Source organism: Solanum lycopersicum, chromosome 12 (assembly GCF_036512215.1).
Source record: "Solanum lycopersicum chromosome 12, SLM_r2.1".
Taxonomy (NCBI): Eukaryota; Viridiplantae; Streptophyta; class Magnoliopsida; order Solanales; family Solanaceae; genus Solanum; species Solanum lycopersicum.
The window spans coordinates 57,430,145-57,502,233 of NC_090811.1; the positions used below are offsets into that span (position 1 = coordinate 57,430,145).

General features: G+C 33.4%; 4 protein-coding genes across 6 annotated transcripts; 2 read left to right on the plus strand and 2 right to left on the minus strand.

Annotated features, from left to right (window-relative positions):
- Positions 1-18,209: 18,209 nt before the first annotated feature.
- On the minus strand, positions 18,210-23,657 carry LOC101248274 (glutamine synthetase cytosolic isozyme-like). Of its 3 annotated transcripts, none has more exons than XM_004252229.5 (13): positions 23,450-23,657; positions 22,221-22,332; positions 21,518-21,557; positions 20,546-20,649; positions 20,400-20,448; positions 20,175-20,281; positions 19,839-19,926; positions 19,598-19,726; positions 19,227-19,301; positions 19,085-19,138; positions 18,971-19,008; positions 18,740-18,899; positions 18,210-18,641 (listed from the first exon to the last, which is right to left on the minus strand). In XM_004252229.5, the coding sequence occupies exons 2-13, from the start codon at positions 22,301-22,303 to the stop codon at positions 18,489-18,491; spliced, it is 1,080 nt and encodes a 359-aa protein (XP_004252277.2). In that variant the 5' UTR covers positions 22,304-22,332; positions 23,450-23,657; the 3' UTR covers positions 18,210-18,488. The 3 variants fall into 3 exon arrangements, with proteins under 3 accessions (XP_004252277.2, XP_010314230.2, XP_010314231.2); XM_010315928.4 differs by having other exon boundaries at positions 22,221-22,343; XM_010315929.4 differs by lacking the exon at positions 19,227-19,301.
- A 7,150-nt stretch (positions 23,658-30,807) lies between these two features.
- Positions 30,808-34,563, plus strand: NXD1 (Protein NEOXANTHIN-DEFICIENT 1). The gene is made up of 10 exons (NM_001329094.1): positions 30,808-31,037; positions 31,117-31,200; positions 31,267-31,330; positions 31,518-31,564; positions 32,634-32,688; positions 32,921-32,959; positions 33,299-33,464; positions 33,768-33,831; positions 33,916-33,972; positions 34,137-34,563. The coding sequence occupies exons 1-10, from the start codon at positions 30,970-30,972 to the stop codon at positions 34,378-34,380; spliced, it is 888 nt and encodes a 295-aa protein (NP_001316023.1). The 5' UTR covers positions 30,808-30,969; the 3' UTR covers positions 34,381-34,563.
- A 38-nt stretch (positions 34,564-34,601) lies between these two features.
- LOC101263499 (non-structural maintenance of chromosomes element 4 homolog A-like) lies at positions 34,602-37,236 on the minus strand. Its single transcript, XM_004252417.5, has 7 exons — positions 37,084-37,236; positions 36,913-36,993; positions 36,082-36,337; positions 35,873-35,963; positions 35,386-35,596; positions 35,185-35,276; positions 34,602-35,051 (listed from the first exon to the last, which is right to left on the minus strand). The coding sequence occupies exons 1-7, from the start codon at positions 37,187-37,189 to the stop codon at positions 34,749-34,751; spliced, it is 1,140 nt and encodes a 379-aa protein (XP_004252465.1). The 5' UTR covers positions 37,190-37,236; the 3' UTR covers positions 34,602-34,748.
- Positions 37,237-61,471: 24,235 nt separating this feature from the next.
- LOC138340460 (uncharacterized) lies at positions 61,472-62,506 on the plus strand. Its single transcript, XM_069292185.1, has one exon. It carries the CDS (start codon positions 61,472-61,474, stop codon positions 62,504-62,506), a length of 1,035 nt encoding a protein of 344 aa, XP_069148286.1.
- Positions 62,507-72,089: the final 9,583 nt, after the last annotated feature.

Sequence of the window (72,089 nt, forward strand, 5' to 3'; positions counted from 1 at the left end):
GACACCCGATCCATATTCTATCCTGGTACCGGAACGTGGCACCCGATCCATATTCTATCCTGGTGTCGGAACGTGACACCCGATCCATATTCTATCCTTGTGTCGGAACGTGACACCCGATCCATATTCTATCCTGGTACCGGAACGTGGCACCCGATCCATATTCTATCCTGGTGTCGGAACGTGACACTCCGATCCTCAAATACTATCCTGGTACCGGAACGTGGCACCCGATCCCCAAATCTCACTACTTTCATTCATCAAACCTTCTTTTATACCAAGGCATCATCATTAACAAAGTAGATTAGGGTTTCTTTTCAAGATTTGGGATTCAATAGCTTCATCATGCTTATTTATTCATAATTACATAATCACATCATTCATGCAAGCATACAATTAAGCATATAGAAGGTTCACAATACTACTAACACATATCATTCGCTATTAAGAGTTTACTACGAATAGCATGAAAACCATAACCTACCTCCACCGAAGATTCGTGATCAAGCAAGCAAATTTTCCCAAAGCTTTGTGTTTTTCCCCTTCTCGATCATCTCTCTCTCTATCGATTCCCTTCTCTCTCTTTCTCTTGTTCTTTCTATTTTCTTTATTCAAACCCTCTTTCTTTTACCCTAATTAGTATATAATTAAGAATAAAAGATGACAATAATAGCCCACTAATTAACTTAAGGTTACCTCTTTTATCCCCCAAGAAATTGAGTTATTAATATAGACCCACGAAATATATAATTATAGCAGGAATAGTCCAAAACGCCCCTTTAAAACTTAACCAGAATTCTGACTTCGACTGGGATTACGCAACCTGTGACGGCCCGTCGCGCCTGCAACGGTCCGTCATGCAGGTTCGTCAGAGACTCGATTTCCTTAAGGAGTCTGTGACGGCCCGTCGTACCTACGATGGTCCGTCCTGCACTTCCGTTATGACGTTCAGAGAATCGTTCCCTATACCAAATTCTCAAGAGTTGAAGTGTTTTGAAACGGTGGATCACGATGGTTCGTCGTGCCTGTGACGGTCCGTCCTGCAGGTCCGTCACAGATTTCAGAGAGTCGATTTCAGCACCCAAATTTCAGAATTTCTAAGTGTTTTGGGACGAGACACCCTCGAAGGTCCGTCGTGCCCATGACGTTCCGTCGTGGATTCCATCGTCTCAGCCTGTTTTTCCAGAAATAAAATATGCTGCTCGAAACGACTAAACAGGTCGTTACAAAATCATTCAAACTTTTATACTACTATGACTCTATCTTCCGGAATCACCAAGATAATTATGCTTCCTTCTTCATTTTGTTGAACTTATACCAAATAATGTGATGAATCTTTGAAGAGTATATCTATGATCTTCATCAAAGTGAAGGTCATATTGTGACATCATCTTTTTTATGTCTTCTTTTTATTATGCACATGATTGATGAATAAAAGACAAAGAAAAAAAAATTAAAACCTATACTACTAAAAAGAAAAAATGAAAAAATGAAAATGAACATTCAACATCTCTATATATGATAGATATTTATAGATTGGATAAGCCATAAAAATAGTTAGAAGAAAATTGAAAAAACATGCTATTTAAGTGAGAATATCAATAGATGGAGGTTTTTTTGTAACTCATTATATATAATTAAAATAATAAATATACTTGAATTTTTTTAATTAATAAAAAATTATTTCATGAAAAGAAAGAAGAAAAAATGTCAAAAAGAGAGAAAAAAGAAAAAAAAGGAATGGAGGCCATAGAGAGGTGCCACATCACCTTGTCTATGGTCCTCATTTATATTATTAAATATATTTTTAAAATATTGAGAGCTATTTTCTTACATAGTGTTAAATTTAATTTAATTTTAGTATTTGAATTTTACGATTTATTTTTAGATGTTTAGTAGATAGAGATTAAATGAATTAAAAAATTTTATCATTTGAAGTTTATTAAAATGAAAAGACTAATTTGTATTTAAAAATTCATATTATGATGTTAATACAATATATTTTTATTTTAATATAGTTTAAATATATGTATTTAGGAATTAAATTATTGATTCATCAAACGTAAAAATTTTGATTAAATAATCTTTTCCGTTAGATTTTTTAAAATATATTTTATCCTTTATTTGTCCTTGTTATATATATATATATATATATATATATATATATATATATATAAATATATATATTTTGTTATTATTTTTCTTTATTCTACTTACCAATAATTTTTTGAACAAATTTGAAGAAAACATAAATGATACTACTTATTGCCATAAGAAATACCATAAAAAGAGATATATTTCAACATTTAATATATATTATTAAAATTATCAAAATATTGTTTGAACATAGGTGAGTTTTTATCATATTCTAGACAAAATTACAATAACTAATTTGTATCTAACAAAGGTACATATTTGTGACAATAAAAAATTCATAAAACTTCAAACATAATAAAATTCATGAAAAAAAACATAATGCACACATCTTTTTATGACTTTAATCATAAGAACATAGTGAAAAGAATAATATAAATTAATGTAGAAATTTAAAACTCTTATCGACACTATTTTCGATAAACTAATCAACAATCAAGAGTCTTCTTCACCGAGTCAAGCATAAGAATTTGATAATAATAATAATAATAATAATAATAATAATAATAATAATAATAATAATAATAATAGCAAGACACTACTTCACATATGAAGTGAAAAGAATAGTCATGAGTAGAAATAATGAAAACTCAATCCAAAGAAATTAAATGAAAAGAACACACATCTTCCTTAACCTTAATCACAAGAAAATAAATGAAAAATAGAAATATAGATCGATGCACAGTTTTTTTGAACTTTTGTCCAACATCCTTTTTGACAGACTAATCAACATTTAAAAGTCTTCTTCTTCGAGTTATGCTAAAAGATGAATGTGATCCTATAATAATAATAATAATTATAAATATTAACAATGAAATAAGAAAAATAATCTTGAGTTACATGGAGAGAACACACAACACATCTATCTTTCTTAGTTCCTTAGGACCTTAATCATAAGAAAGTACATAAAAATAATAATGTATAATCAATGCACAATTTTTGTTACTCTTATCCGACATCTCTTTTGGCAAACTAACATCCAAGAGCCTTCTTCGTTGAGTTATGCCACAAAATAAATTCAATCCTACAATAATATAAAGATTAACAATGAAATAAAAAAAAATCTTGATTTACATGGAGAGAACAAACAACACACATTTTCCTTAGGACCTTAATCATAAGAAAACACATGAAAGTAATAATGCATAATCAATGCACAATTTTTGTTACTCTTATCCAACATCCCTTTTGACAAACTAATTAACATTCAAAAATCTTTTTTATCAAGTTATGCCACAAGATAAATTCGATCCGATAATAATATAAAGATTAACAATGAAAGTTAAGAAAATCTTAATTTACATGGAGAGAACACACATTAATCACAAGAGAATACATCAAAATAGAAATACAGAATTAGTGCATATTTTTGAAACTCTTATCAAAGAGTCTTCTTCATCAACTTATGTTGAATATGAATATATGATCCTATAATAATAAGATGGGATTCCCCATTCCCATAATAATATAAAGATTAACATTGAAATAAAATGAATAAAACGTTATGCCACAAGATAAATTCGATCCGATAATAATATAAAGATTAACAATGAAAGTTAAGAAAATCTTAATTTACATGGAGAGAACACACATTAATCACAAGAGAATACATCAAAATAGAAATACATAATTAGTGCATATTTTTGAAACTCTTATCAAAGAGTCTTCTTCATCAACTTATGTTGAATATGAATATATGATCCTATAATAATAAGATGGGATTCCCCATTCCCATAATAATATAAAGATTAACATTGAAATAAAATAAATAATTTTGAGTTGGGATCCATGGTACAAAATATTATGAATTTATAAAGGTAAAATTTGAGAATATATCATAAAGTGTTTTAAATATTGTAATTAAATATTTGGGGGTTATGAATATGAAAATTTAATTTTAAAAGAGTTAATGATAGTATTAAAAGTAGAAATTTAATAGGTATAAGTTATAAATATGAAATTGTAAAAATAAATAATAGAGGAAAAGAATAAATATAAAAACGAATAAAGGAGATGAAAGAAATAATTTTATATTATATTATATATAACTATAACTTTTATGGATTGAATAAGTAATAAATATTTTAACAAAATCATAATGTGTTTTTAAATTGAAATAACAATAAATGTTGCCATAAAGTCTAAAGATAGCAATTCAACAAATAATTCTTTATAACAATTTCAAATTTGAGGAGTGAGTAATTTTTTAAAAAAATTGATTTAAAATCTATTTAATTTGGGTAATTAATGTGATGTTAGTGGGCTGAGTTTTAAATGGGTTGGATTGCATTTTTTGGGCTATAACTGAGCAAGTAATTAGTTATAGTATTTAGTATGTTTTTACTCATTTATGTATTTGTTTTGAGATAAAAATAAAAAATAAATCAGAAAAAGATAAAAATAGATATTGGCAAATGCTGGCCATTGGAGGGCGCCACATCAGCGGATCAAGATTCAGATTTATATAAATATATATATAGATTTACGTTATTTTTTTGAAAAATTAACGTAACTTTGTAAACTATTTATAGTTAATAAAATTTCTCTTTATTGTTTTATTATGACAAAACGAGGATGGTGTCCGAAAGAAAATGATGTTCACTTGGAGACAAGACACAAAATAATAAGAGATGAACACAATGAGTATATAAGTTGTGCTCTTACTGGTGTTGTTTTTTTCATATTTATTAGTTTACTAAATTTTGCGGTCATGTATAAAATGGATAAAGATTCGGTCAAGTACAATTAGATCAAGTAATATTCAATGACCTTATAGATTTATGTCATGTTTACTATATAATAATTTATGATTGACATTGACTTAAATTATACACTCATCTTAATAATAAAAATAACAAAAATGTCAATTATTTCATTATAATTTCTACTATTTCATTAAGTAACAATATTTTTATTCAAACCGTGATATTAACTAACTTTATATTAATGTTCTAGAAAGTAAATATTTACTAATTTTTTTAACTTTACCTTTCGAAAGTTAAAAGATGTTCCGAAAATACAACAAAATTTAACTCAAAGAATTAGTAGAAACCCAATGAGACACCAAAATGTTAATAGTTAAATGAGTATATTAACAAATAAAATAAGGAAAAATTACGCAGTTAAGCAAACTTATACTATTTAATTTCTCATCATAGCTATAGTTTGATATGATTACCACTCGCGACTAACATTATACATTAATTACGTGGGCTCACTTCCAGTTTGTATAATTAGTCATGTTTGTATATGTATAATTCGCTAGGATATACAAATACATATTTACAATATACAATTTTTTAACCTATATACAAATACAATTCACCTCTCTTCCGCTCTCTGCTCTCTCTCGCTCGCCTCTCTCCTCCATCTCTCAATATCGCTTGCCTCTCTCCTCCATCTCCAGTCTCACTTGCCATTTATACAAATGTATATGTATAATATGCAGTTATGCAATTCTATACATATACAATTCACCTCTCTCCCACTCTCTGCCCTCTCTCCTCCCTCTCTCAATCTCGCTCGCCTCTCTCCTCTCTCTCCCAATTTCGCTCGCCTCTCTCCTCCCTCTCCTTATCTATTTTGCCATATATACAAATGAATATATATAATATACAATTATCTAACCAATATACATATACAATTCACCTTTCTCCTACTCTTTTCCCCCTCTCTCTCTCCCAGTATCACTCGTCTCTCTCCTCCATATAATATGCAACTACATATTGTTATTATCAAACTATACTTACGAAGAGTAATTAGTTAATTTTAAGTGGCTATATGTGAAAATTTCCTAGAAAATAATGCATATTGCGCCATAAATTATAATGAAATAGTTGACTTCTTTGTTGTTTTTATTATTAAGATGAGTAATTAAATGGATCTCTATCGTAAATTATTATATAGTACACATGACATGAATCTATAAAGCTATTCAACATTACTTAACCTAATTATACTTGACCGAATGAAACACAATATAAGAGTTAATATCTCAAAAGGTCACTCAACTTTAGAAACTTATCTCGTAAAATCATTAAACTTTGTTTTGTATCAATAAAATCACTCAACTTAGACCTTTATATCAATAAAATCACTCACCTAAATGTATTACTAAAGTAAATTGATATAATAAAATAAATTATTTTTATGTCATATTCATGATTAAAATTATAAATAAATAGCTCAAAAATACTATTTTATTAGAAAATAAAATAATAAAAACGAATGACAATTTTGAATTAATAAAATAAAAATTAACTTTCATATACTTGTTTTCAATTAAGCTTAAATACATTTTTTTGAAAAAAAAATATTCTCTCCCACTGCCTACTAATATTTTTCGGTAGATATAAGAAATACTCGAACAAAAATCATTGTATCACAGTTATTTAAAAATTTTCTCTCATTATCAAATGTCACAAACTTTTGTGTGTACTAATGGGAATGTGAATGTGCAACAAAATGATTAAAATGTTGTTTTCATCTTATAATAGGTGATTGCCAATTGGTTTAGGGTTCTTTCTTAATCTTGATTTCAGAATTGACAATGATAACGAAGAAAAGAAATTATGAAAGAAAATATTTTTATTTATCTTTATTATTTTATTCTGTTAGGAGATAGTAATTTTAAGATATTTATTTATTGTTTTAATAATGATTATGATATAATAATTTATTTTGTCATGTCAATTTACTTTTTCATAATAAATTTAGGGATAAATGATTTTATTGATATAAAAATCTAATTTGAGTGACTTTATTAATATAAAAATCTAAGTTGAGTGATTTTATTGATAGAAAATAAAATTTAATAACTTTGTTGGATAAACATTGGCTCAATGTTCGGGGAGATTTTATTTATTAAAGACCCTTTTATATTTTATCACTTTTTTTTTCTCTCAAAGATTACATAAAGTTAAATTTTTCTTACAGTTTATTTAAAATTTATTAACTTTTTGAATTGTTTTATAGTATTTAATATATTATCCTGCAAATAGAATACATCATTCTCAATTTAAAGAATAAATTGCAAGATTAACGTGATGGAATACTTTTAATGGACAAAATATTGTGATTTTAAGCTACGTTATAAGGTCACTAACTAAAATCTTAATTGATATTAAATAATAAAATATATTAATATAAATTCATACACAGCTAATATCGTTAATTAAACTAAAATTAAATATATCATATTAAAAACAAAAATATAAATAGTTCAGAATCATGATTTTAATTTAGAAAAAATATTATAACACTATATAAATAAATAAATAAATAGAGACTATTATAGTAAACAAATGTCGACAAGAGAATAATAGGGATTGTGTGAACACATTTATGATTTTAATTAATGAAAAATAAAAAAATGATTCTTAAAATTATTATTATCAAATTTAATTAATAAGCTAAGTTTATATTGATTTGTTTTTATAAAGTGTTTTATTATTAAATATACATATGGATGTGTTAAATATGTTAACAATCTTCCATGTAAACTTTATAATATCAAGTTAAATTTCGAAATTAATCAAAAAGCAAATAGTTATGTTTACAGTTATCAACAGAGAGCGCAACACACGGGTACATAAACTAATTATATATTAATTACGTGTGTTGATTTCGAGTTTATATAAGTAGTCACGTTTGTATTGTATAATTTGTCAGACTACCCCAATACATATATAATATACAATTATTTAACCAATATGCATATATAATGCACCTCCCCCCCCCCCCCAATTCTTTTCCCTCTCTCGCTCGCCTCTCTCCACTCTCTTCCAATCTCCCTCGCTTCTCTCGTCCCTCTCCCTATCTTTCTTGTCATATATACAAATTCATAAGTATAATATTCAATTATCTATCTCATTCTTTGCCCAATCTCGCTCGCCTCTCTCCTCCCTCTCGTAATCTTTCTCGCCATATATATATATATATATATATATATATGTCACGCCCCTTTTTTTCTCAGTATTTTTTATTTTTATTGTTTGAAAGAAAAAGAGTTTTTTCAATTAATGTAACGTTTTGAAAAGGCATTATTTAGAGTCGCCACTTGGAATTGAGTTTTGGTGTTCCAAGTCACCTTATTTAAATTCCTAATCAACAGGAAATTTGACTCTATTTTTATTGGTCTGCGAACTAGAATTCCGGGTAAGGAATTCTGTTGACCGTGGGGAAGGTGTTAGGCACCCCTCGAGTCCCGTGGTTCTAGCATGGTCGCTTCATTGACTTTGATATGACTAGACTTAATTTTGAATATTATATTATTTAACTTAATAGAATTTTTTACTTTATTCTCTCATTTATTTTAAACCTTTCAAAAATCGTCTTATTTATTTTAAATCTAATCAAAATTATTTTATTATTTTCGATTTGTGTCCATTCAAAATTTGAAACACACATATTTATTTATTTATTATTTAGTATTTATTTTATTATTATTATTATTTATTTATTACAATTTTTGTGTGTGTGTGTGTATATATATATATATATATATATATATATATATATATATATTTAATGTTATTATGTGTAGAATTTATATAGGTGTTTAATAGTTAGGAATTAGAATTTGTGTAGGGAAAAGATTTTTAGAGTTCAAGTTAATTTAGAATTGTATTTTTTTTAAAAAAAATAGATTAAAAATAAGAGATAAATTTTATGAAATTTATGATTAATTCTAGCAAAAAAAAATCTAACTAGATTTAAACAATTTCTTTTTTTAAAAAAAGTTTTTCTTTTATTTTATTTTATTTTATTTTTTCCTTTTGCACGTTTTTAGTTACCCTTTTTATTTTTATATTTTTTTGTTTTTTTTAACAACATTCTGTTTGTCTTTTCTTAGAGTTTTTTTTTAATATTTGTTTTACTTTGTCAAAGTTTATTTTAAATCTTCTTTTTTAATTTCTTTTTTTATTTATTTATTTTTACCCTATTCTTTAATAATTATATTTTTTAATAATTTTTTTTATAAATTCATACACAACTAATATCGTTAATTAAAACTAAAATTAAATATATCATATTAAAAACAAAAATATAAATAGTTCAGAATCATGATTTGAATTTAGAAAAAATAGTATAACACTGTATAAATAAATAAATAAATAAATAAATAGAGACTATTATAGTAAAGAAATGTCGACAAGAGAATAATACGGATTGTGTGAACACATTTATGATTTTAATTAATGAAAAATAAATAAATGATTCTTAAAATTATTATTACCAAATTTAATTAATGAGCTAAGTTTATATTGATTTGTTTTTATAAAGTGTTTTATTATTAAATACATATGAATGTGTTAAATATGTTAACAATCTTCCATGTAAACATTATAATATCAAGTTAAATCTCGAAATTAATCAAAAAGCAAATAGTTATGTTCACATTTATCAACAGAGAGCGCAACGCGCAGGTACATAAACTAATTATATATTAATTACGTGTGTTGATTTCGAGTTTATATAAGTAGTCACGTTTGTATATGTATAATTTGTCAGACTACCCCAATGCATATATAATATACAATTATTTAACCAATATACATATATAATGCACCCCCCATTCTTTTCCCTCTCTCGCTCGCCTCTCTCCACTCTCTTCCATTCTCCCTCGCTTCTCTCGTCCCTCTTCCTATCTTTCTTGTCATATATACAAATTCATAAGTATAATATTCAATTATCTATCTCATTCTTTGCCCAATCTCGCTCGCCTCTCTCCTCCCTCTCGCAATCTTTCTCGCCATATATTATATGTCACGCTCTTTTTTTCTCTCAATATTTTTGATTTTTATTGTTTGAAAGAAAAAGTATTTTTCCAATTAAAGTGACGTTTTGAAAAGGGATAATTATTATTTAGAATCGCCACTTGGAATTGAGTTTTAGTGTTCCAAGTCACCTTATTTAAATCCCTAATCAAAAGGAAATTTGACTCTATTTTTATTGGTTTGCGAACTAGAATTCCAGGTAAGGAATTTTGTTACCGAGGGGAAGGTGTTAGGCACCCCTCGAGTCCCGTGGTTCTAGCACGGTCACTTCATTGACTTTGATATGACAAAACTTAATTTTGAATATTATATTATTTAACTTAATAATAAAAAAGTTCTTTTACTTTATTCTCTCATTTATTTTAAACCTTTTAAAAATCGTCTTATTTATTTTAAATCTAATTAAAATTATTTTATTATTTTCGATTTGTATGCATTAAAAATTTGAAACAGTCATATTTATTTATTTTTATTTAGTATTTATTTTATTATTATTATTTATTTATTACATTTTTTTGTATATATATATATTTAATGTTATTATGTGTAGAATTTATATAGGTGTTTAATAGTTAGGAATTAGAATTTGTGTAGGGAAAAGATTTTTAGAGTTCAAGTTAATTTAAAATTGTATTTTTTAAGAAAAGAATTAGATTAAAAATAAGAGATAAATTTTATGAAATTTATAATTAATTCTAGCAAAAAAAAATCTAACGAGATTTAAACAATTTCTTTTTTAAAAAAAAGTTTTTCTTTTCTTTAATTTTTTTATTTTATTTTTTCCTTTTGCACGTTTTTTTTAACAACATTCTGTTTGTCTTTTCGTAGAGTTTTTTTTTTAATATTTGTTTTACTTTGTGAAAGTTTATTTTAAATTTCTTTTTTTACGTTCTTTTTTATTTTTTTTTATTTTTACCCTTTTCTTTAATAATTATATTTTTTTATAATTTTTTTTATTCCACTTTTCTCTTCTCATTTTTTCGATTCTTCATTTTTTCACGTTTTTCTTTTTTCACTTCTTTTTTTTTTTAATTTTCTGTTTCTGTTTTTTTAAAAAAAAATCTTAAAGAGTTTTTTTATAATATTTGTTTTACTTTGAGAAAGTTTATTTTAAATCTTCTTTTTTTTTACGTTCTTTTTTTATTAATATTTCTAATTTTTGTTTTATTTTTTTATTTTTTTTATTTTTTTTATTTTTATTTTCATTCTACTTTCCTCTTCTTCTTCTTCTTTTTGATTTTTCACGTTTTCTTTTTTTTATTTTTTTATTTTTTTGTTTCTGTTTTTTTTTTAAAAAAAATTATGTTATTTTTTTATGCTTTCTTCTTCTTCTTCTTTTTATTCTTATGCTTTTTTTTCGTTTTTTTAATTACTCTTTTCCATTATTTTTTATTTTTAGTTATGACTCTGAATAATATTTATATATTCTCTCAATGATAAACTTTAATAATTCAAATTAGATAACTATCTTATACTTATTATAAAGATAATTTTTAATCCAAATAATGTGTAAAAAAAATAAAAAATTGAAACGTATTACACATAAGTTTTTATATTACTAATCAATTAAAAATTTTAGTTTACATCCTAATCTAACAAGTTTATAAATTTTATTTTATTTTTTTAGTGAAAACTAGGCTAAAAAAACATTAGCTATTAAACATCACAAAATAAATTTTGATATAAATTGCATCTAAAAAATAACAGTCACTAATAATAATGCAAAAAAAAAATGTATGATACATCTTTTATTTTATATTATTGTTGTTAGCAAGAAACATTTTCTTTTTGTTCCGTTTTTAGATCGAGAGAAAAAAAAAATTAAAAAAAATCATAATATGCATCACGGATTGATATTACATAATAACATACGATTCAAAGAATTTCATATTATTAGATTTAAATTTTCATACAACATTATATTTAAATAATGCGAGAATTTAGAGTTACCTTGCTGCAAAAATGGATATCACGAAAAATAACTTCTACGATCTACTGATTTGAGCCACAAATTTAGAACCACGATAAAAAACTCTAACTCTAACCTAATTCTCAAAAGAATAACTCACTTTTCTTCTTTTTTTGTTTGCTCTATATCTCTCTGTATCTGTATTTCTCTATGTATCCTCTGTCCCCTCTCTCTCTTTTTACATCTCTCTCTGTATTTTTTCTTCTCAAGTGAACGTGTTTTTTATAATATTTTTGGTTGAGAGTAAGGTGCTAATTAAAAGGAACATAATAGAGTGGGATTATGATTTAGTTTAACATATTGTTGAGAAAATTATGATTGAAAAATAATTAAATATTATCCTACTAAATAACAATAATAGGAAATAGTTTTTTGGGAGTTTGATGTTAATTAAGATAAGGGGAAGGTAATTTGAATATTTAGGACTCTTTTTTTTTCTACCATTATTTTTAAAACTAATTAAAAGTTGAAGATTTAAAACAAATATCATAAATTCATAATTTTTTATTATTAAAGTAATTTACACAATTTATTTATTTTAAATATAACTTTTTTAAAATTGGTGTTAAATTTTTATATTTTGGTAAAAAATTAGGTGTTCACAATATATATATATATATATATATATATATATTATTTACCTCTCTCCCACTATTTTCCTTCTCTCGCTCACATCTCTCCCAGTTTCGTTCGTCTGTATCTTTCCTATAATATGTAGCTACGAATTTTAATTATTCAAATATAGTTGTGAAGAGTAATTAGGCTATATTTTGAAGTAGCTATATTTAAAAATTCCCCAATATAATTTGAGGGGAAAAGGCATAGCTCCCACAAACAGCTAACAGATTTTGCTCGTTATTGTTGGCACAGACTTTGACTGAGGTCACTATAATTTGTAGGATAATTAAATATAACTACTTTTCATATTAATTTGTATGTACCAAGGGTTGTTGGTGTGAGGTATTAAAATAAAGGTGAAGGAATATTGATTGTATTGAAGTGTTAACCTAATAAGGGAATACATGGGAGATATATATAGGAGATATAGGAAGGAGTACTAATCCTAATAGGACTAGGATTAGTACACAGTAAATACTAATATTATTTAATACTATTTATTTAATACTATCTGTTATTATCCCCCCTCAAGCTGAGCTGAGCGGAAGCGAACGGAAGCTTGGAACTGAGGTAATCGTGCTGTCGACTCGGGAGAGGCTTGGTGAGAATATCAGCCGGTTGTTCTTCAGTAGGCACATACTGCACAGTCATGGTGCCGGCCTGAACTTCATCGCGAACAAAGAGACAATCGGTATCAACATGCTTCATTCTGGTGTGTAGGACGGAATTCTTGGCCACACAGATGGCTGATTTGTTGTCACAATAGAGAGCAGGAACAGTGTGAGTGGCGCGGAGTTCGCGAAGAATATATGTGACCCATATGGTCTCAGCAGCGAGAAGAGCAAGGGCGCGGTATTCAGCTTCAGTCGAGGACCGAGAGACCTTGGGTTGTTTTTTTGTACACCAGGAAATCAGGTTCGGTCCCAAAAAAATGAGAAACCCCGATGTAGATTTTCTGTCATTTTTATCATTCGCCCAATCTGAATCTGAGAACCCCCGAAGCTCCAAGTCCCCGGGTCGAATGAGTAAACCACGACCAAGAGTGCCAAAAATGTACCTGAGAATGCGTTTTAGACAATGGTAATCATGTTCACTTGGTTGATGCATGCGTTGAGCAACTCGGTTGACAGCAAACTGGATGTCAGGACGGGTAATGGCTAGATACTGTAGAGTCCCAATGAGGCTGCGGAAGTGGGTGGTATCGGCAAAGGGGGTTTCGGCTCCATTCGTAGATGAAGATATTGCCATCGGTGTTGGTTGACTGGTGCATTTTTCCAGTCTAGCTTTCTGCAACAGATCTCGAGCATATTTTGACTGATGAAGAAACAAGCCGCTGCTTGTCCGAGAAACCTCCATTCCTAGAAAATAATGTAACGGGCCAAGGTCCTTCATTTTGAAGGTAGTATGCATAGCTCGAGTGACATCCTTAATGAGAGATGCAGTACAACCTGTAATAATGATATCATCTACATAGACAAGAAGAATGACTGTACCGTGTGCTGAATGTCGAGTAAACAGACTCGTGTCGTGTACGCAACACATGAAGCCGAGTCCTTGGAGGAACGTTTTCAGACGTGTGTACCAAGCACGAGGGGCTTGCTTGAGCCCATACAGAGACTTCTGGAGTTTGCAAACATGTTGAGGGAAGCGGGGATCAACATAACCCGGTGGTTGCGTCATGTAGATAGTTTCATCAAGCATGCCATGAAGAAAAGCATTGGAAACATCCAACTGATTGATGAGCCAATTGTTGCGCACGGCGAGTGACAGTACCAGGCGAATGGTTTCCTGCCGAATAACGGGACTGAATGTCTCGGAGTAATCAAGCCCATACTCCTGATTGTAGCCTTTAGCAACCAAACGAGCCTTGTACCGGGAAATACTGCCATCTGCATTGTGTTTAATTTTGTACACCCATTTACAGCCCACTGGGTGCCGCCCATGGGGCTTAGGAACAAGAACCCAAGTTTTCTGATCAATCAAAGCCTTAAACTCGTCATCCATAGCATGACGCCAATAAGCATTTTTTGAGTCAACATAGTAGGTTGTTGGTTCACTATCGGGAAGGGGTGTATTTGGTAGTATGGTAGCCTGAAAGGTTTTGGGTTTAAAGATACCAGCTTTGCCACGGGTTAACATGGGATGAGTATTGGGGGGTGGCACGGGCGGTGGTGATTGGGGGGTGGCCGGGAAGGACCCAAAACGGATCGGGCTGGAGATGTTGTGGGTATGGGGTGGTTCAGGTTGGTTGTGAGTGTGGGTGGTGGTTGCGGGTGTATTGTGGGTGACGGTCGAAGGGGTGATGAGGAGTGGTTGGGTAGTGGGTGGAGGTGTGGGGGAAGGTGATGAGAGACCCTGTGAGTATGTTGGAAATAGGGGAAGGACGCCAATGAATGATGTATTTGTGGAGGAGGAAATAGACTCGTAGGGAAACTCATTTTCGACAAATTTGACAAGACGAGATATGTAGACTTTATGAGTTTGTGGATCAAGACAGCGATAAACCTTGGAGGTACGATGATAGCCCAAAAAAATACAAGGACGGAATCGGGGTTGTAATTTGTGAGTAATATGAGGGCGTAGCCAAGGGTAGGCAAGACACCCAAAGACGCGGAGGTTGGTATAATTGGGAAGTTCTTGGTAAAAGAGTTGATAGGGTGATTTGTTGGAGAGGTTGTGGCTGGGCATTCTGTTAATGAGGTAATTTGCGGTGGCTAGAGCTTCTACCCAAAAGGAGACAGGGAGATGAGATTGATGTAGAAGAGTAACCACCGTTTTAATGAGATGGCGATGCTTACGCTCAGCCACCCCATTCTGTTCGGGAGTGTATGGACAAGAGGTTTGATGTATAATTCCCAGGGATTGCAGAAACTGGCCAAAGATGTTATTTACATATTCCTTTCCATTGTCACTTCGAAAAAGTTTAACATGAGAATTGAATTGTGTTTTGACCATTTTTTCAAAAGTGACAAAAGTGGTGTATGCCTGTGATTTGTGTTTTAGTGGGTACAACCAAGTGTATTTTGTAAAATCATCCACAAAACAAATATAATTGCAAAAACCAGCAAATGAAGGAACAGCAGTAGGACCTCATAGGTCAGAATGAATAAGTTGAAAAGGTGCAGTTGTACGCTTCTTAGATAAAGTAAAAAGGTAATTTATGAGATTTAGCAATTGAACAGGAGTCACAATTGTTTACATGAATGGAAGAAAGACCTAATTGAGACATTAAAGAATTTATTATTTGAGTAGACGGGTGACCCAGACGACTGTGCCACAACAGACTGTGGCCATCAGCCGAAAGAGCCACCGGAGCCACAGGAACGCTTTCTGAAACTGAGTGGGCAGATGAACTTGTGCCAGGAAGAACGTACAAACCATGCTCACAGGGGCCCTGAAAAATCACCCTCTTGGTAGTATTGTCTAGGATCTGAAAATCATTAGAGGTGAACAAGAGTGAGCAATTATTGTCTTTTGTGAATTGGTGAACTGAAAGGAGATTGGTTTTAATAGAAGGAACGTGGGTAAGGTTACCTAGGTGAAAGATAGCGGTGGGGTTTTTAATGGTACCCGTGCCAGTATGAGAAATATTAAGGGACTCACCGTTGCCAACAGTAATACCATTGGAGCCATGATATGGATTTGGAGCGTTAAGCTTGGATAGATCAGAAGTAACGTGCATATTGGCCCCAGTATCCAACAGCCATTCAGAGGAGGGGCCGGCTTGAGATGCATAATTGGCACGATTATCACTATTTCGGCTCTCCTCATACCGAAACAAGCAACGAACAGCGGTGTGTCCTATTTTCTGACAGATTTGACAAGTTGGACGATCCCGCTCGTAAGTGCCCTGCCCGCGCTGGAAGATGACTGCCCGCCGCTGCCGAAGGAGTGCAGGCTGTTGTTGCTACCGCGCTGCTGACCGTCGTACGGCGGACGACTGCCCTGCCGACCGCCGCGCCCGCGGCCTCCGCTGTTTTTGCCGTAGCCGCCGCGACTCCCCTGCCGGCCGCCACCACGCCCCCCGCGATAGTTCTTGCTTGCGGTGAGGGTGGTGGCCGGCTCCATAACAGCGGCTTCTCGGAGAAGAAGTTTGCTCTCCAGATTCATGTTGATTTCTTCACTTTTTAGCCACGAGGAGAGAGTAGCCAGGTCAACGGGCGTTGGACTGATGCGAACCGCCTGTTTAATGGAGGAGTAAGCTGATGGGAGCCCCCAAACGACGCACATGACGAGATCTTTTTCGGGAATGATTTCGTTCACGGTGTCGAGGGTTGTGATGATGGTGGAGACCTCGTCTAAATACTCCGCCATAGTTTTCGTGCCTTTGGTAATTGTATGGAGACGATCACGCAATTGAAAAATATGAGAGTGGGAAATTGATGCATAGCGTGTTGCGAGGGCCTCTCACAGGGCTGAAGCAGTTATGTAGAATCAGACGTATTTCTGAACAATGGGAGAGATGACCGCAATCAAACATGATCGGATCTGGCCATCCACGGCTTTCCAAGCGGCATGGGCCGGATTGGTTTTTTCTGATTTATCCGTGGCGGTGATGACTGCCGGTGACGGTTCTGTACTTCCATCGACGTATTTGAGAAGGTAATTGGCCTCAAGGGCTGTAAGAACGGTGATTTTCCATGTAAGGTAATTTATGTCTGATAATTTTTCGGGAATCAAGGCATGAAGATGCCTGAGAAGGAGTTTAACGCCAGAAGGAAGTGAATCGAGAGGATCCACCTCGGTTGTCATGGCTGCCGCCGCCCAAGAGAAGAGAGGGAACGATCGGTGCCCTAAAGAGAGAGAAAAACCTAGAGAAAAGAAGATCTAGGTTTTCTGGCTCTTGATACCATGAAGAAATATTGATTGTATTGAAGTGTTAACCTAATAAGGGAATACATGGAAGATATATATAGGAGATATAGGAAGGAGTACTAATCCTAATAGGTTTTAGGATTAAGGAGTACTAATCCTAAGGATTAGTACACAGTAAATACTAATATTATTTAATACTATTTATTTAATACTATCTGTTATTAAAAGGGATAGGCAAAATACATATATTGAACTCTAAATTTAGCTTTAAATTTTAACTTTGACCTTCAACTTTTATAATGCACAAATATACACTTTAATTTTTCAACTTTTAAATAAATAAACACTTAAATTCTACATAACAAAATACACGTAGGACACCACGTAGGACAAAAAATGACATGTAAGATATGTGTGTGTATTTGTTCAACTTTATACAAGTGTCTACTTGTGCACACCCAAAGTTACAAGACATAAATCTGATTCGAAGCCAAGTTAAAGGGCATTATTATGTATTATGCCTAAAATAAATAGTGATGGGATAAAAAAATAGTGATCGAATAAAATTTCTATATCTTGTTTGGGTTTCATGTTTAGGACAACTTATCCCATACATTATGAATAAATTATCTCAGAATAACTAGAATAACTAACTCAGGATAACTAATCTCGAGATAACATATTTCCAACTAAACAATCCCTAAAAAAAATTAATTTCTCTCTTTTGGTAACTCTTTAATCTCAAATTTCTCCACTTATTAAAGAACATAAATACTCAAATATTTTTGGTATGATGTATTTTTCATTTAAATCACAAAATTCAAAAAACGTATTTACTTTCTTAAACTTATATCAAACAAAATAGAACGAACAAATTTAAACAAAGAGAATATTTTATTAGAAAATTGACCTAATACAAAGAGTAGTAGCTATTTACGTAGACCTCAAGATTATGTAAAAAAAAAACCTACTACACAAAGTATCCCATGTTAGCATCGGCCAAAAAAGAATCGCACCTCAAGGGGTGTGATGTACAACCTGGCTAGCGGCTAACAATATTATATTAAAGTTCGATCAAATCTGCATAAAATTCACCTTTGTGCTATCCTTTTTGTTAATTTTCATTCATATGCAAGAAGGCAATCATAGAAGTGTCATGGTTTCCACAGGATGGTTGTTTCTGCAATCATAAACGTTACCATATAAGGATCCATGTTTGAAAAGGGCCTTCTATCCTCCAAGTATCCTTTTCCAGCTTTTTCCATCTCCCTTCCAATCCTAATCGATGCTCCGCGATCAGCAATTCCCTATGCAAATTATCGATAACAAATAATATTACTAACAATATCTACATCGATTGATCGATTAATAAACAGAACTTGTCTTAGGTCAGAAGTGTTGTTACAAAATTGAAGGTGTTAATATCAGCTGTTTCATGTTCTCCTGTAAGACGACGTTCATTGCCAACACCATAAACAACAATATGTTCCTTGTGCCTCTTGCCTAGCTTCTCAATGGCTTTGTTTATTACTTCTAGTCCTCCATCGGCCCTCATAGACTTGGTACTAATCACAACAACGATATGTTAATTGCCAACATATGAGATGATGGACGTATGTGTCAACGGGAGATGTACCTGTAATTTGTATGAGCACCAGTACCATTGCAATCACCCTGCCACGAGACGAATGCTAAGATATAATATGACATATTTATGTAAAAGATTGAACTCCTTTAAACAGAACCTTACCTCAACAGGTTTCGGATCAAAAGAAACAATTACACCAGCTGCTTCTGCAATCCTCTGTTCAAACCACAAACAAGGAAACGTAAGGTCGGGTCTTTTAAGTTTTCTATTAGCTTTAGCTTGAAGGTGAAAGATAATTAATTACCACTAGAATGTAACGCGCTACCCAAAGGTCATCACAAGGAGAAATGCCTACTGTTGGTCCAACTTGAAATTCCCACTAAATCAAAACAAAAATACTAAGAACATAAGTGCACTACCCGATATAACCATCTAAAGACTTGAGTTGTTAGAGAGACCACATTTTGTTATTTAACCGTATTCTCAACTGAGTTGAACCAAATAACATTGCAGGCTTAATGCCAGTACAACGATACCATGCCCCCCGAGCCGGACATGAATCATGAGAGTTTCCTCTCATCCGGCTCATATCCATTCAATGCTTCCCTATAATATCCTCCCCTTACTACATTACGTAAATTCACACGAAAGTTATTCTTTTCTTCTTAGTTTTACCTGGCCTGCCATAACTTCTGCATTGATTCCACCAATGTTGACACCAACATATAGACACGCTTTGTAGTGTGAGTTGACAATATCCCGGCCAAAGGCTTTTTCTGCACCAACACCACAGAAGTATGGTCCCTGTTACCAATACAGGGCAGAAGAAAAGTATTATCTTCCCAAACAGATATTTGTTTACAAACCAAGACATTAACTGGACAAAGGAACTTCATGAAAAGCTTCGTATCACTACCTGAGGTCCACGATATCCTCCAATTGGCCAACCAAGGGGCCAATTCAGATTTTTCTGCAACAAAGTGTACTCCTGCTCTATACCAAACCTATCATAGAAAATAATGGAAGTTCTCGAGAATGAATTCGAAGACAACATACACACAAACAAATCAACTGCATTCTTCGAAAAGTTAGTTAACGGTCAACGACAATAGTATTAGTAAAGTAATTTATAGAATGTCCCTGAAACTAGTACCGTAAAAGGATAAGCTTTAGTCAAACTATTGCACGGAAGTGCACTAGCATAGGACAACGACTCTTTTTCACTAACATAGTCCATGATTCCTAAACTTACCAAGGTACCTCAGCCAGGACTTCAGGGTGGCTAAATATCTTTACAGCATTAAACCTTTTGTTTGTTGGGATGGGCTCTCCAGCTGGAGTATAAGCATCACACATGACCTAAAAATCAAAATGTCCATTCCTTCAACATATTCGGTGTAATCCCACAAAAGTGGGGTCCGGGGAGGCTCAACCTTACCCCCGACCTTGTCAAAAAAGAAATAGACAGAGAACTTACAAGAATATGATTTCCTCCCCTGAATGGGTCCTTGTAAATTGCCTGGGGACTTTATAAACAAAAAATAAACATAAGGAATGCTAAACATGGAAATTTGAAACTTCGAAAATAGAAACGGGAATGTGAACAAACAAGTGATTACATACTATAAGATGACTTCACTATCTTCACCAGGAGCTTGGCCAGTACTCGAACCATCATAGTTCCAATTTGGAATTTGAGAAGGACTAGTAACAGGACCATGCAGGGTCTGTCATCCACAGATCGAAATCACAATTAGGGGTGTGTTAGGTTGATCAAATTTTTGAAAAAATTTATCCAGAAAAATGAGGACGGTGATTTTTTAAGAAAGAGGGTTGGCATTCTACATTTTATTGTATCCTCCATGTTCTTCAACACACCTTATCTTCATCCCAAAAAAGCATAAGAAAGCCATTGAATTTCCTTAAAAACATTTTTTTTAACAGGACACATTATTCTTCGTACCGAACACACCCTAGATGTCAATACCCCTTAAAGATTATAATACCGAGAAAACATAATACACCATTTTTTATCATAAAATTTGTAACTACATTGAGCCTAACTCACAGCCCTAAAGGCCCAAGGTTGTTACATGACATAAGAGCCAATCGTTCGACAGATAGGGTCAACGCTCAGAATGGTGGTCTGTGTATCACTAGTGGTGGCCGAAACTCAACAGGGGTGAATACAGTTATGACTAACGATGTTGTTGGTATCAAGCGAGCGAGATTGTTATCAATGGTGAATCCCACTTGACCCCTTTCAGCGGAAATTTATTATATTATATACATATGAGTAATACTTTTTTTTATGTATGTATGCTAGATGTCGAACCCCCAACCCCCTTCTGCTAGTTTGTGTGTTCACTTCTTTAGATTTTGAATCTCCTTAGTAAAAATTCTAGCTCTGCCATTAACTATTGCTTATGATCTTGTGTGTCACAAATCCGCTGAATGCGGAATTGAAGTTGGACTTAAATAAACTTGTGCTTTTAGAGGCGTGAGTTAGGCCCAAGTTTGTTTCTACATCAAACAAACATACATGTATATATTGCCATAAAAATATTGAAAAAGGAAAAGGAAGATATGAATTACCCTTCCTTTGCTTCTCAGGTTCATATCAGATCCATCAATCCTGATAAATGCACATTCCAGAACAAGAAAATAATTCTTAGTACAATATGACATAAGCAACTCTTAGCGGTAACAAATAAACACATAAATAAAAAGTGTTAAAGTTTTATCGGCATAAGTTAAGTTTTATTAGATTTAATGTCGTTAATTGTTGCTAAAAGTACATATTTAGTGGCAATTGATCTATTGCCACTAATTAACATCATTTTTTATGTAGTGATATGATAAAGTCATAAAACTACACATTACCGGTTACACAAAGTATTACTCCCTCCGTTTAAAAAAAATGACCATATTTCCTTTTTAGTTTGTTTAAAAAAATGACCCATTTTCTTTTTTGGTAACACTTCAATTTAACTTTCAACGTGGCATGTTTAAGACCACAAGATTAAAGGACATTTTGATACATTTGATATAACTTCAATTTAGATCCACAATATTAAAAAATCTTTATTCTTTTCTTAAATTTCGTTCCAAGTCAAAATAGATCATTCTTTTTTAAACGAATGGAGTATTTAATGTGAAATAATAAGTCAATATTATATAAAATGATCAAAACTTGTAACAAGAAACACCAATAAAGAAAGCAATAAGGAAAAGAACATAAAGCATGCAATGATAAACTGTAGAGAATCAAAATGGAAAACAAATATCTGAAACTAACCATATATATTCAGCAATGATTCTACTTTTGTTTGTCTCGTGGCATTCAGAGAGATCCAGGTTGACAAGATCCAAGAGTGACATGTTTCTTAACTCACTTTCAAGCAAAAAATCTATAGAAAAGCTATTGTCGATTCAGCCATATGAATTGAGTAATGAATGTCATTTCGGTTCGATTGTTTCGATTTGAAAGTAATAAGTATGTTAAGAGAATACACATCTCGATAGAAATAGACACCTACTACATGAACAATATAATAGAAAAGCTAATGTGAATTCAATTAAGCAATACCGAAGTTCAAAGTCATTATACAGCCAGACTTAAGTAAATTAATTAAAATTTAACAAAATATTTATATATTATTTATGAAAATGGAAAAATGCACTAGTACCCCTGACTATGACTAAAATCTCAGAGAAACACCTTAACTAAACTAGACCTTATTTTCCTTGAACTTTTTTTTTGATAATTTTGTACACCTTTTGTCTTTTGTGACACACCACGCAATTGAAGTGCGTGAGAGATATTTGGATGCCAATTTTTTTTTTAAAAAAATTAAATCAAAACCAAACCAAATAATATTGATTTTTCAAAATTTATATCCAAACTAAATCAATCAAATTTTTTAATTGGTTTAGTTCAGATTACAGTTTGATTTTAAATTTTTAGTCATAACCATTAAAAACCCTAGAGATAATTAAACACATAAATGTTTTTTAAGTCTATGAGCTACATAAAATCAAATGACAAGTAACGAATTTAACACTCTTTTGTTAATGTTCATATCTATTATCGCTTAAAACTATTTTTAAGATAATGTTCAAATTCTTTATGTACTTAATTACTTCTTCATATTTAAAACTATTTTTGAGATAATGTTCAAATTCTTTATGTACTTAATTACTTCTTCATATTTTAAACTCTTGGTGAAAATTTCTGGTTATAAGACCATCCAAATCACTATAGAAGAAAAGGTGGAAATTGTTAGATGTAGTGGCATCAATTAAAATCAAGAACAAAAATTATAGGGGGCAAAACATAGTATGTTACAAAATAATTGAGTCAAGCTACAAAACACAACTCAAATCAAAGCCCAACTTCCTACTGTGCAGTAAATCTCAAAAAAAAAATTAGTGGAAACTAATTGCATTACAAGAAAAAACATAAATATACCTAATTAATAAAATTGAAGCTAACAAAAATTGCAATATATGGGGAAAGAGATAGACCTTATTATAAGAAGCTAATTTGAACTCTTTATAAACAGCCAAAACCACAACCCATATGTTACAAGTGATATATTCTTAATTTCTCTTCTTCAACTTATAATATATATTTAAAATGTGTTTTCACATGAATTTTGGTTGCTCTCATCTGAATTAATGTGTGACGAGTTTGTAGAAAACAAAAATGGAGAGAGATTTTATATATTTTTTTATTGAAAAGGATCAAATAGAATTTTAATTTTATTAATTTCAAATTTTGTAATGATATTAAATTTAAATTAAAAAATATGTGTTATGCATACGTGTGTAGTAACTACACGAATACATCAAAAGGGAGTGCTGAGGTGTTATGTTATGTGGTTGCATGTGTCCACTCGCATCCCAATGTGTGGGCAAGTCACTTTTTAGTTTACTCTTTTTAATTATTTTTCGATGACTTTCATGCTGTTAAAAATATCTTTAAATAATATTGAAATATGTTATATGATAATAATCAAGCTAATGAATAATTAAATTGTTTCAATTGACATCTATATTATCAAAATAAAAGTAATAATTAATAATTATAAGTAGATTATATGTTATCAATTTAATGATGTATATTTAAAAAAAATAAAGTTATTTATGATATATAGAATACTTAATAATTACATATATAAGAAAATCTAACTGATGAATATAAATAATGAGTCCCCTTCATATGTTCATCTGATGAAAATAATAATATTAATTTTTGTTTGTGTTGCAACTTGCGATAGCCATGCACCGACTCACATTACTTCTTTAGAAAAAATATATAAAAATTCTATAAAGTTAAGCGGTTAATATATTTTAGTATTTAAATTATATGACCATTTAGATACCTTTTAAATATTTTTGGGGTGATCTGTTTTCATCCGAGACTATAGTACCATTGTCACTAGTCATATCGTAGTTACGTAAACACCATCTCATAATCATATAGACACCATGCGTTAATTTTTATTTTATTTTTATTTATTCATAATTTTTTAAATATTTTTAATAATTAATTATATCAATTAATTAATTTATAAATGCATATTCCATCTTTGTTTCTTCTTCCTGGTGGTTCATCATTATTTCAACTTCCAATATTTTTTTCTTCTTCGTTATTCAACAATTTTTTAAGTCACTTTAAAGAAGAAAATTCACTGTAAAATATTTATATTATCTTTTTCGAATCTTCCCGACGAATTTATCCACTTAGAGAATGGATATTTTCAATATTTTCTTGACAACTCAAATAAGAAATGAAGATTGTATAAGAAAGTTAAATAAAAAAAATTATGAGAAATGCTTGAATTGATCTAGAATTCAAAATGGATCACTGAAAATTTAAAGATGTTTACATTTGTCGAAATCGACACCAATAATACAAAGTGAATTTGACATCAATAAAATGACTTTAATATTAAATTTTACATTAGTAAAAGAGTAGTAAAATAAAAATAATAGATAGAGATGGGGATGAAGATGGAGAAGGAGATGTTTCAACAAAGAAAGATGTGTATTGCAGAAAACAACAAAATGAAACGAAAAAATTAAAAAAGACACCCACTAATTTCATTTATTTCTTGTTAAGAAAATTTACATATTTTAGAGATTCAATATATATATATATATATATATATAAAACTATTCAAATAATTTTTATATATAGGACAATATGAAAAGGTCATGTGTTATAAATTTAATTTTTTTTTCTTTTAATTTCACGTACTTTCAGAAGGTTGCATTCACTCTTTTTATCACATTATTTCTCGAGAGGTGTTTTAATCACTTTAAAAATATTAAAAAGAAATATTTAAATATTCATTTAATTTAAATACTAAAATAAATTATCCAATCAAGTTGAAAGATATTTTTATATATTTTCTCCTCTTAATTTAATTTTTGGATTAGTTATGTGTCAATTGGGCCTCGTGAATTTGGTTGATAAGAGTAGGAATGAGAATTTACCATGTTGTTCATAGTAAGTAATAGTACTATATAGTTACTGTATGTTTATATTGCATGTTGCTTTCTATAGATATCATTGGGATGGCAAATGGTTGGATTAGATCAGATTTGGATGGGTTGAATATGATTTAAGAAAAATGGTTTGGATTGCAATCCATCCAAATATAATATAGACAAATATAAATGACATAATCCATATATTGGATCCTAAACTTGGCTTCAAATTTTAACTTTGACCTCCAACTTTCATAGTACACAAACATACACTTTAACTATCCAACTTTTAAATAAATAAACACATGAGTCCTACATGGCACAATACACGTAGGACAAAAAATGACATATAGGACATGTGTGTCTATTTGTTCATTTTTATACAAGTTTAAGTGTCTATTTGTGCACATCTAAAGTTGAAGGATATAAATGTGATTCGAAGCCAAGTTACAGGGAACAATTATGTATTGAATTTAGTCAAATATGGTTTGGACAAAATGGTTCTAACCCATTTAAATAACAAAAAAGGGCCTAAAATACCCTCGAAGTATTGAAAATGGTACACAATTACCCCCATCCGCCTATTGGCCCCCAAATACCCTTCATATCCATCTTTGGGTCCAAATTTACCCCTTCATTAACGGACCAAAATTAAAAATAATTAAATAATAATTTTTATTTACATGGCACTCAACCATTGGTTGTAATTTAATTATTTAAAATAATTTTAAACCCACCCATTTTAACTAAACCCACCCCACTTGACCTAATTTAAAAAAACTCATCTAATTAAAATATCCTAAAACCTTATTCCTCCAATTTTCACAACTTCCATCGACTCCATTGTCTTCTTCTTCTTCATCATCCTGCAACTTGGAGTCGATGGAAGTTGTGAAAATTGGACCATTAACCAGCAAGGGTACATGGTCAATTGTAAGTAAGTGTCACACCTGAAATCAATTTGGATAATGAAATCATTTATCATCGTCGATAACATAATGGCTATTGAGTTTTGCCCACATAGACCCAGTGACTCATCAGCTGTAATAGTGCTTGTACCTTTAAACAACCTAAAACTGAGAAGTTAATGTCTATCTACTAGAACTTGACCATAGGTAATTTTGGTTGATTCTTTTTCTAAAGAACTTCAAAATGTACTCGTTTTACCTTAATGGCAGAAGAATGTTGTATATTAATCTTGAATGGTAAAGCTAACCCTAATTCTACACTTCCCATTCTCTGCATGGTTAGCAAGAGAAGAGTTGTTACCAAGTCCCAAGGAAATAAGAATTGTCACAGTATCCAACAAACAGATACGAGTAATTGAATCATCTTGCAACTTGGAGTCGATGAAGAAGATGATGAAGACAATGGAGTCGATGGAAATTGTGAAAATTGGAGGAATAAGGTTTAGGATTTTTAATTAGATGGTTTTTTTAAAAAATTGGGTCAAGTGGGGTGGGTTTAAAATTATTTTAAATAATTAAATTACAACCATGGTTGAGTGCCACGTAATTAAAAATTATTATTTAATTATTTTTAATTTTGGTCCGTTAATGAAGGGTTAAATTTGGACCCGAAGGTGGATGTGAAGGGTATTTGGGGGCCAATAGGTGGATGGGGGTAATTGTATACCATTTTCAATACTTCGAAGGTATTTTAGGCTCTTTTCCTTTTAAATAATATGTTTTTCAAACAAAAAATTACCCCTCCCCATAGACAATCCCCACCACCGAGGAACCCATTCCCCAACCTTTCACCAATCTATCCCTTATTTTTTTTCTTAAAAAAAACATTTATTTTTTTAAAAAATGAAACAAAAATTTACTCCCTCTTCCGAGCATCCCCCTCCCCCCCCCCTCTCCACCCACCTTCCACCTTCCACCAACCTACGCCTAAAAAAATTTCAAAAACAAAAAGATTTATTTTTTCAAAAAAAAAAATTACGCCTACCCCACCCCCTTCCACCCTGCCACCAACCTACCTCTAAAAAAAAATTATTTCCCAAAAATAGAATTAAGAAAATATATTTTTCAAAAAAAAAAAAATTACCCCCACTCCACCCCCACAACCTTCCACTACCCTAAAAATATTTTTCTCCCAAAAACAAAAGAAAAATCTATTTTTCAAAAAAGAAAAACTACCCCTCCCCTAGGCACCCCCCACCCCACCGGCCCCCGTCCTCACCTTCCATCAATCGACCCCTAAATTTTTTCTATTTTCCAAAAACAAAAAGAAAATGTTTCATTTCTCTTATATGGGCTGAATATGAATTTTTATGTTAACCCATTTTATTCATATTTATATGAGCTTAAATAGGTTGAAGACCATATTAACCCATTTAAGAAAAGGAAAGAAATTATGAATGGTCCATTTAATTTATATAGACAAAATAATTTTATTGAACTTATATGGGCTGAAATTGTCACCCTTAGATACATTTTTCTTATGTACATTGAGATGATTTGTTTTGCATTTTGGTGACTATCTTGGGATGGGACATATGAATTTGCAATTTTGTGGTTGAAGCCTTGGTCACAGTTACCATGGTTCATGTATCTTCACCCTGTATTTTGCTACTCTTTGTTCCAATCTTGATTTTCTTGACATCACCGCTAAGATTCTTGATTGAAATCTTGATAATTTGAATGAAAATTCTCTGATTGATAATTGTTCACATAATGAGTTCCATAATATATAAGTATAGAAAGCTTCCTCGTTCCTTTATCCTTGATCATTTACAAGTATATAATGATTTGTCTCGATTGTTATGAGTACGTCAATAGTGAAAGAAATTGTTACAAAAAATTTTAGGTTGTAACTTAAAATTGTTAGATTAGGCTAATCTTAGATGAAATCTGAAAGATGTGAGGTTTTAGACAATTCGGAAATGATTTGGGCAATATGTCTAGGTTTGAATTATATTTTCTAGTAGCTGAGACATTAAGAAACCGATAGGGCCTTTTATAATCGAATTCGGGTGAGTAAAACTCCCGAAATCGAACTTGGCATGAAAGGGTTAGTGTAGAACATCAAAGATCAAATGTATATCTCAAAATGGAGGCTTTTGGGGAGGTTTAGGAGTCTCTCAATCTGTGCTAGTCACTATGGCGACTGGCACACCGCTATAGCAGGACGTCTGTGCATCCGCTATAGCGGTTGTGCTGTATTATGTCGTGATTATTGGTATATGTGTTGTCCTGTATAACTAATCTGTGGAAACTTATTTTTTCTTTCATGTTTAGATTTATATTCGTATGATTTTACTAGTACATAGTTATTGTGCACTGATATTGCACTTGCTTTGTCATATTTAGGCAGTTGATACAAGACCTCAATTGAGAGATGTTTGACCTTCAAATCCAAGGGTAAGCTGCTCTTTTAGACGACCATGGATTCTTCTATACTTTTCCCCCCTCTTTTTGGGCAACCAATTTTTTAGACCGTTAGGTTAATGTTTTCTAGTTTCGAGGTCGCATCCCACTCTTTACTATTTAGAATTCTAGTAATGACTTTCAAATCCCTAGAGGTTGAATTCGGCAATCATTAGGATGATTTTTGAAGTTTATGGGAACTCAATTTTTATTTGCTTTCAAGTGTTTCCTTAGTACTTATACTATAGTAAATTGCTCTATTTAAGGGTTGTTGGGTTAGGAAAATAGTTTTCCTAGTGGAAGGTTAGTGTTGGTGTTACTTATGACGGATCAGGATCATGACAAGTCCAAAGTTCACCTTTAACTATTTGGGCAAAATCATAATCTATATCATCAACTATGCCATCTTTTATTATCCTCTTAAATTATTTTATAACGAAATAAATACACATACATGATAATGTGGCATAAAGAGTGAGCACACTCTCTTGAAGGCAAGTGAATTACGAAAAAATTAGTGTCTCTTTTTCAATTTACAATTAGTTAGTACACATAATTATTGACATTAAAAACTTGTATATATTTAATTATTTTCATTTCTTTCTAGGTAAAATATTCATTTTTAACTTCTTTTTCTCTTTCATTAATTTCTTATTTTTCGTATTTAATTAGTTTTAGAAAAATTACTTGTACTTTTTTAAAAGAATATACAATAATGCTTTTTTTTAAAAAAATGTGTCCTTTTAATTTTAATGTTTAATTTTTTTTGTGTGTTATTTGATTTTATTCATGTATATTAATATTCTTATAAAACTAACTTATTTTAAGTACAATACATTTGAAATCAAAACTAAAGAAAAGACGAAGAAAATAAAATAAACAAATAAGTCAATAGATTAAAAAGAGGGAAAAAATGAAAAGAAAAGAAAAACTTTAATTCAAGATAAATAAAATAAAAAGTATTTTTAAAAAATTAAAATATTACACATGTGATAGTGCATGATATACAAACGCAACCAACTTACTTGATTGAAAGTGTCATATCAGCACAAAAAGTGTATTATAATACGAAAAAATGGAGTTTGAGGTGTGAGTGGGAAGGAGGGGGGGGGGAGGGGTAATATGACTGTAATTATATTAAAGTATGCTGCTATATATTCAGGCCAGGCCATTGTTGAATGAGGTACTTATGTCTCATCCCTTTCTTTTTGGCCTCTGCTTTAAATTTTTTCATAACTTGATACACTATTAATTACCTTAGCGTGTCAAGCCCTGTTGGTTTAACATAACATATAACTTTATCATAAGTATGACCCATCAATGAATCTACTACATCATTTTTTGCCACAGACTTGTTGTCCGCATCTAGTAATTTGTAGAAGCTTTCTAGCAATATTTCATTTGGTAGCTTGTAATTCGGACGTTAATCTATTTTCTTTGTAAATCTGAGTCGAACCTCCTATAATGCTTCATCCGCCAATTATATGAAGTTAATTATATCATTTCTAAGATGAATATGTCAGCTCGTAGGAAACACTCAAGACGAAAATATTATGAACATTTTAATCAAATCAAATAGTAGAAAAAGATTTATCTATAATAAGATGTTATGAATAGTAAAAAAAACTCAATTTATTACGAAATGTTATGAGTAGTAAAAAAAGTTCAACTTGCTATAACATGTTTTACTTAAAAGATGATAGAAATTTGAGAATTTTACTATTTATTTAATTAATTATTTTTTTATTTTAATTTAATATAAAAATAAAATAATAATTTAACTTTATATTTGTAGCTTTTCACTTTTCGTATAATACTTCCTCCATTTCATATTTTACGACACCCTTTCTTTTTAGCACATCTCAATAGTATGTCACCTAATTATTATACTTTAATTTTACACAAATATCTTTAAGAATTTATTTAGATCATAACTTTTTAAAAAATTAAAAGGAGGGAGTATAATGTGTGTATATATATAGTATATAGTACTTGCTAATAGATACTACTTTCATATTTTTGGGCCCAACATTGGTGGCCAAGAAAAAGGATTCACCTGCCTTACCTCATCTTCTTCTTAATAACTTCAAGTATTAGAGCTCTTCTTTTTCTTTGCTTTCTTCATCCTAATTGCAAAGGGGCATATGCTATTATATAATTGGTATTTTGGAGTTCATGGAAGTGAAAGACACAAATTGTACTTCATTGGGTTATGGAAAACCTCCATGGATTTTTAAAGGCAGGCAAGTGGTGTATCCATTTATCTTTACAATTGATCTAAGTCTTGTGGATTTTAATCAGCCAATAATTTTAATGTTGCAGTGCTTTATACCAACTTCATCTTGTCAAAGCAGAGAACGCTAGAGCTTTCATTCCTAAAGAGTGCAAACTAGTTGAGGCATTTGGGTATGCATTTGTAGGTTTTGTTTGGAAACACAATTAGTGTTTTAATTTGTACTAGTTTACTTGCAGATATACTCTTGGTGGGTTTTTTCTTGCTAGCTATGATGATAGTCCTGCTGGAATTTTCGATGAGGTTTCGTGTTGTGTATTATAGTTTTGTTTAGTAGACCAAGTGATTTGTTTGGTATTATTTTAAGTTGAATTATTTCATTCTATATTGTAAGGCTGCCTGCTTTAATTTGTACAGGATTGTGATAGATTTGATTAAAGAATTCTGTTTTTTACTTTAGTTAAGTATTATTCTAATGCAAGTTGTTCAGCTTGTGGTGATTGCAGGATTAGTGTGGAATCCACCTACGTCTTGTGCGTAAGTATTTTTACTCTTCCTTTGCTTAGTACTAGTTATATACATTATGAAATAATTTTGGAATTTCTACTTGTTGTGAAAACGGAATATGGCCCCAACAAAATCAACCTGGACTCGTCGTTTAGATTCAGTATGACTTTCTTTAATTATTTGGGGTTCCTTTTATTGCTTGTTTTGCTCGTCCTGAAATTTAAGATCCTTCTCGGGTGTGTTTGGTATGAAGGAAATGTTTTCTTTGAAAACAAGTGGTTTTCTTACTTATTTTTAGTGTTTGCTAAGTAAGGCGAATATATGTTATCTAGCAAAATATTATGGAGGGGGGATGGAATGGGGAGTGGGGTTCGAGAGTGGCGGGGGTGGGATGGTCAAGGGGTGTGGCTGGGGGATTAGGTGGAAGGGGAGGAGAAAATAACTTGGAATGCAACTTGATTTCCTTATTTTCATATAGGAAGTCATTTTCCTCATTCTTAAGGTACCTGTTTTTCTTTGAAAAAATGTTTACCGGACAATTTGACCAACCAAACATTGGAAAATCGAAAAACATTTTTGAGAAAATGTTTTCCTCTATTCCAAACACACAGTTGTGTCTACTTTTTTTTCCTTCTCTGGTGATTTAGAAGGGGTAGTTTCATTGAAGCCCCGCATAGTAACTGGTGATACTACTAATTTAGCTGTCATGAGTAAATTATTGAACAATATGAAGTATATATTTGGGGATAATCCATGTAAACCTTATTGCCAACATTTTATTATCCTATTAAATAATTCAGTTTCCTTCTATCTCAGAAGACAAACTTGAAAATCCATACCTAGGGACAAGATATTATAAAGTATATATTTGTATCATCACCAAGCAGTGGGATGAGATGAATCTCACTACCCTTAATTAACTAGAGTTCTCGTGTTCAAGCCTTGGAAATAAAAGTACTCTTAGTAGGGAGTGCTTTCCCGCTTTCTCGACCTTATGATGTGCTAATCTAGATTAGTTGCGGCAGTTTGTTTCAGATACCAAATGGTTAAACCAAAAACTATGTGTGTATGCTAACAAATATATTTTTGTCAATAATAGATGGGCTGCCAGGGTGCTGGTGGGCAGTGATGAGGCATGCCTTCATGGACGGAAGGTAGGTAGAGATCACTTTCTGATATACATCTGTACTCCCAACCTCAGTGTTAATTAGAATGGCTTCTTTAATCATTTGATTGAAAGAGTAATTTTCCAGCATGAGGGCGTGAAAACCGATAAAGATAGGCACCACTACACGTTCTTACTAGGAATCTAGTTTGCATAACTAATTAAATTTTTGTATATTGCATTATTTTGACATAATCTTAATAATATCTCTTGCGTAACAGGTTGTAGGTCTTCCAAGCCAAGTTGCCAGATTTTCGAAGGTACGTCTGAGTTGGTAAATTGGATCTTCTGTTGTTGAACATTTGAGTTGTAATTTTGTATATCAAGTATCATGCAGTTCAACTCTCCTGGTCAAGCTTTCGCAAAATGCTTTCAAATTACCGTTCTCTTCTTAAATAAACTCTTTTCTGTCATGTTGGCTATGAATTTCCTTTTTCCACATGCTATGTGCATGGCTTTTACTATGCCCTTTCTAAAGGTATACTGAAGGTAACTGAAAATGTAGTTCTAGCCAATATTTATCCAATTACTCGGCTGATGTTTTAAGAAAAGAAGTGTTATATTCTGAGCTACAACTCACTTTGTTGACCTGCATGCAGAAAATTACAGCACTTCCACAGAAACCGGAAAGTAAATCAAGCAGTTTCCTAAGAAGGATTGGCTTGAGGACATCTTCTAACTATAAGAATCACATGGACGTAGAAGTGACTGAAATAAAGAAACAGACAGCAATGAGTATCTGCAACATCAATGTTAATGCCACTGGTAAATAAGATTACACTGCATTATTTCTTGGTAGATTAAATTCATAATATAATTGTTGTTGTTCTGCGACTTCCGTTGTAGCAATAGTTGTGGAGTGTGATTCAGGACATGGTCTAACTAGCCAACTAGGTAGTTCCTTTACTCAATAGAATAAACAATCAGTTCCCCCGTTCTGCATATCCTAACCAAGGGAGGGAGTTTTTGCAAAATCTTGCAGTTTGAGTGTTTGACCATTAGCAGGTTATTTGGAAACTTCATCCCAAATATCATACTTGTTTTTTAAATGTTAATGGGAATTGGCAGCTTCTCAGCAGGATTCTAAGGGATGGATGGGTCCACTTATCAAAATGTCACTACCAAACTTCAGGTAATTGTTTCTATCTTGGTCCTTAGGGTGTTAACCCGTGAAGTGAATTTGCACTTGTAACTAGCAGTCTGCTTTAAATTTCAGTGGACGGACGAAGTACAATTCTGATCTCCTCAAGTACTCTTGCCAGATTGAGTGCAGGTCTGTGCTGCTTAGCCTGATCTATTCATTGTGCTATAAGTCTCTCTGCTAATATTCTGTAGCTCACTTAGCAAGTGGAACTGAAACATCTTCTTGGCCCCTAATTGGCATTAGAACTCGCTGTTAGGGCTAGTGATTTGTGCTTTTTCACTTTGCATATGTAGGGTAAGAGCAGTGCAACCAGCAAAAGTTTCGGGACCATCTGAGTCAGATGCAGACAAGGAAAATTCATCTGAAGATCAGAGCTCAAATGTGGAATCAGTTAGCAGAGTGCCCAGAGGGACCAAGAGAAATTTCAGCATATCTGTGATGCTGTCGAAGCCCATTTTGGCTTTAGAATTCAATCATCTGAAAATGAGAGTTGAAGCTCCTACTACAGTTACCGCATGTTCCCATGACACTACTTGACTAGTCATTTTTTTCTTTTACATGCGCCTTCATAAGATTGTTGGTCTTCTAATATATGTATGTTCATTTATAAAATAAATTACTTTTGTTCATTCAATTGTTGTCACTATCAGAAAACTTGGTCATTTGCACCTTGTACAATGACATACAGAGGCTTATTTTGATCAGTGATCTTGTTGTTGCACTCTATTTGCTATACAAGATAATAAAGCAGAATTGTCTTAAAGCATTAATGATAGAACTTAATATAGTAAATATATGGAAAGTCTCAGAGCCAGTTGCTTTACACATTCAAAAATAGCCTAATTGAAATATACAATCATGTTCACAACCAATGGAGAGTTAAAGGTTTAACTTATAGCTACATCTCATAGCAGCTTCCTCTTCAGGCTGCCACTGCCAATGCTGGCATCACCAATTTCAGGGGAGTTACTATCAACTTCTGAAGCTTTGTATAATACCTTGCCTCGGTTCCTTGACAATTTCTTGACCCAAGTGATTGGTAACATTCGTTGACAATCATCCATCGCAACTGGCTTATTAGCCTCAGTAATGACTGGATTAACCAATATGTCTCTGTTTGGTTCATTAGCTTCAGTAAAGACTGGATTCACCAATATGTTCCTGTTTGGCATCAGCGCTTCTCCTTCTGGCACTGCATTCTTCATCAGCTGTGTGCACAATGATCATTTGGATATTATGTTAGACCAAGAAGCAAAAGTAATATGTGATTATATGGTAAGTTCATCGATTGCTCATGTAACAAAGAAACAATCTGGACTCTTGCTCATAGTATCTCCCTACCTCCCAATCAGCAAAATCTAATCTGAAGACGAAGTGGCTGTATTTAACTTCACCAGACTTAACTAATTTGGCATCAGGACCATTCCTTGGAGCTGAGAAAGGAAGAATATTAGAAAGGAAAAACCAAACTACAGAAAGAAAGACTGGGACATACATAAATTGCACTGCTCAGTAAATGGAAGATTTAGAAAGGTATCTTACACAGAAAGTGAGATCCATTTTCATCGACGTCTATGACAACCCGTCCATCTTTCACTAGAAAAGATAGTGCAAATAAATTCTCAATGCTTTGCGCAAAAGATTTTCTGTTCACTATGAGATACTCAAGCTTGACTCTCTTCTTCTCCCTTAGGATTTGAAACATAGTTGATATGTTGCTGTCTGTATCTGTTTTCTCCTCTATATCATCAAGCTGTGATACAAGGCAGATTACATACACTGAATATAACTCAAGCAGCCATTTTTATGCTTTAGTAAATAAACAACTACTTCACCTCAATCCCAAACAACAATAGCAAATTCCCTTACTATGTCTCCAAGACAATACTTTGAATCCAAATTGGACATAATAAAGTAAGGGAATTTGCTATAGACACTCATGCATCAGTATTCAAAACACATACAACTCTTACATGTACACTTTGACAATAGTAACAGCATAGTACACAAAATATGAGAAAGATCATACCTCTTTAGGTTGAGCATGCAAGTAAACCTTTGTGTGTGGTTTACGTATAGTATACTTACGTTGCTTAACTTCACAATTCATGGGTCCAATCCTTCAGAATATAGCAACAAACAAAGCACATAAAAATACAAGAACAAGTCCCCCATGCACTACTAACTAAATAGTGAGGCATTATGAATCAAGAAAAGGGTTGCCAAAACAAAACTTACATTGTGTGGCAACCTCTTCCATTCCTAAAAATTGGTGAAACAGCAAGCCCAAGTTTCTTCCAACCTACAGTATCTTCATTTGGAGAGAGCCCTTTTTGATGTTTTGCACTTCGTGGCCCAAAGGCTCCGAGCAAAGAGGAAATGAATATATAAGGTGTAACATCATCAGCAGAATGTGATCTAACTGAAGCCACCAAAGTTCTGGTGAGATCAAACAATGCCTCTGCATCTGCAACTTGCTCTCTTGGCTTTTTGACTATCAATCAAACACAGTGATAAATAAAGTCAATATTTTTTTATCACTAATAAGTATGTAAGCAAAATTTCATCAAGAATGTTCGATTCTGCCTTAAAGTTGGAAAATGTACAAACTCTAGCTTTAGGACTTTAAAGCTTCTCAGTTGAACAACCTTCATTAAAAAATCATAATATACTTATATATAGAAATTTATACGAAATATATAAATCAAAAATTATTTTTCACACATATATTAAATTTTGAACACCATTTGCAAAATCTTGAACACCACTGCCCATATCACACTTGTATGTTGTTGTAATAAAAGTAAGATAATAACTTCTTCAAGAAAGTCCATATTTTCAACAAGAATGTAACTTTACTCAAAACATAGTTTACTTAAAAACTTTCAAGCACCATTGGCAAAATCTTGTAAATATTCATTATTCAACATAAAGATAAAAACTTTCAAGCAACATATGCAAAATCTTGTAAATATTCAACTTAAAGATGAAAACTTTAACATCTAAATCCCATCATACTCATGATAGAAGAACAAGAAACCCATCCATAATCACACCATAATATAATACCTTCATTATGAGAGTTTTCAATTTGATTCATAATTTCCTTGAACTTCTCCGAATCAACACACCCAATATCATCTTTCTCCTCTGTATAATACATCATTTTTTTAAAACAAAATAAGAAAAAAAGAACATAAAGCCCATTAAAAAAGAGATTTTTTTTTCCACAAAAATTACCAGAAATACTGTTTTGTATAGCAGAGTATTTGCAAAGAACTACTCTTGCTTGAGATATGGGTTGCTCAGTGAAACCGTTCAACTCCTCTTGAGTACTCTCAGCCATTTTTTAAAAAATTTTTTACCAAAGTAGATGATGATCAATAAAATTGTGTCTTTTATTTATAGGGGAATAAATACAAGAAGTTTATTTTGGGAACAATTACGTAAAATGGGGGGAGATTTCCCGCTTGTTTAAATGTTTTACCACTAAGGTAAATTTTGTGGAAATTTACCGCTCCTTTTATTTTAGGTTTTGATTTTTCTTTTTACTTTTTTGGGTAGGAAATATATCCCTTACCTATTATAAAAGTTAAAAAAATTATCTTACTATTAGACATATTTCACTATCATATATATTATAATGAAAAAAATGAGAGGAACTCCACATTTAGATTCTCTTATTATCATTGTTCCTTATTATTTTTATAAATCTCTCGTTTTCACGCATCAATTTAATGTATCATCCCATCAGATTAATGAATCTCGCGTATCAGATTAGTGTATCATGTATAAAATGTAATGTATCTTACTTAATAATTAAGTATCTCGCGCATTAGATTAATGTATCAGCGCTTATATTATCGTATCGTTTTGAATGATTTCTGTAATTATAAACTTATAAGAGACAAATAGTAATTTTACCTTAAAATTATGTGATTTTTGTCCTTTGCTCTGTTATTATTACTTATACTTTCAAATATTATATATCTCAGCTCTAATTAAGAGTTTATACGTATCTTACTCATTTTTTTACCAGATACACAAAATAGGGAGAGAGACGAGCAAGACTCATATATATCCAGACACATGTGAATCACACTATATGTGTGTCTCGAAAAGGGACTATGAATCACTTTCTTTGAGCAATATTCTATCTTTCAGAGAGAAGTATGACCAAAAGTAGACCTGACCTGAACAAGTACATCCGACCTTTTCGTCTTGATTATGAATCAAGAAAGACGGGATCTAAAGGCACACAATTTTGTGTGTGTATTTAGAGTAATTCGCATGTATTCTTCTAGAATATAGATACACGGGGGGAAATGTACAAGTATCTCCTGAACCTATGCCGAAAAATCCAGAGACACACTTATACTATACTAATGTCCTATTATCCTCTCCCCCCCCTCCCCGAACTTATTTTCTAAGTAATTTTCTAACCTTTTTCAGCCTACGTGGCACTAGCTTGAAAAAAGGTCAACCAGCGTTGAGCCCACAAGATAGTGTCATGTAGGCCGAAAAGGGATGGAAATTATTAATAAAATAAGTTCAGGGGGGTAATAGAACCTTAGTATACTATAAGTGTGTCTTCGAGATTTCGGGCACAGGTTGAGGGGGTACTCGTGCATTATCTCGATACATAGAGAGCAGCGAACGAGATGGAAGAGAGGCGAGAGAGATTCGTATATACCTAGATACATGTTAATAGTGATACACATGTATCTGGGATACCAAATACATGACAAAACGGTAAGCGAGACAAGAGAGAGACGAGAGAGGCGAGCGAGATTTGATATGTATTTCAAATACATATGGATTCATTTGGATACAATGTATCTAGAATAAATTACACCTAAATTTGATCCAATGTATCCAAGATACATGTATCTGAATGTATTTGGAAGCATTAAAATCTTGTAAGATACGTATGTAATATTGCAAACTAGACTATATTTAAGTAACTAGCTCATAAGTTAGTGGGATTTAATGTAAGTTTCCATAAAAGTTCTTATCTATTATGGGGGACTTACATGTTTGTGCTTTGTTTTTATGCTATATTAATAAATTAATTTTTTTTTCATGTTAAAAATTTATTAATTAAAATTTTTCACATAAAATATTAAATATCATATGATTAAATGAGATGTTGGTACATTTTGTATATATTATTTGGAATTGGAAAAATACCCAAGTACCCCCTCGACCTATGCCCGAAATTCCAGAGACAACTTATACTATACTAAGGTCCTATTACCCCCCTGAACTTATTTTATGTGTAATTTTCTACCCCTTTTTAGCCTACGTGGCACTAGTTCGAAAAAAAAAGTCAAACATCGTTGGCCCACAAGATAGTGTCACGTAAGCTAAAAAGGGGTAAAAAATTATTAATAAAATAAGTTCAGGGGGGTAATAGGACCTTAGTATAGTATAAGTGTGTCTCTGAGATTTCGGACATAGGTTGAGGGGGTACTTGGGCATTATCCCTTTGGAATTCACAAGTTTCAAAATATTCTTTACATTCCTCAATTTGTATAAAATTATAATAGAAAAATTATAATAGAAAAAATAATAATTACAATAATTTATATTTATATTAATGAAGAAATCTCGAGAAAAATTAATACTTCTTTTAATGTCCTATTAATAATGATGATTGAAATGATTTATGATCATTATTAAAGTTTCTATACAATTGAGATAAAAATTGAATTGGTATACAAATAAAATATTTTTATACTGACAAAACAATTATGTGCGCTAATAGAGATTACCTTCCAGTGTTATAATTAGGGCAAACTATATAAATCTCACTAGTTTAGGTCTTAAATAGGGGTGGGTATAAATATAGAAAAATCGAACCGAATCGAATTATTTTGATTCTTCGGTTCAGTGTTGGTTCTTTATTTTCGGAACTTCAATTCTTTGATTCAGAGTTCGGTGTAAAGGTCCCAAAACTACGATGCACGGAAGAATTGAGTTTTATTAAATAGATTTGAAAATATTTGATTATATTGCTTAATTAATAACACTTATACATTTTTTACTCAATATATTTACATATTGATCCATTTGAACTTTTTACTTCAGCTAACCTTTTACGATAAAAAATTATTTTACTGGTAGAACATTATAATGAGTAATGACAATTGAGCCTGGAACTATTGTTGTAGCAAACGCTTGTTAGCTTATGTTCATTGAGGCAACTAGCAAACACTCGTTAGCTTCCATTTATGTACCTTCTCATATATTGTGAGTCCTATATTTGCTTTCTTCTGTATTCATTCATGTAGGGATAAACCAAAAAATGTTGCAGATTTACCTTCTCTTTATTTTTATTAAGCACATGAAATTCTTAATACTTTATCATATTTTCACTTTATTGTTATTCACACCAAAAAATAATTTACAAACACCGAACTAAATCGAATCGATCTTAGTTTGGCATAAATATGGTGCACACTTTTCTAAAACCGAATATCGAAAAATTAAACTGAAATTTGCTTAAATCGAACCGAAGAACTGAATGCCCACCCCTACTCTTAAACACTAAAGTTTCCAATAGTTTCAAATGTTTACTTCTTCTACCATATTTCATGCTTGAATCATGATTCTGAATTCATCAGATATATGTATTTGTCGAATTTTAAAATTGAGATACAAAATTTATTTATTTAAATTAATTGGATGTAACTGATTTCCTTAATTTGAGGAGTGACTAAGGATTTTCAAAATACATAGATAATTAATTTCATTTTATTATTCTTTGAAATATCAAATTCATTAATAAGATAAAAATATGTATATCTTGGTGATGTAATTTGATTAATTTTAAATTATTGCTCTTAAAATAATAAATTGGTCAAACCCATCGGTGACCTCCTGAATTTGGCACCAAGTTTCACATAGACACATCAACTAGACGATGTTCACTTAAGACACTTTAAATAGGATTCTCTTATGTTATTTTGACACTTTTCGCTGAGTTATCATATTACGTGTGTTACGCTTACTTTGAGCGCGTGAAAGACATATTTTTATGATTTTTAATTTTTATTTCTTTTTCTTCCTTCTCTCTTATTCCCACACTTTCTCCACCATATATCACCACTTTTATCACCATTGTATATTCAACTTTCTCCTCTTTGTCATTTCTTGATGTGGAAAATTAAATTAATAATATATATCAATAAAAATAATTTAAGAAAGGACCAAAAAATATATCTATCTTCTTCATGATATCAAATTTTTCACCTAATTTTTTTCATAGTTCTGTTACCAGAATGTTTACCGAATCTCTCAAATGTTCGTTAGTCTATTTCACCTCTCTCTATTTAAGTTAATTGTTTTCGGATTCAATTTTTGAAATACTAATTTTCTACTTCTCAAAGCTTTTAACTTTTTTCTATTTTGATGAACCCATTTCAAGTAAATTCATAAATAAATCTGATTTTATCATGGATAGTATTTTTTGGGTAGTTTGAAACTTTCAAAACGAGCAGTAGATGATTGAAGAAAAAAAAGGTTATGGATATTTGCTTGTGGCCCAAATTGGTTATATAGATTTGAAAAAGAGATGATAGTAGTAATAATTTTTAAACTTAAGAAGAAGGCATTAAAGTAATTGTGGTAAGAGGATGAGAAGATGTGAAAATGGTGAGGGATGAAAATGGTGGAGGATAAAAATAAAGATGTTGTGTAAAATTTTTTCCTTTTTTTTTTATTGAAAGGTAATTTTAAAGTACTTAGTTAATTAAATAGTTTTAAAATGAGTTTTTATTCATAATATATTTTTCAAATATATATATATATATATATATATATATATATATATATATATATATATATATAAATGTCATTATTTAATTCGCTACTTTGATACGTCATTTGATACACATGTTTCAAGGGATATATCAAAGTAATATCAGTATTACCACATCCACGTCACAGTAACTAAAGAAAGCTTTAGAAGAAGGGGTAACTTTCACATATAGAAAATAAAAAATTCATATTTGTATGTTATAGCAAACTTTGCATAATTGCGCTCGATAGCAAACATAAAACTGTATAATTCGCTGGCCTAAATTGTATAATTCGCTGGCCTATTTCGCTGCAATTGTATAATTTATTTTGCATACAGTTGAATCGAATTAAAATGTATGTATATTGCATAATTATAAGTGTATAGCAAGAAGATATATGTTTTTCTCGCTTTATACAAAAACAGAAACACAATATATACACTTATGTTGTATAAAGCTAGAGAAAATTGTATTTCACTGCAATTGTATAATTCGCAATTGTGTAATTCGTTGGCCTTTTTCTCTGCAATATTTGAAGTAAAATATTTGTAAATTGTATAATTAAGTGTATAACACGAAGATATACATTTTTGTATGTGTATATACAATTTTCTCTCGCTTTATACAAAACAGAAACAGAATTATACACTTCTGTGTATAAAGCGAGAGAGGCGAGCAAGAATGGAGAGTGGCGAGCGAGATTTTTGGGAGAGAGACGCTGGCAAATTTTAGCTAATGTTTGTTATGGAGCACAATTAAATCAAACCCTAGCTATTCTATTTAATTTAGGTTATTAGTTTGCTATTATATACAATTTTCCCTTAGAAGAATACGAGCAAACAAAAACTCTCCACAATACTCCCTTTGATCTTTTGCATTGTGGCATAACATAATCAACACTAAGATCCATTTCTTTTGGAGACAAACAATTAAGACCCACTGAATTGAAAGATTTCTTTATAACAATTACTTTGATTTGATCTCGTTATAAATGAACAATACAAAATAGTATTTGGGCTTAGGAGAATTTGTCGATCATGGTGATGATATCTTGAGAAGAAGAGAGTAGATTAGTGATTGTGGAATTAAATTTAATTTACTTTGTTTGATTTTTTTATTTAGTTTCAAATTTAGAAAAATAAAATCAAAAAATCAAAAAATATATATATATATATACACACATACATACATACATATATATATATATATATATATATATATGTAAGTATGTATGTATGTATGCATGTATGTTTAGAATTAGGCTTAAGTCATACACGACCCTTAAAGTTATCTGCATATTTCATTTAGACACCGTAACTAATACTACTACCTATTGAGCACTTAAATTATTTAAAAACTGTACCCATTAAACACAAAAGGTTGATATGGCAAAAAAGTGTTTTTTCACTTCCTATGGACGCGTGAAAGTTTTTGAATGTTGTTTTATTTTTATTTTTTCAAAAAAACTTACACTTTTTATTCTTTTATTCACTTGGCATTTAAATAAATTAAGATAATTTTTAAAATTTTTAAAAAATAATATTCTTAAGTCAAAGAAGAAAGAGCACCCCCCTTCAAGTCATCTTCTTTCCCAAATTTAAATTTTCAAACACAACTAAAGAATCTCCATTTTTTTAATTTTTCTTTTCTATTTCTTTTCAACATTCATAAAAAAAAATTTGAATCAAGTAATTAAATTTACAAGAAAAATAGAGAAAGTAGATTTTTGAACATTGGGATAAAAAAGTAAGTCGACATTTCATCTCCATTCTCTGTCACCTTAGAATAAATATTACAATTCAAATAAAATTGTAAATCCACTTAACTTATCAAAAACAATATCAAATAATTTGCTAAATTAATTTAGATTCTATTGATTTCTCCTTACTATTGATTTTTTAAGATGATTAACCATTGACAAACTTTCTTTATTCATCACACGTTTTGAATATCTTTCTCTATCACGTATTAGGAATGAAAAATAATTTTTAATAAAATTAATTTGGATCCTTTCGATTTTTCTTTGCAATTGATTTCCGGATGAGTAACCATTGACAAACTTCTTCATCACTATTGTATCAATCTCTTTAAATATCTTTCTCTCTGACATATTAGGAATGCAAAATATTTTTTTTAAAAAAATCAAATCAGCATTTAGGAAGGCTTTTGTTGTTTGAGAAAAAAATTGATGAGAAGAAGATGAAGAAGATAGGGGGTTGGGTAGGGTGGGTTGAGTAAAATTGATTGTCATTTAATTTATTTTTATTAAAAAATAGATATAAAATTTGTTTGAAATGACTTTCATTCTTTCTAACATAAAAATAATAATCTATAATTGTTGGGGTCAAGTGACACATGTCATCTTTTAGTTAGTTATTTTTGTCACATCATAACAAGTGTATCTCACACACTTTACCTTTTCTAGTGATTATGAATTAATGTTGAATAAATAAAAGTGTTCAATGAGTTCTAGTCTTAGTTGAGGTGTCTAAGTGAATTATGTGGATAACTTTAAGGGGTCGTATATGACTTAAGCCTTAAAATTAATTTGGAGTTACCACTTTGGTCCCTTTTAGTTATTTTCATTATGATTTAATTTATTTTCTTATGTTTGGACATCATTAATTGATATACTTTTAAGTATTGTGGTTTACGTTTTACTTGTGATTTATATTAAAAATTATATTTAAGAAATTCAAATATATATATATATATATATATATATATATATATAAAATTTTTGTGAAATTGTCAATATAACTTTGTTATGTTTCTAATTATTGATATAGCCGATTAACCAAATAAAAAATTTCAAACCAAAAAGAGAAAAACTAAACCAAATAAAATTTATTTGGTTCGAATTGAATTACACTTCTTCAAAATAAAAAAATAAAAAATCCAAAAAGAATATTATAAAATCGACGACAAACTAAATGTACACCCCCAATATATATAGTAGTGATATATGTCTAATAAGATAGTATATCCATATTTTTATTACTCAACATGAACTTAGCTATTCTTATACATTAAAATTTAGTTTCAGAGTGTACATTTATATAATAGAATTTTCGTAAAATACGCATAAAAGTTATTTCTTTTTAATGTAACATACAAGATTTATATTGCTCAATTTTAAGTTGATAGTAAACAAAATCTTTACAATTAAAAATGAAAAACTTATTATTAAAAAAAAAACTCAATATTTAAAAACTTATTATTAAAAAAAAAACTCAATATTTAAAGTATTTTGATTACATTAAATTAAATATTGTATAGGTATGTTTGAAACATTCAACCGTTACTTGTCTGTTTTGAAAAACTCAATATATTAAATATGAAAAATCTATTTTTTTTATAATTGCGTGAAACAAAACCTCTGAGTATGCATATTTATATACTTTTAATTTAATTTTAATATATTATTAGTTTGAAAAACCTAATATATTTATATAAAACTTTTTTAAAAAAAAATTACAGTTCCATATAAAGACAGTTTTATAACTCTACATTACCCATCCATTACTATATAGTCTTACAATCAATGAGATTTGTGTTGATAACATTATATTTTATCTACACTTATCTTAAACTAAATAAAAAATAAATAATCACAAAGCAAACAATTACGGTTGTTTTAATTAACTACGTCAAAATTTATAAAGTTTTAATAGTTAATATCATTTTTCTTCATTATTTAGTAAGTTTATGATTATTTTTATTTCGTAAAAATGAAAATCTAACATTTATACTGTGTAAAACTATAATTATATATAAATCACTTAACTTCTCACATTTGACATTTTAAAAGATAAAAATGTAACAGTATAATGATATAGTTGATTTTCAAGTTATTTAGTATTTAAGCTTATTAATGATATAACCATATTTTATATATGAATATAGTTATATTCAAACAATTGGAAAGTACACATGCATCGATTGGAAAGTACACAGTAAAGTATTTTAGAGACTAAATTCATGAAGTTGACGTTTTCTACCTAATATTCTAAAAACTATTTTTTAATCTAACTATTTAAAATAAGAAAAATAATAACAAGTGATTTAAGTATATATAAGAATATAATCCTAATTCAATATAAATATCTTTATAAAGTAATTATTGAACTTTTGTTTCCTTTTTTGGTTTTGAGTTACTTTTATTTGTATTTATTACGTTTTTTAATTAATGATTGAATAACAATAAGGTGTAACGACCTGATTAGTCATTTTGAGCAGCAGATTTTATTTCTGGAAAAACTGGTTGAGACGACGGAACCCACGACGGACCGTCATGGGCACGACGGACCGTCGAGGGTGTCTCGTTCCAAAATACTTAGAATTCTGAAAATTGGGTACTGAAATCGACTCTCTGAACTTCGTAACGGAATGGCAGGACGGACCGTCGTGGGCACGACGGACTGTCACAGACCCTTTAATGGAATGGAGTCTCTGAACTCTGTGAAGGAGCAGCAGGACGGACCGTTGCAGGCACGACGGCCCGTCACAGGCTGCGTAATCCCAGGCGGGGTCGGATTTCTGTAATTATTTTAAGGGCATTTTGGACTATTCCGGCTTATAATTATAAAGTTAGTGGTTTAATATTAATAACTCAATTACTTGGGGGTTACAAGAGGTAACCTTGAGTTAATTAGTGGGTTAAGTCCTCATCTTTTATACTTAATTATATGCTAATTAGGGTAAAAGAAAGAGGGTTTGAATAAGAAAAAGAGAAAGAACAGAGAGAGGGAGAAACATACGATCAAGAGAAAGAAGAGAACAAAGCTTTGGGAAATTGCTTGCTTGATCACGAATCTTCGGTGGAGGTAGGTTATGGTTTTTATACTATTCGTAGTTAACTTTTAATAGCGAATGATATGTGTTGGGTTGTATTGTAAAGTCCTCTATATGCTTAATTGTATGCTTGCATGAATGTGATTATATAATTGTGATGAAATAAGCATGATGAAGTTATTGAATCCCAAATCTTGAAAACCCCTTGTTATTGATGATGCCTTGGTATAAAAGAAGGCTTGATGAACTAAAGTAATGAGATTGATGATGCCTTGGTATAAAAGAAGGCTTGATGAACTAAAGTAATGAGATTGATGATGCCTTGGTATAAAAGAAGGCTTGATGAAATAATAGAATGAGATTAGTGGATCGGGTGTCACGAACCGACACGTAGAATTAGGGGATCGGGTGTCACGAACTGACACGTAGAATTAGGGGATCGGGTGTCACGAACCAACACGTAGAATTAGGGGATCGGGTGTCACGAACCGACACGTAGAATTAGGGGATCGGGTGTCACGAACCGACACGTAGAATTAGGGGATCGGGTGTCACGAACCAACATGTAGAACTAGGGGATCGGAGTGTCACGTTCCGATACATAGTAGTAGGGGAGCGGAGTGTCACGTACCGACACAAGAATAAAGGTGATGAATCTTGAAAGATGTTAATATACTCAATCTAATGAACCTAATTCCCAAATGAGTATGGTATTGAGGCTTGAGTCCTCATGTGTGAACTTGGCGGTACTTATTAACGATTATAGAACTTATTGTTGCTACATGTTGAGTAATGTAGTTGATTTTTTATTATTACTTGATATATATTGTTTTCTATTTTGAGTTGGCCGATGATATCTACTCAGTACCCGTGTTTTGTACTGACCCCTACTTGTATGTTTCTTTCTTTGTTATATGTGGAGTGCAGCAAATATACCGTCGTCTTCAACTCAACCGCAACTCTAGCCAGTCTTCATTACTCCGGATTTCAGGGTGAGCTAATGCTTCTAGCTTGGACTGGATCTTCCTCTTCATGTCTTGATGCCTTGAAGTTCTGGCATGGACTAGCTTTTTATGTATTTTAGCTTCTTAGATACTCTTAGATTAGTAATTTGAGGGTAGACGTTCTTGTGATGATGACTTCCAGATTTTGGGGATAATAATAGTTGTCGAGTTTTTAGAAGTTGATTATTGATTTTCATTAATGAGTTTAAGTCTTCCGCTTTATATTGTGTTATTATATTCGAAATGTTGGGTTTTGTATTGATTGGTTCGCTCAAATAGAAGGGTAAGTGTGGGTGCCATCGCGACCCGATTTGGGTCGTGACAAACTTGGTATCAAAGCATTAGGTTCGTTGGTCTCATCACACAAGAACGAGTCTAATAGAGTCTTAAGGAACGGTAGGGGGACGCCTTTACTTTTCTTTGAGAGGCTATAAGACTTTAGGAAAATTCCATTCTTTTTTTCTTTTCTTCGTGCTATTACTTGGGTCCAATTGGTATCTAGGTGATACAAATTAGTATCTGACCATCTTCACTCTATTTCGCAGATGGTTAGAACTAGAGCAACGACTGCGCCAACACCAGCACCGGCGGAACAGGGTGCGTCTGAACCAGCCACTGGGGCTGTAGCTCGAGGAAGAGTAGCGGCAAGAGGCCGTGGAAGAGGTCGTAGGAGGACGTCCTCTAGAGGAAGAGGACAAGCACCTATCCCATCTGATACTAGGGCGGTGACTCCTCCACCGACTGAGGAAGTGTTAAGAGAGGGTGAGGAAGGGGAGAATGAACAAGTACAGAATGAGGGATTGCCACCCCAACCTACCCCAGAGATGATCAATCAGGTTCTTGCTTATCTTAGCGGGTTATCTGATCAGGGCCAGACACCTCCAGTGTTTTCTGCACCAGCACCTCAGGTTCCGGAGGTACAACATGCGGCTACTGTGGCTCCCCGCATGGATGCCTCATTAGAAATAGGCACATTTCCTCGTCTGACTACAAAGCCTATAATGACAAATGATCAGCATGAACTTTTCAGTAAGTTCTTGAAATTGAAACCTCCAGTTTTCAAGGGTGCTGAATCTAAGGATGCCTACGATTTTCTGGTTGACTGTCATGAGCTACTACACAAGATGGGTATAGTAGAACGGTTTGGTGTTGAGTTTGTGACTTATCAGTTCCAAGGGAACGCCAAAATGTGGTGGCGGTCACATGTTGAGTGTCAACCAACAGAGGCACCACCTATGACTTAGGCATCATTCTCTAGCTTGTTTATGGAGAAGTATATCCCCCGGACTTTGAGGGATAGGAAAAGAGATGAGTTCTTGAGCCTAGAGCAAGGTAGGATGTCGGTTACTGCATATGAGGCTAAGTTTCGTACATTATCCAGGTATGCCACCCAACTATGTTTCAGTCCACAAGAGCGGATTCGCCGTTTTGTGAAGGGGTTGAGATCAGAGTTGCGAATTTCATCCTTACAGGTAGCGTCTACAGCGAAATATTTTCAAGAAGTGGTAGACTTCGTGATAGAGGTGGAAGGAGTGAAGCCAGATGATTTCACCATGGCATCGACATCGAAAAGGTTTCGAAAGGGAGGTGAGTTTAATGGTTCTTACTCTAGAGGACAGGGTTCAGGAGGTTACTCAGTCCGACCAATTCAGTCTTCACTACAGAGTGTAGTTGGGAGTCCTCCTCAGACAGGTCAACACTTCTCTGAGAGACCCATGCTTGGCTCTAGAGAGTGTTATGGATGTGGGGAGACTGGACACATTAGGAGGAATTGTCCAAAACAGAGTTATAGACCCCCAATAGCTAGAGGTAGAGGTGGTCATGGTAGAGGCCGTTATTCGGGAGGATGTGGTGGCCGAGGTAATGGTAGTCATCAAAACGGCCGGGGTGACGGACAAATGGGAACTACTGCAGCGCAACCTGTTAGAGGCAGCAGACAGACTGGTGATAGGGCCCATTGTTACGCTTTCCCTGGGCGGTCGGAAGCGGAGACATCAGATGTTGTTATCACAGGTAATCTTTTGGTTTGTGATTGTATGTGTTCTGTATTATTTGACCCTGGCTCTACATTTTCATATGTATCTTCCGCATTTGCTAATGGTCTTAATTTACATTGTTAATTGCTTGACATGCCTATTCGTGTTTCTACTCCGATGGGTGAGTCTGTGATAGTTGAAAAAGTGTATAGGTCTTGTTTGGTGACTTTTGTGGGGAGCAATACTTATGTAGACTTGGTTATCTTAGAAATGGTTGATTTTGATGTAATTCTGGGTATGACTTGGCTTTCTCCGAATTTTGCGATCTTGGATTGTAATGCTAAAACTGTGACGTTAGCCAAGCCTGGGACAGATCCGTTAGTGTAGGAGGGTGACTACACTTCCAATCCGGTTCGTATCATCTCCTTTCTTCGTGCTAAGAAAATGGTTAGTAAGGGTTGTTTAGCGTTCTTGGCACATCTCAGGGATGATACTACCCAAGTACCTTCAATTGAGTCGGTTTCGATAGTCCGCGAGTTTTTAGATGTGTTTCTTGCAGACCTTCCTGGTATGCCACCGGATAGAGATATTGACTTCTGCATTAACCTTGAACCGGGTACTCGCCCCATTTCCATACCCCCTTATAGAATGGCTCCCGCGGAGTTGAGAGAGTTAAAGGCCCAACTTCAGGAGTTGTTGAGCAAAGGCTTCATTAGACCAAGTACATCTCCTTGGGGTGCTCCGGTGTTATTTGTGAAGAAGAAGGATTGGAGTTTTCGGATGTGCATAGACTACCGACAGTTGAACAAGGTAACTATTACGAACAAGTATCACATTCCTTGCATTGATGACTTGTTCGATCAGTTACAAGGTGCTTGTGTCTTCTCTAAGATTGACTTGAGGTCCGGTTATCATCAATTGAAAATACGGGCAACGGATGTGCCAAAGACTGCTTTTCGGACCAGGTATGGGCATTACGAATTTGTAGTGATGTCTTTTGGTCTTACGAATGCCCCTGCTGCTTTCATGAGCTTGATGAATGGGATTTTTAAGCCATATCTGGATCTCTTTGTGATTGTATTTATTGATGATATATTGGTATACTCAAAGAGCAAGAAGGAACATGAGGAGCACTTGAGAATTGTATTGGAAATGTTGAGGGAGAAAAAGCTTTATGCCAAATTCTCCAAGTGTGAGTTTTGGCTAGATGCAGTGTCCTTCTTGGGGCATGTGGTTTCTAAGGATGGTGTGATGGTGGATCCTTCTAAGATTGAGACAGTGAAGAATTGGGTAAGACCTACTAATGTGTCAGAAATAAGGAGCTTTGTTGGTTTAGCTAGCTATTACCGTCGATTTGTCAAGGGATTCTCTTCCATTGCTTCCCAATTGACGAACTTGACTAAGCAGAATGTTCCATTATTATGGTCGGACGAATGTGAGGAAAGCTTTCAGAAACTCAAGACCTTGTTGACTACTGCACCAATCCTTACCCTGCCAGTGGAAGGTAAGAATTTCATTGTCTATTGTGATGCATCCTATTCGGGTTTGGGTGCAGTGCTAATGCAAGAGAAGAACGTAATTGCTTATGCTTCAAGGCAATTAAAGGTGTACGAACGTAATTATCCGACCCATGATTTGGAATTGGCTGCGGTAGTGTTCGCCTTAAAGCAATGGAGACACTATCTATATGGGGTTAAGTGTGAAGTGTACACAGATCATCGTAGCCTACAGTATGTCTTTACTTAAAAAGATTTGAATTTGAGACAGAGGAGATGGATGGAACTACTGAAGGACTACGATATCACTATCTTGTATCATCCGGGAAAGGCTAATGTTGTGGCAGATGCCTTAAGTAGAAAGGCAGGGAGCATGGGAAGTCTAGCCAACTTGCAAGTTTCTAGACGTCCATTGGCTAGAGAGGTTCAGATTTGGCTAACGACTTTATGAGGTTAGAAGTAAATGACAAAGGAGGATTGTTAGCTTGTATGGAGGCAAGATCTTCCTTTCTTGACAAGATTAAGGGAAAGCAGTTTAATGATGAGAAATTGATCCGGATCCGAGATAAAGTGTTGCGAGGAGAGGCTAAAGAAGCAACAATCGATGAGGAAGGTGTTTTGAGAATCAAGGGAAGGGTATGTGTACCCCGCGTTGATGATTTGATCAACACTATTCTGACAGAAGCTCATAGTTCAAGGTACTCTATACATCTTGGTGCAACCAAGATGTACCGTGACCTAAAGCAACACTTTTGGTGGAGTAGAATGAAGCGTGACATTGTGGAGTTTGTTGCCAAATGTCCAAATTGTCAGCAAGTAAAATATGAACACCAGAGGCCTGGAGGCACACTTCAGAGAATGCCCATTCCTGAATGGAAGTGGGAAAGAATTGCAATGGACTTCGTGGTTGGTCTTCCCAAGACAATGGGTAAGTATGACTCCATTTGGGTAATTGTTGATAGGTTAACTAAGTCTACTCACTTCATTCCGGTCAAGGTGACTTACAATGCAGAGAAGTTAGCCAAACTTTACATCTCAGAAGTTGTTCGATTGCATGGGGTTCCACTTTCCATTATATCAGATAGAGGTACGCAGTTTACTTCTAAGTTTTGGAGAACATTGCATGCTGAATTAGGTACTAGGTTGGACCTTAGTACTGCATTTCACCCTCAGACCGATGGTCAGTCTGAGCGAACTATTCAAGTGTTGGAGGGTATGCTTCGTGCATGTGTGATAGAATTTGGTGGTCATTGGGATAACTTCTTACCCTTAGCGGAGTTCTCATACAACAATAGTTATCACTCAAGTATTGATATGGCTCCATTCGAAGCATTGTATGGGAGGAGATGTAGGTCTCCCATTGGTTGGTTTGATGCATTTGAGGTTAGACCTTGGGGTACTGACCTTTTGAGGGATTCATTGGAGAAAGTGAAATCTATTCAAGAAAAGCTTTTAGCGGCTTAAAGCAGGCAGAAAGAATATGCGGATCGAAAGGTTAGAGACATGGAGTTTATGGGTTTCACCCATGAAAGGGGTGATGCGGTTTGGTAAAAGAGGTAAACTAAGCCCAAGGTATATTGGTCCCTTTTGAAGTACTTAAGCGAGTAAGGGAGGTGGCTTATGAGTTAGCCTTGCCTCCAGGTTTGTCCGGAGTACATCCGGTATTTCATTTGTCTATGTTGAAAAGATACCATGGGGATGGAAACTACATCATTCGTTGGGATTCAGTTCTGCTTGATGAAAATTTGTCTAATGAGGAGGAGCCTGTTGCTATTTTAGATAAAGAAGTTCGCAAGTTGAGGTCAAGGGAGATTGCATCCATCAAAGTTCAATGGAGGAATCGACACGTTGAAGAAGCCACTTGGGAGAAAGAGGCTGACATGCAAGAAAGATACCCACACCTGTTTACAGATTCAGGTACTCCTTTTCTCCCTTGTTTTTCTTCTTGTGATCGTTCGGGGACGAACGATGGGTAAATTGGTATCTATTGTAATGACCTGCTTAGTCGTTTTGAGCAGCAGATTTTATTTCTGGAAAAACTGGTTGAGACGACGGAACCCACGACGGACCGTCATGGGCACGATGGACCGTCGAGGGTGTCTCGTTCCAAAATACTTAGAATTCTGAAAATTGGGTACTGAAATCGACTCTCTGAACTTCGTAACGAAATGGCAGGACGGACCGTCGTGGACATGACGGACCGTCACAGACCCTTTAATGGAATGGAGTCTCTGAACTCTGTGACGGAGCAGCAGGACGGACCGTCGCAGGCACGACGGCCCGTCACAGGCTGCGTAATCCCAGGCGGGGTCAGAATTCTGTAATTATTTTAAGGGGCGTTTTGGACTATTCCGGCTTATAATTATAAAGTTAGTGGTTTAATATTAATAACTCAATACTTGGGGGTTAAAAGAGGTAACCTTGAGTTAATTAGTGGGTTAAGTCCTCATCTTTTATACTTAATTATATGCTAATTAGGGTAAAATAAAGAGGGTTTGAATAAGAAAAAGAGAAAGAACAGAGAGAGGGAGAAACGTACGATCAAGAGAAAGAAGAGAACAAAGCTTTGGAAAATTGCTTGCTTGATCACGAATCTTCGGTGGAGGTAGGTTATGGTTTTTATACTATTCGTAGTTAACTTTTAATAGCGAATGATATGTGTTGGATTGTATTGTAAAGTCCTTTATATGCTTAATTGTATGCTTGCATGAATGTGATTATATAATTGTAATGGAATAAGCATGATGAAGTTATTGAATCCCAAATCTTGAAAACCCCTTGTTATTGATGATGCCATGGTATAAAAGAAGGCTTGATGAACTAAAGTAATGAGATTGATGATGCCTTGGTATAAAAGAAGGCTTGATGAACTAAAGTAATGAGATTGATGATGCCTTGGTATAAAAGAAGGCTTGATGAAATAATAGAATGAGATTAGTGGATCGGGTGTCACGAACTGACACGTAGAATTAGGGGATCGGGTGTCACGAACCGACACGTAGAATTAGGGGATCGGGTGTCACGAACCGACACGTAGAATTAGGAGATCGGGTGTCACGAACCGACACGTAGAATTAGGGGATCGGGTGTCACGAACCGACACGTAGAATTAGGGGATCGGATGTCACGAATCGACACGTAGAACTAGGGGATCGGAGTGTCACGTTCCGACACATAGTAGTAGAAGAGCGGAGTGTCACGTACTGACACAAGAATAAAGGTGATGAATCTTGAAAGATGTTAATATACTCAATCTAATGAACCTAATTCCCAAATGAGTATGGTATTGAGGCTTGAGTCCTCATGTGTGAACTTGGCGGTACTTATTAACGATTATAGTACTTATTGTTGCTACATGTTGAGTAATGTAGTTGATTTTATATTATTACTTGATATATATTGTTTTCTATTTTGAGTTGGCCGATGATATCTACTCAGTACCCGTGTTTTGTACTGACCCCTACTTGTATGTTTCTTTCTTTGTTATATGTGGAGTGCAGCAAACATACCGTCGTCTTCAACTCAACCGCAACTCTAGCCAGTCTTCATTACTCTGGATTTCAGGGTGAGCTAATGCTTCTAGCTTGGACTGGATCTTCCTCTTCATGTCTTGATGCCTTGAAGTTCCGGCATGGACTAGCTTTTTATGTATTTTAGCTTCTTAGATACTCTTAGATTAGTAATTTGAGGGTAGACGTTCTTGTGATGATGACTTTCAGATTTTGGGGATAATAATAGTTGTCGAGTTTTTAGAAGTTGATTATTGATTTTCATTAATGAGTTTAAGTCTTCCGCATTATATTGTGTTATTATATTCGAAATGTTGGGTTTTGTATTGATTGGTTCGCTCACATAGGAGGGTAAGTGTGGGTGCCAGTCGCGGCCCGATTTGGGTCGTGACATAAGGATTTCATACTTTTATTTTGTCGATTATTAACTTTGATTTTCTGTATAATTTCAGATTTTAAATATTAAATTTTACATGAACGGTCATAACTCGTAACTAATGCCTTCAATGTAATAATGACGATAAAAAAAAATTGACTCTTACAAATTATTTGTTAATAAGTTGACTTCTAATATTAAGGATAATTTTAATTGAACCAAACAAAGAAAACGTTCAAAATGGAATAAAAAATTTCATAAATCAGTTAATTTTTTAATTAACCTCAATGGCAAGAAGAGAAGTGCAATCACACACCAGTTACAATATGTCACATATTAATTTTTATTTTCATTTTTTATTCTCTTTCTTCTTCTTCATTACCCTATGCTGTTCTATTTCTTCATTCTCTTTTTTCTTCTTCTCATAATCAAATTCTCGCTTATAGTCACTTAAAATTTGTTAAATATAAATTTATAGAGTTATTAAAATTATATTAAATCAATGAATATATTAATTCAAATAAATATTATGGATTAATTGATTTAATTATTTAAATTCATATAAATATGAATTTAATTAAAGTCCCCTCCATAAAGCCCATATGATATTTCATTTAAATCTATTTTGGCCGAAGGGAGTTCTGTTACAACCGCAACTCCTCTATTCTAAAACTATAAATAGGGGTCTCATAATTCTAGAAAAAGAGAACTAAGAATTCTAAACGAGAAGCTAGAGAAAATCCGTGGTATAAACGCCATCTAATTCTCTACAAAACTACAAGTTTAAGAATTCAAGCAATCAAGTTCAAGAACAATCAAGATCAAGACCATCGATTTCAGTACCAAACTCGAAGCTCTTGAATTCAATAAAAGTCAAGATCAAGATAAAGTTCAAGTTCGGATTCATCAGAGATGCAAAAACAATCAAGAAGACAAGGAAAAAAATGAGATTGGGAAAGAAGATAACAAAATTAAAGAATTGAGGAAGTAGAATAAAATAAATAAAAGAAAAGAAAAAAGATATTTTACATTTTAAATGTCAATATTCCGAGCCAATAGTATGAGTCTCAGATTTATCACTGATACCAAGTGGGAATTGGAAATGTAAGAATTTTAATTATATTTAAAAAGTAAATAAATGAGCAAAATAAAATACATTCACAATAAGAGAATCTTTCTTATAGTTTGTTATTTTATGATATAGATTATCTCACACATATCAACTTATTTTCACCCTATTTACCAAAATTACTGTAGCATTAGTTGAAGTAGACATGTACTAAGAAGAGAAAACCATTGTCATTCTCTGTTGTGATAAATAATAAAAAGCTAACGCAGGTTTGGTTTTGCTCTCCTCCTCCTGAAATTTCAAAATAAAGATTGTTGTTTAAATTTCCTCAGATATTCGATAATGCCTGCTGCAAGAATATCAATATATATCAGTACCAACCTTATGATCCAATTACTTTCTATTCAAACAAAAATAGCTGATTTCCCATATCAATTTATCATAAGTGAAATTATCTGATCAAGCAATGAAAAAGTTATTATGATATGTTTGAATATACGTGCACAAAAGAAGTCTACGTGAATGTGTAAATATATTCATTGATGATAATACCTTGTGTCTTAAACAATAGCCCCAGAATTACTAAGACAAAATAAATTGACTTCAGCATAAGGATAATTCTACCACAAACTGAAATGGAAAATGACAACATAAAACTTCCAATAAGTTAAACAAGGCATATTATTAAACAAATTGGATGCACAATGAACTTTAAATTAATACCATCTTTGATTAGCTTAGACTTTTGTCAAGACATTTAAAATTATACTAATTAAAAAAGACAACATTGATCAAAGATATGATAGAAACTCGAATAACAAAAACAAGGCAAACATAATAGTGAAGCATAATTAGAATCATCCTAATTCCCTTAAAATTGCCGGCAAGTAAGACATTCAGAGAGTATAGTGTTCAATATTTACGTGGAATTTCACAAATCACAGAGCCAATCGAAGAATAAACGATGTACTTAAAGTCTACAACAATAATATATTCAATTTTACCCGAGATAAAGACGTTGTTTTCCATGATGTACTGAAGTCAAAATAGTTCATTTTATTTTCTTTTGATAGTTCAATCGTGAAAAATTTCTTTGTTTCTATATTTCTAGAGTATGAAATATGAGACTGTGACATGTTATAATTGATATAACTCTTAAAATTAGCAGGAATTTGTACAAAAAGATAAAAAGTAATCCAGCGAGTAAAATATATATAAAATAGATATTTCATACCCATCAAAAAATTTGATGTCTCTTAGGACTTTCAAATGGAACAAAAACATATATTTATAACATGCATAAGATATAAAGTATTAGATAAATACATTTTCGATTTCATGACGCACGTGAAGAGGAATTTAGGCCCAAATTATTCTACAAAGCAAAATAATATAAGCTGATATTTCAGAGTTAATATGTCAAAAGCTCACTCAACTTTGAAAATTTATCTAGTAAAGTCATTCAACTTTATTTATATTAATAAAATCGCTCAACTTAGATATTTATATCAATAAAATCACTCAACAAATTTATCATTAAAAAAAAATTTAAACTAACAAATTTCTTTTCTTTTTATAGCATGTAAATATGAATTTCATAAATAAATAAAATTTAAAACCATTCAAACTTTTTAAAGGATATAATTTATTTTAACCAGGCATTACATATAAGCGAATAATGTTGCTGCCCAGTTTAATAATGCCAAGTTCAGTTATATTTTTACAAATAAAAAAAATATGTTTTTTAATGATATAATTTTCTTCTTTATGTTAATTAATTTGAAGTTTGAACGTGTTACTCCAGTAAAATAACGGACACTGATCAATAGTTTTATCTAATTTACAAGTATATTTTATTGATATCAAAGAAATAATTTTAAAAGATATGTGGTACTTCATTTTTCTCATACACCTGTCATGATATATTGCAAAATTTAAATACATAATAATATTATAATAGCTATTTCACTAATTAAATTTTTCCATAAAAACTTTTAAATAATTTTTTTGTTTTATTTATTTGCGGAGTTCATATTTATATATTATTTTTTCATGCCAAAATTACTTTAATGATAAATTTATTTTAGTGATTTAATTAATACAAAAGCCTAAGTTATGATTTCAGTGATATAAAATAAAATTTAATAATTTTATTAGATAAATTTTCAAAGTTAAATGACCTTTTGAGATGTTAACTCCTGATGTTTCCTAAAATTCAGAGTACGAACAGGAGAACTGTGAACTTACCCCAACCTAATAGGAATATCAATGATTGAAATCTCCATTGAATCCATTTGACACCAAACTCAGCTTCTGAATTTTGTCAATATCTAGACAACAACATTCAATTATCAAATTTAAAAATTTCTAAATAAATTTAATCCATTTATCAAGGCCAATAGAATATGAAATCTCAATTAAAATAAAATGAATTTAGAGAACCCGAGATGGAGAAGCCCAAAATCAATACAAAAATTTATTAGTACAAAACCCTAAAATTGAAAGCATAAAGATTCTCTCAAGGTGTTCATCTTACACTTTAGCTGATCGGCTAATCGTTTTGGAAATTTGTGTTTTGGTATGGCTGGAAATCCAGCGGACGAGCGATTTAGGCCCCCAGATCCGCCTTTAGGAATTGAGAATCCTACAGTTCAATCAACGATTCACGAAGTGGCGGAAGAGGCATCGTCTACCTCTTCACAACTGAGGGAAGAAGCGGTCCATGTTGCGATTGTAGAGGCAGACATCGATGCATCGCGTCACATTGTCGAAAAAGAGTACAATATCAGTAGTAAAGAAGGCGCAATACAAAGGGTTGAGGAATAGGTGGAAATCGAAAAGCGCACATCGCAGTCGAAAGAAATATCTCCTTCGTCCCAAAATAGACCTCACTCTGAGGAAAATCGAAAAGAAAAAGATAAGGGAGATTCGTCTCATATAGTGGAAGATTATGATCCACAAAGTGGCAAGGCGGCGACGAGACAGAATCTTGAATCGCGACAAGAAGGAGATTCGATTGAACTTCAAAGTGCGATTCAAAAACAAGCACATCGACCTGGCCAACAACAACAAGAAAAGCAGCGGATGAATTGAGACCTTCGAATTGCTCATCAAAATCAACAATTGACTACTTCAAATAAACATACAGATGGGAATCTTGATTATCAAAGGAATGCAAATTCTCAAGAAAATACGGGAAGGAATCCAGGTTTGAAGGAATTATATCAGTCTTCGATGAACAAGCAGGCTGGTGAGTCTTCTAAGTCAATGAGGCCTATCAATAGAACTGATCAAATCCAAGGTAACATCAATCTTACTAATGCTGTTCATAATAATGTTGATTCGATGAAGGATATTGATAGGATTAATAGGCTGGATGATGATTTTGGTAGACAACATGAGGTTGATTATCATTCTAATTTCCTAAGATCTCTAGCAATTTTGATATTCACAAAGAAATCAATGAGAAAACTGATAATTCTCTAGGCAAAACTAATTTTTCTAAGCATGATCATGTTCCTGAGCCTGCACCTTATACTGTGATTCAAACTTATGATCGCCTAAGGTTTAATCAAGCTAAAAAAGGCATTAGTATTAAGTTAACTGACCCTGAGATAACCACTAAACAGGGCCTTCCTGCTGTCCTTTATGTTAAGGATGAAGTGATTAAAGACTTAGCAGCTGCTTGTAAATATACTTTGATTGGTAAATTCGTGTACACAATGCCTAGAGTTGATCTGATTAGTGAAGAATTTTATTTTACAAACTCAATTATTTGGGGGGGGGGGGGGGTAAAGATTGTTCATTTCAATTCCAGACATGTTTACATTGATTTAGACAATGAATTAGATTATAATATGGTGTGGACCAAGCAAAGAATGACTATTGTTGGACAGGTTATGAGAATCCAAGCCTGGACTCCATCATTTAAACCTGATGAGGAGACCCCCCTTGTTCCTATTTGGGTGTCTCTCCCGAAATTAGCTTGGCACTGTTATAATAAAGAATTTATCACTAGCTTGTTATCACCAATTGGTGGAGTTTTATATTTAGACTCTACTTCCATTAATAAAACCAGAGGTAGCCAAGCTAGAGTTAAAGTTCACGTTGACCTCACTAAAGAAAGACCCCCTCACATCTGGATGGGGTACATTGGTGATGATATTACTGATGGGAGGTGGCAAAAGATAAATTATGACATTATCCCTGACTATTGTTTCTATTGTAAGCATCAGGGGCATAAAGAGATGGACTGTATTATTAAAAAAAGAGATGATGATAACAAAAAAATGGAAAGAATTAGAGAAAAATAAAACTAGGAAAGATAATGCTTCTAATGTTTCTAAAGACATGCAGATAGACAGGAATATGGATGCAGGTAGAAGAGATATAGAAAGAAATCCTCAAAGAAATGAAGGTCAATCAAATCAACAACAGATGCAGCAAGAAGATTGGCAAATACAGAGAAGGAGAAATAATAACCAACAAGTTAAATTTAATGCAGATAGGCATGGTCAACAACAGCAAGATCAGCCAGGTATGGTTTCTATTCCTACAAAGAATACCTACATTGATCTAGATGTGCAGGAAACTACTCATGTTGATGAAGAAGGGGAGGACCATATGGAACAATTTCAAGAACAAAGGCAATAAGATATTACAAATAAAAGCAAGTTTCATCAGAAGAACACAAGGCAGACTTATGTAGAAGGAAGAAATACTAATAGAGAGGATAGAAGTGAACAACAAAGGAGGCCAGATCTGGTAAATAGAATAATTCATAATGCTGATCAGCAGGGTAATGTTAATATTGCAGGTATTGATTCCACTCTTCCTACCCCTACTCCGTTAAATACCGAGATTGTTTCTGCTGGTGTAGTTGTTGGAGGTGAGGCTGGTGATTGTCAGGGGATTAATAGACTTAAAGATGTTAGATTAAATAAAGGTAAAGAGAAAGTAGATGAACAGGGGTTTCTCATAAGGGAGGATAGAGAACCCCCTGATAAAACTAATATAGTTATTTCTAAAAATAACAAACAGAAAACTAATTTAATTGATACTGGCCAAAAGAATAATGAAGATCCTTTTGATGAGTATGGTGTTCAAGAATCTGAAGACGAGTATGATGTAGATACTCAATCTTTAGAAGAAGGAACTGGAACAGGGGAAGAAATAAGCTCTAAGCACTATCAACAAGGCCCTATGCTTCCTAATACTAATGTTGAGGAAGTAAGAGAGGTAACTGGGAAGCAGGGATTGTCTCCAAGGGGTAGGAAAATTTCAAAACAAAGTAAATCTGCTAGTATTAGTAAACCTAATACTAGAGCTAGGAGTAGAGGTGTTTAATGTTTAGTTTTATATGTTGGAATGCTAGGAGCATCAACACTTTTGGTGCTCTTGAAAGGTTGATTAATTTAAAGAAAATTCATAAGTTGTCTATGATTGCCATTCTTGAGCCTTTTGCTAATCAATCTCAATTGGATTTTTATAGAATGAAATTGCAGATGGATTATTGTCATAGCAATTCCAATAACAAAATCTGGATTTTCGGACTAATGAAATGAAGTGTAAGGTGGTGGATATGAATCAACAATTGGTTACTATGGAAGCTCATCATGAGGATTGCACTGATCAATTTAATATTACCTATGTGTATGCTAAATGTAAAGAACATTTCAGGAGGACTTTATGGGATAGGTTAATACAATGGTCTGATACTGATCATCCTTGGTGCATTATTGGAGACTTTAATGTGATATATTCCACTCAAGAAAAACTTGGAGGCAGAGAGTATAATATTAGCAAAAGTCTTGATTTTATAAGCATTATTGAATATTGTGGACTTGTTGATATGGGGTATAATGGTCAGCCTTTCACTTGGTGTAACCATAGGAAGGATGCTGCTAGGATTTGGAAAAGGTTAGATAGGGGATTGGCTAATGATAAATGGTTAGAGAAGATGCCCCATACTAATATAACTCGCCTTCCTTCAGTGGGTTCTGATCATTGTCCATTATTGATGGAAATGAATGATAGAAAGGATGAAGTCATTAAATATTTTAAGTTCCTAAACTGTTGGACTGAAAATGACTCTTTTTATCAAACTGTTGAAAAGTGTTGGAATAGAAAGGTGGTAGGAAATCACATGTGGATTTTACATACTAAGATGAGGAGATTAACTACTACTTTAAGGAATTGGTCCAAGAAAGAATATGGGGATGTTTTTATTAAAACTAAGCAATTTGAAGAGATGGTAAAGAGTGCTGAGGAAAACATTCTTCAAGACAACAATCAGGAAAACAGAGAAAGATTGCCGGCTGTCAATGCTCAATACATAAGATATATGAAATTAGAGTATGATATTCTTCAACAAAAAACTCAGATACACTGGTTGAAAGAAGGAGATACCAACTCAAAATACTTTCATGCTATTATGAGAGGTAGGAGGAAAAGAATGTTTATTAATAAAATTGAGTCTGAGGATGGTGAGTGGATACAAGGGGATGAGAATATTGCTAGAGAAGCCTGTGATTATTATGGAAAAATGTTCACTGGTAACAATGAGAGAATCAATGAGGCAAAATTACAGTGTATCACTAAAATGATTACAGATGATCATAATAAGGAGTTGGAATAGATGCCTACAGTTGAGGAATTGAGCAAAGTGGTTATGCAAATGAATCCAAACTCAGCTCCTGGACCAGATGGTTTTGGGGGCAGATTTTTTCAAGCCTGTTTTGATATTATTAAAAATGATCTTCTGGCTGCAGTTAACTATTTCTTTAATGTATATGATATGCCTAAATATATGACTCATGCTTGTTTGGTATTGATACCTAAAGTGGATCATCCTAACAAGTTAAAGGATTTTAGACCTATCAGTCTAAGCAATTTTACAAACAAGATCATCTCCAAGATCATGAGTACTAGGTTGGCTCCTATATTACCTACTATTATTTCAGAGAATCAATCTGGTCTTGTAAAAGGTAGGAGTATTTCAAAAAATATTATGTTGGCTCAAGAAATTATTCATGGTATCAAATTACCAAATGAAGGTAAAAATGTGGTTATCAAATTGGATATGGTTAAAGCTTATGATAGAGTTTCTTGGTCATATACTTGTTTAGTATTGAGAAAGTTAGGCTTTGGTGAATTATTCATTGATAGAATATGGAGAATTATGAGTAATAATTGGTATTCCATAGTCATCAATGGCAAAAGACATGGCTTCTTTCATTCTACTAAAGGACTTAAACAAGGAGACCCTTTATCCCCAGCCCTATTTATTTTAGGTGCTGAGGTTCTTTTTAGACAGCTGAATATGCTCTATACTAATCAACTATATAGAGGTTTTCATACGGAGAAAAGAGGGCCACAGATTAATCACCTAAGTTTTGCTGATGATATAATTATTTTCACTTCAACTAACAAAAATTCTCTTCAACTGGTTATGGAGACTATAGCAGATTATGAGAAGGTGTCTGATCAACAGCTGAATAAAGACAAAAGCTTCTTCATGGTTACTGATAATACTAATCAAGATATTATAGATACTATAAATCAGGAAACTGGTTTTAGAAGGAAATATAGTCCTATTATGCATTTAGGTAGTCCTTTGTACATTGGGGGTCAAAGGATTATCAATTATTCTGAATTGGTGGAAAAGATTATCAATAAGATAGCAGGCTGTCAAACTAAGATATTAAACTTTGGGGGGAAAACTACTCTTGTCAAGCATGTTTTGCAGTCTATGCCTATTCATACTTTGGCTGCTGTTTGTCCACCTAAGACTACTCTTAAATATATTAAAAGAGTCATTGCTGACTTTTTTCTGGGGTAGTGATAAAGATAAGAAAAACTATCACTGGGCATCAAAGGAAAGTCTGTCTTATCCAGTCAAAGAGGGTGGTATTGGTGTTAGATCCTTAGAAGATGTATGCATTGCTTTTCAATATAAACAATGGTGGGAGTTTAGAACCAAGAATTCCTTGTGGAGTTATTTCTTAAGGGCAAAATACTGTCAGAGATCAAATATAGTGGCAAAGAAATATGATACAGGGGATTCTCTGGTTTGGAGGTATCTTACTAGAAATAGATATGAAGTGGAAAGGCATATCACTTGGAAAATTAATTTTGGCAATTGCAGTCTTTGGTGGGACAATTGGTTGGGAGATTGAGCCTTAGAAAATTATTGTGATCATGTGTCTAGCTTAAACAATATTCAGGTGACTGAGTTTATTGAATCTGGGAACTGGAATGAGAGTGCAATAAGGCAACATGTGCCTCCCCTGCTAGTACCTATGATGGAATGACTGATTCTGCTTATTAGATGCCTGAGGATAAGGGTCATTTTACTATATGTTCTGCTTGGGAGATTATTAGGAAGAAAAAAGTGCATGATCCTATTAATAAATGTGTTTGGCATAAAAATGTTCCTTTCAAAATCTCTTTCTTTATTTGGAGAGCATTGAGGAGCAAATTACCTACTAATGAGAGTTTACTGAAATTTGGAAAAGAGGAGGTTGATTGTTATTGCTGTTATATGAAAGGAAAAGATGACATCAATCACATTCTTATTACTGGTAGCTTTGTTAAATATATTTGGAAGATTCATACAAAAAGAGTTGGAATAGGAACATGAAGCACAACTCTCAGAAGTCTTTTACTTAATTGGAGAAGACTGACTGCTTATAATGAGGTACATAAATTAATTTTGCATATTTTACCTAACATTATTTGCTGGAACTTGTGGAAAAATAGGTGTTCTGTTAAATATGGCAACAAACAATCAAGCATTCAAAGAGTGGAAATTGCTATTTTTAAAGACATCATGCAGATTATACAAGCTGTCTATCCTAGCATACTGTTAGACCCGCAAACTACTTGATCTAACTACGTACATGTCAAGGACTTGGGCAATGGTCTTGACATGGATGATGACAAAACAGTGCAACACAAGTTCAAGTGCTTGGGTGTTGGCAAGGCATCTTGAACGTGCATGGCTTACGTGCGGGCTAAGGGCGTTGGCAAGACAGCAAGTTGGCTTGATGAAGCAAGGCTGTGAAGACTTGGCAATGTCAAGGACAAAGGCAGTTCACCCGAAATTGCTGAAATAAAACTAAGTGTGGAAGACAGCTAAAATATTCTAAGTGTTGGAAGCTGGCAGGATTATTCAAAGTGTTGGAATGAAGCCTGAAATATTCTAAGTGTTAGAATATTAGTATTTCGTGTAGATAAGAATGTAATTTGAATTAGATTCTATCTGTTGGAAATATAGCTGTTGGAAAGTTAGTTTTGAACCCTGGGCTGACATGTGTCGGGCATGTGTCATTTGTAACCGCCGCATGTAACTACATGTAACTGCCATTGTGCAGAATTTTGATTTAAGGTGGAAATTCGTCAAAGGCAAGGGACAGAGAGTTTTCTAGCCTTAGACTGATTTGTGAAGCCTTCCTTTGTATTAATTGTTGATTAATAAAGGTTGGGACTTGTTCCTGTAAATGCTGCCTGTTTATTACTTGTTTGACATTGCTGTTTAAGTATTTCTATACTTAGTCAATTCTGTGGGTGTAAGTAGGCTGAAGTATTACAGACGCTGTAAGACTGCCTAGAGTGGTGTGCGAGAAAAATAAATCGACCCTCTTTCACATACCATGGCAGACTAGTTGGGATAGATTGACTAATTTTGTTGATCATTGCCAACAGCAACTTAAAGTAACTATGGTTAGTTGGGAAAGACCACCAACAGGTATACACAAGCTCAACACTGATGGTAGTGCCATGCACAATACATGCCAAATAGGTGGTGGAGGAATTCTTAGGGATCACCAAGGTAATCTGATCTATGCTTTTGCTATTCCATTTGGTTTTGGTACTAATAATTTTGCAGAGATTCAAGCTGCTCTTCATGGATTATATTGGTGTCATCAACATGGTTTCAAGAAGATTATATTGGAAGTAGACTCTGAATTATTAAGCAAGTGGATATCCAATACAAATTCTATACCATGGAGATGTCAACAAGCTATCCAACAGCTCCAAGATCTTAGCAAAAAGATGGAATATTTTCATTGTAAACATGTATATAGAGAAGCAAATGGCACGGCTGACTTATTGGAAAAATGGAATTACAAGATAAATATAATACAACAATTTTACACTTCTCAACAATTAAGGGGTGCAATTAAAGGAAGTTTTATCTTGGAGAAAATGGGCATGCAACTTTTCAGAAGAAGGAAGTTAAATAGAATTAAACATCCTCCATAATTCTTTATGTATAATGGTTGATAGACTTAGTAGTTTGAAAACGTGTTTTATAAGTATATAGAATAGGTTACCTCTTTTATTAACTATTATAAAGGGAGAGTCTCCCTTATTCATGCTTTCTTAGAATTATGTAGTTTGAGAGGAGTCCTCTTTAGGTACTTAGTCTTAGACTACAACAAATATAAAGGGTTAGTTGTTAATTTTTAGTAGGTAAATCAACTTAACCCACCTTTGGAAGGAGGTAAGGTTTATGTCCCCCTCAATGTACCTTTTATTATATAAATTCTAAGGCCTGGGGGTGTTGCTTAGCCCCTGACCCACCTCAAGGTTCGTTTAACTAAAACAAAAAAGAATGAAGAGATTCAAAAATATCAATAGTCAATAGAAGAAGATAAGAGCAAAAGAAATCCATACACCTTCGAAATCTGAATCATCGAAGCACTGAGACTCAATTTTTCTCTTTTGAGGGGTGATGATGAGCCCTTGAGGTTACATGTGGTTTAATGGAAAAGTAGTGCACTGTAACGACCTGTTTAGTTATTTTGGGCAGCAGATTTTATTTCTGGAAAAACAGGCTGAGACGACGGACCCCACGACGGACCGTCATGGGCACGACGGACCGTCGCAGGGTCTCGTTTTAAAACACTTAGAAAATCTGAAATTGGGTACTGAAAATCGACTCTCTGAACTTCGTAACGAAATGGCAGGACGGACCGTCACAGACTCCTTGGTGGAAATTGAGTCTTTGAACCTTGCGACGACCTGCAAGACGGACCATCGTAGGAACGACGGGCCGTCGCAGGTTGTGTACCCAGTCTGTGTCAGATTTCTTTATACGTTTTAAGGGACGTTTTTGACTATTCCTGCTTTAATTATAAAGTTAGTGGGTTAATGTTAATAAGTCTAATTTCTTGGGGGTTAAAAGAGGTAACCTTAAGTTAATTAGTGGGTTATTATTGCCATCTTTTATTCTTAATTATATACTAATTAGGGTAAAAGAAAGAGGGTTGGAATAAGAAAATTTGAAAGCACAAGAGAGGGAGAAAACGAACGAACAAGGAGAGAAGAAGAACAAAGCTTTGGGAATTTGCTTGCTTGATCACTAGTCTTCGGTGGAGGTAGGTTATGGTTTCTCTTACGATATTCGTAGTAAACTCTTAATAGCGAATGATATGTATTGATAATATTGTAAACCCTGCTATGTGCTTACTTGTATGCTTGCATGAATGTAATTATATAATTGTGATTATATAAGCATGATGATGTTATTGAATCCCAAATCTTGCAAAACCCTAATCTCTTTGTTAATGATGAGTCCTTGGTATAAAGAAGGCGTGATGAACTAAAATAATGAGATTGATGATGCCTTGGTAAGAAAGAAGGCTTGATGAATTGATAGAAGGAGATTAGGGGTTCGGGTGTCACGAACCGACACGTAGATTTAGGGGATCGGAGTGTCACGTTCCGACACATAGTAGTAGGGGATCGGAGTGTCACGTACCGACACAAGAGGATTAATGAATATGAGGGAGCGGAGAGTCACATACCGACACAAGAGGAATAAAGATAATGAATCTTTAAAGATGTTAATATACTCAATCTAATGAACATAATTCCCAAATGAGTATGGTATTGAGGCTTGAGTCCTCATGTGTGAACTTGACGGTAATTGTTAATGATATAGTACTTGCTGTTACTACATGTTGAGTATCATAGTTAATTTTATGATATTACTTGGTATATATTGATTTATATTTTGAGTTGGCCGATGATATCTACTCAGTACCCGTGTTTTGTACTGACCCCTACTTTTATTGTTTTTTCTTTTTATTTGTGGAGTGCAGCAAACGTGCCGTCATCTTCGACTCAACAGTAACTCTAGCCAGTCTTCATTACTCCGGATATCAGGGTATGCTAATGCTTCTAGCTTGGACTGGATCTTCCTCTTCATGTCTTGATGCCTTGAAGTTCCGGCATGGACTAGCTTTTACGTAGTTTTAGCTTTTTAGAATACTCTTAGTTTAGTAATTTGATCATAGATGTTCTTGTGGTGATGACTTCCATATTTTGGGGATAATAATAGTTATTGATTTTATTAATGAGTTTAAGTCTTCCGCATTACTTTATGTTGATATTACATTGAAATGTTAAGGTTTAGATTGGTTGGTTCGCTCACATATGAGGGTAAGTGTGGGTGCCAGTCGCGGCCCGGATTTGGGTCGTGACAAACTTGGTATCAGAGCATTAGGTTCGTTGGTCTCATCACACAAGAACGAGTCTAGTAGAGTCTTAAGGAACGGTAGGGGGACACCTTTACTTTTCTTTGAGGGGCTATAAGACTTTAGGAAAATTCCATTCTTTCATTCTTTCTTTCGTGCTATTACTTGGGTCCAATTGGTATCTAGGTGATACAAATTGGTATCTGACCATCTTCACTCTGTTTCGCAGATGATTAGAACTAGAGAAACAACTGCGCCAACACCAACATCGGCAAGACAAGAAGCGTACGAGCTAGCCACTGGGGCTGTAGCTCAAGGAAGAGTAGCGGCAAGAGGCCGTGGTAGAGGTCGTGGGAGGACGTCCTCTAGAGGAAGAGGACGAGCACCTAGCCCGTCTGATACTAGGGCGGTGACTCCCCCACCGACTGAGGAAGTGGTAAGAGAGGGTGAGGAAGGGGAGAATGAACATGTGCAAAATGAGGAATTGCCACCCCAACCTACCCCAGAGATGATCAATCAGGTTCTCGCTTATCTTAGTGGGTTGTCTGATCAGGGTCAGGCCCCTCCAGTGTTTTCTGCACCACCTCCGATTTCAGAGGTACAACATGCAGCCACTATGACTCCTCGTATGGATGCCTCATTGGACATAAGCACGTTTCCACGTCTGACTACTGGGCCTATAATGACAAATGATCAACATGAACTTTTCAGTAAGTTCTTGAAATTGAAACCTCCAGTCTTCAAGGGTGCTGAATCTGAGGATGCTTACGATTTTCTGGTTGACTGTCATGAGCTACCACACAAGATGGGTATAGTAGAACAGTTTGGTGTTGATTTCGTGAGTTATCAGTTTCAAGGGAACGCCAAAATGTGGTGGCGGTCACATGTTGAGTGTCAACCAACAGAGGCACCACCTATGACTTGGGCCTCATTCTCTAACTCTTTTATGGAGAAGTATATCCCCCGGACTTTGAGGGATAGGAAAATGGATGAGTTCTTGAGCCTAGAGCAAGGTAGGATGTCGGTCAATGCATATGAGGCTAAGTTTCGTGCACTATCCAGATATGCCACCCAACTTTGTTTCACTCCACAAGAGCGGATTCGTCGTTTTGTGAATGGGTTGAGGTCAGAGTTGCGGATTTTAGCCTTACAGGTAGCGGCTACGGCAAAATCCTTCCAAAAAGTGGTAGATTTCGTGGTAGAGGTGGAAGGAGTGAGGCCAGATGAATTCACCATGGTATCGACATCAAAGAGGTTTCGAAAGGGAGGTGAGTTTAATGGCTCTTACTCTAGAGGACAGGGTTCAGGATGTTACTCAATTCGACCAATTTAGTCTTTGCTACAGACTGTAGTTGGGGGTCCACCTCAGACCGGTCAACACTTCTCTGAGAGACCTATGCTTGAATACAGAGAGTGTTATGGGTGTGGGGAGACTGGACATATTAGGAGAACTTGTCCAAAACAGAGTTATAGACCCCCAATGGCTAGAGGTAGAGGTGGTCATGGTAGAGATCGTTATTTTGGAGGACGTGGTGGTCGAGGTAATGGTGGTCACCAAAATGGTCGAGGTGATAGGCAAACTGGAGCCACTACATCACAACATGGTAGGGGCAATGGACATACAAACGATAGGGCCCATTGTTACGCTTTCCCTGGGCGGTCTGAAGTGGAGGCATCTAATGCACAGGTAATCTTCTGGTTTGTGATTGCATGGCTTCTGTATTGTTTGATCCTAGATCCACATTTTCTTATGTATCTTCCTCATTTGCTAATGGTCTAAATTTACATTGTGAATTACTTGATATGCCTATTCGTGTTTCTACTCCGGTGGGTGAGTCTGTGGTAGTTGAAAAGGTATATAGGTCTTGTTTGGTGAACTTTGTGGGGAGCAACACTTATGTAGATTTGGTTATCTTAGAAATGGATGATTTTGATGTAATCCTGGGTATGACTTGGCTTTCTCCGCAATTTGCGATCTTGGATTGTAATGCTAAAACGGTGACGTTAGCCAAGCCTGGGACAGATCCGTTAGTGTGGGAGGGTGACTACACTTCCAATCCGGTGCGTATCATCTCCTTTCTTCGTGCTAAGAAAATGGTTAGTAAAGGGTGTTTAGCTTTCTTGGCACATCTCAAGGATGACACTACCCAAGTGCCTTCGATTGAGTCGGTTTCGGTGGTCCATGAGTTTCTGGATGTGTTCCCTGCAGATCTTCCTGGTATGCCACCAGATAGGGATATTGACTTCTGTATTGATCTTGAACCGGGTACTCGCCCCATTTCTATACCCCCTTATAGAATGGCTCCGGCGGAGTTAAGAGAGTTAAAAGCACAACTTCAAGAGTTGCTGAGCAAAGGCTTCATTAGACCAAGTGCATCTCCTTGGGGTGCTCCAGTTTTGTTTTTGAAAAAGAAGGATGGGAGTTTTCGGATGTGCATAGACTACCGACAGTTGAACAAGGTAACTATTAAGAACAAGTATCCTCTTCCTCGCATTGATGACTTGTTCGATCAGTTACAAGGTGCTTGTGTCTTCTCTAAGATTGACTTGAGATCCGGTTATCATCAATTGAAAATACGGACAACGGATGTGCCAAAGACTGCTTTTCGAACAAGGTATGGGCATTACGAATTTGTAGTGATGTCTTTTGGTCTTATGAATGCCCCTGCTGCGTTCATGAGCTTGATGAATGGGATTTTTAAGACATATTTGGACCTCTTCGTGATCGTATTTATTGATGATATACTGATATACTCTAAAAGTAAGGAGGAACATGAGGAGCATTTGAGAATGGTATTGGAAATGTTGAGGGAGAAAAAGCTTTATGCCAAGTTCTCTAAGTGTGAGTTTTGTCTAGATGCAGTGTCCTTCTTGGGGCACGTGGTTTCTAAGGATGGAGTGATGGTGGATCCTTCTAAGATTGAGACAGTGAAGAATTGGGTGAGACCTACTAATGTGTCAGAAATAAGGAGCTTTGTTGGGTTAGCTAGCTACTACCGCCGATTTGTCAAGGGATTCTCTTCTATTGCCTCCCAACTGACGAACTTGACTAAGCAAAATGTTCCATTTGTATGGTCGGATGAGTGTAAGGAAAGCTTTAAGAAGCTCAAGACTCTGTTGACTACTGCACCAATTCTCACCTTGCCAGTGGAAGGTAAGAATTTCATTGTCTATTGTGATGCATCCTATTCGGGTTTGGGTGCAGTGCTAATGCAAGAGAAGAATGTGATTGCTTATGCTTCAAGACAATTAAAAGTGCATGAACGTAACTATCCAACTCATGATTTGGAATTGGCCGCGGTAGTGTTTGCATTAAAGAAATGGAGACACTATTTATATGGGGTTAAGTGTGAGGTCTATACGGATCATCGTAGCCTACAGTATGTCTTTACTCAGAAAGATTTGAACTTGAGACAGAGGAGATGGATGGAACTACTGAAGGACTACGACATCACTATTTTGTATCATCCGGGGAAGGCGAATGTTGTAGCGGATGCTTTAAGTAGAAAGGCGGGAAGTATGGGAAGTCTAGCTCACTTGCAAGCTTCTAGACGCCCATTGGCTAGAGAAGTTCAGATTCTGGCTAACGACCTTATGAGATTAGAAGTAAATGAGAAGGGAGGATTTTTAGCTTGTGTGGAGGCAAGATCTTCATCTTCCTTCCTTGACAACATTAAGGGAAAGCAGTTTAATGATGAAAAATTGATTCGGATCTGAGATAAAGTGTTGCAAGGA

Coding starts and splice junctions, on each gene's coding strand:
- NXD1 (NM_001329094.1), top strand. CDS start 30,970: ATGGAAGTGAAAGACACAAATTGTACTTCATTGGGTTATGGAAAACCT. Junction 33,465..33,767: donor CATCAATGTTAATGCCACTG/GTAAATAAGATT, acceptor GGGAATTGGCAG/CTTCTCAGCAGGATTCTAAG. Junction 33,832..33,915: donor ATGTCACTACCAAACTTCAG/GTAATTGTTTCT, acceptor TTTAAATTTCAG/TGGACGGACGAAGTACAATT.
- LOC101248274 (XM_004252229.5), bottom strand. CDS start 22,303: ATGTCACTCTTGGATCTTGTCAACCTGGATCTCTCTGAATGCCACGAG. Junction 19,302..19,597: donor CAGAAGTTATGGCAGGCCAG/GTAAAACTAAGA, acceptor GTTTTGATTTAG/TGGGAATTTCAAGTTGGACC. Junction 19,009..19,084: donor TTGATCCGAAACCTGTTGAG/GTAAGGTTCTGT, acceptor GTCTCGTGGCAG/GGTGATTGCAATGGTACTGG.
- LOC101263499 (XM_004252417.5), bottom strand. CDS start 37,189: ATGGCTGAGAGTACTCAAGAGGAGTTGAACGGTTTCACTGAGCAACCC. Junction 36,994..37,083: donor TATACAAAACAGTATTTCTG/GTAATTTTTGTG, acceptor TGTATTATACAG/AGGAGAAAGATGATATTGGG. Junction 35,597..35,872: donor TGCATGCTCAACCTAAAGAG/GTATGATCTTTC, acceptor CTTGTATCACAG/CTTGATGATATAGAGGAGAA.
- LOC138340460 (XM_069292185.1), top strand. CDS start 61,472: ATGGAAGCTCATCATGAGGATTGCACTGATCAATTTAATATTACCTAT.